This window comes from Mastigoproctus giganteus, chromosome 3 (genome assembly GCF_048544385.1).
Source record: "Mastigoproctus giganteus isolate SK-2022 chromosome 3, ASM4854438v1, whole genome shotgun sequence".
Classification (NCBI taxonomy): Eukaryota; Metazoa; Arthropoda; class Arachnida; order Uropygi; family Thelyphonidae; genus Mastigoproctus; species Mastigoproctus giganteus.
In genome coordinates this window covers 35,317,311-35,387,635 of record NC_143577.1, presented here as the reverse complement: position 1 = coordinate 35,387,635, position 70,325 = coordinate 35,317,311, and the positions used below count along the sequence as shown (strand labels likewise).

Below are 70,325 nucleotides of genomic sequence, written 5' to 3'. Positions count from 1 at the left end.
GCGAGTGGATGGGTGAAATGAGAAGGTTTTTTTGGCTGATGCTATATAAGCTTGCTTTCTTGCATCATATGCCTTTACTAATGCTAATGCTAATCCCGCAGATTCTTAATCGCCGTCTTCTCTTGTTCAATGAGGTCAGTCAATCTCCTTCTTTCTCGGCTATGGTGAGTTTTTCGATGGCCGACTTCGGGTAGCTTTGGCGACCCTTGGTCATCATTATCCTAGACGATCTCATAATCTCCTACAGTTCTGTGTTCATCCAATCTATAATCCAGAAGGAATACGTTACTGTTGAGACTGCGTAGGTGTTCATGGCTCTGTTCATGTTTCCACCATTCAGTTTTGACTTTAGAAGGCGTCTCCGTCTCTAACGGCATTTCTCAGTCAGGCGGGCAGTGATTTTCTTGTATTCTAGCTATTGTGCCATCGTCCCCAGATATTTGTAAGTCTCTCCCTCTATCATGGCTTCACTCTTTTCACCGAAATTTAGCTGGGAGTTTCGGCCGACTGGACTTCCCTGATGCAGTCCACGGGTCTTGCATTTGTCTAGGAAAAACTGCATCCTGATGTCAGTGTTGAACTCTTCGGCGATCCAGAGTACCTGTTGGATTTTATTCTCGGTTGCCGTCAGGTGAGAGAGGGTGTATAGGTTCTTCGTTCCTTCTTTTAGGGTATATTCGTACTTGCTGTTTTTAGGCATGGTGGACAGTGGGTTGAGTGCCAGACAGAACCAGAGTGCGCTCAGTGTATCTTCCTGGAAGATACCTCCTATGATGGCGATCGGTCTGGTTGTGTGATGTTCTCGACCTAGATGATGGTCTTCCATTTTGCCATGGTTGCTTCTAGGAAGTGTGTCAGTGTGTGGTTGACTTTTTTGTTGATCTTTAGTGTCTCTATCAGCCAACTATGGAGAGCACGGAGCCTAAGGCCTTGCGATAGTCGATGTACGCCGTGTACTAGTTGCGTTGCTTCTTGTAGGCTTGTTTCATAACTGCAGAGTCAATGGTAAATTGCTCCTTGCATCATTTGCTCATCTGCTGATCGGCCATGATGTTCTGACTCTCCATGTGGTCCGATAATTTTCTTGGTTATACAGCTGGTTGGTATCTTACACATTCCGTCTGCACTTGGCTGAGTTTGTGGTGTCATTGTCCTTAGCCTTTCGATAAGTGATTCGTTGAGAGATTCTGGGACTGTGTCAGGATGTTTTATCATCTGGGTAAACTGCTCTGCTTTGTGCCTGTGTGTGCAACTGAACTTCTTGTAGCAAATAGTTGGGGATGTTATCTATCCTTGGGGCCTTCTTTTCCTCTTTTTCGATTTTCTGTAAAAGGCTCTCTGCTTTTCATGAAATATCCTGCTGTTTATTTTCCTCTGGGCACTCTCCCTGTAACGGCGAATTCTCCTGCTTGTTTTCAGGAGTTTCTTCTTGAGGGTATCAAGGTATTCTTCAATCCTCCATTTATTGGTCTCGTTTTTGCTGCTGCGGATATTGTCTACTGTGTGTAGCACAGGAGTATCATCACCGTCCTCCTCACACTGGGTGGAAAAGGGATTCGGATCCCGTCGATGACGAGAGGAACTTTAATGGGCTTTTTTCACTCCGTGGCTGAGTTAGTCGGTCTCAGGCATAGATAGCAAGGTTTTTTTCCCCAGAAACTGTATTTTTTTCTTCCAGAAAAACAGGAAAATCGACCAGAGAACACACTTTTATCTCTTCTATCTTCTGCTGTAGCCTTCTTTCCCAGGCTGGTGGTTCCTTATTTTTGCGTTTTGTCCGTCGTTTTCTCTTCCGTTTATCCTGGTGGCTGTACACCAGCACAATAATTGGTTGTGCGGATGGTGTCTAGTGTTACTACATTGTTGTTGAGGTAATCTGGTATTAATATCCGATTGAGGTGATCTACGACTTGCCACAGGATTCTTTTGGGCCTCTGATTCGGTATTGTGTGGGTCTTTGTGAGACTAAGACTAAATTTTAGTTTTGTAGGATATAGTAGTAGTAGTAGTGGCATGTGATGCAAGAAAGCAAGCTTATGCAGCATCAGCCAAAAAAAAAAAAAAAAAAAAAATCACACCATTCCCTCCAAATGTCTGTCCTCCTTAAATTTAAATAGGTTATTTAAATAGGTTAAATAGATAGGTTAAAAAAATTTAAGTTCCTCCTTAAATTTATTTAACCTATCAACTTCCACAAATACAGATGGAAGTTTGTTCCAGCAATTAACCACCCGCTGGCTAAAGGCAAATTTCCACACATCTAAACTACATCTGTCTTTTCTTAATTTGAATTTATGCCCCCTTAGGTTCGTAATCTGAACAAGTGGAAGGATACCATCAGAATTCAGAGTGCTCAATCCATTCAAGGCCTTATATACCTCAATCAGATCACCGCACAGGTGCTCTGATTGAGGTATATAAGCCCTCAATCAGATCACCGCACTAGTCTCCAGCCACTGCAATTTGCAGAACTTAAGCCTCTCTTGGTAAGAGGATCCCTTCATTCCCCTCACCAATCTTGTTGCCCTTCTCTGTACACGCTCAAGTAAATCTACATCCTTCCTAAAATGAGGCCTCCAGACCTGTACGCAGTACTCAAGCCGTGGCCTGACCATTGCCTTATACAGAGGGATAATCACCTCCTTTTCCCTGCTAGCAAAATTCCTATATATCATTGACAAAACCCCATGACCTGTCCTGGCAGCCTGTCTGCATTGCTCAGAAAACTTCATATCTGACTGCACAATTACTTCCAGGTCTTATTCATTTTCTACCACCTTAAGTGTAGTACCACACAGTTGGTACGTTTCTCTGGGGTTACTTCTACCCATATGCAGTACTTTGCATTTGTCAAGGTTAAACTTCAGTTGCCACTTCTTAGCCCATCTGACCAAATTATCTAGATCCTGTTGCAGTAGCAGACTGCCATTACTGTCATTAACAACCCTGCCAACCTTTGTATCATCTGCAAACTTCGACACTAAGCCTGATATACCTTCATCAATATCATTGATAAATATACAAAACAACAGTGGACCCAACACCGAACCCTGTGGGACTCCACTAATAACATTAGTCCACGAAGAGCAGCACCCATTGATTAACTCCCTCTGTCTTCTCCCACTTAACCATCCTTTTATCCATTGTAGCAACTTACCCTTAATACCATTCTGCTCCAATTTGTACAATAGTCTTCCATGCGCAACAGTGTCAAAAGCTTTCCTGAAATCCAAATATCAAAATTATTTTTTGCATCCAGTTCCTTTGTAACCACATCATAATATCCTATCAAATTTGTCAAACAAGACTTTCCCTTAACAAACCCATGCTGTGTCTGAATTATTGCTGAAGCCTTGTTTAGATGATCCTGCAATGCATCTTTAACCAGTGACTCCATTCTTTTACCAGGAACAGAAGTTAAACTAACTGGTCTGTAATTACTCGTGTCACCCTTCGATCCCCCTTTGTGAATTGGGGATACATTTGCACATCTCCAGTCCGTGGGAACCTCCCCTGAGTCCAATGATGCTCTCATAATTATGGCTAACGGTTTGCTTAGTTGCTTTTCCGCCTCCTTTAATATAACTGGATAGATCCCATCCACCCCAGGTGCTTTTCTTATGTTTAACTTCAACAATTTCTCCTCCACTTTGCTTTCAGTTATTACAAATTCATTAAGTATCCTGCTACAATTTGATAACTTTCTGCCATTTTCAAACCTTAATAACTCCTCATGTGTGAATGTAGATGCAAAATACTCATTCAGTTTGTTTGCTATCTGAGCAAGATCATCAACAGTCGAACCATCGATATCAAGTGGACCAATCAGATTCATCCCCTTCCTTTTAGAGTTTATATAAGTAAAGAAATCCTTGCTGTTTTTCTTGCATCTTTTGCCAAGGATTTCTCGTAATCTGCCTTCGCCTGCCGAACCTCCTTTGTGACCTGATTACAGACTAGCTTATATCTGCCATAGGCTTCTGAGTCGCTTGATAATTTATATGCATCCCATGCATTTTTCTTCTCTGTTACGAGTCTCATTAGTTCATTTGACAACCATTTAGGCCTAAACCTTGAACAATATTTCTTAATAGGTATGAAACTTTTAGTAGCTTCCACGATTAATTCCTTGAATGCTTCCCACTTAGAATTTACTGTTGGTGACATCATCAGTTGATCCCACTGTACAGAATTTAAAAACTGTCGGAGACCACTGTACTCGCCTTTACGGAAGCAAAGACCCTTTCCGTTACCCCTGATGGTAATTAAATCTTTAAGTAAATCCCACATCAGTACACTTTGGTCACTGCCACCTAGTGGTTCCTTTATCTGCAAATTCCTAATACATGAATGATCACTGCTGATAACCAGATCAAGAGTATTACTTTCTCCGGTTGCCTCTCGAACATGCTGCTGCAGAAAACAATCATCCAATAAATCCACAAAAGTCTGACTAGTGTGTGAGTGCCCAACCCACAAGTTCCAGTCAATATCTGGGAAGTTGAAATCGCCCATTATAAGACATTCCGATTTACTAGCCCACTCTATTTCTCTGTGCAATTGTTCATTGTACTCATTCGAGTCATTTGGCCTATAACACACTCCTACTCTTATTTTTGCTTTCCAAAACTGACTGAACAGTGCACTGTTCATCTATATCAACTTATATGTTTTGTAACCGTGTAACCTACCTTTTAGAGTTTTCATTTGTTCGCAACTTTCAGATTCATCTACCTCAAATCAGTGCCCGGAAACCGGCATATGCCCACCCGATGGGGACTTCAGCCACGGCGGAGGAGGCACAGAGGGATAGATTTTGGTCTAAACAGGTGTCCACACAGACCCCTCACAGGATGAGAGTTCCAAAACAGACATGGTTTAGAGAAAACGGAATGATTCCAAATTATACAGGCTTTATTCCAGGTAAGAAAGAAACATAAATTCCCCATTTCTTCTTAAGAACTCAGTTAAGAAGTAGAATTTATTTATTTCGTGTTAATAAATTGCACAATATATTTATTCACCCACCCAAGTCTATACATGGTCACCGAGAGTTTAATTCTTTTTGGTAATCCTTAATCCTAAACTAATAAGAACATAACAGGAATTATTATAAATTACTTTAATTTAGCTAACACCAATGTCATCTATGATGTAATCCAATGAACTTATCAAATTCAACATTAGTGAAATTGTCTGAATGACACTTGTCCATTATCAAATAACGCACTTTAGGGATTAAAAACTTTTGTATTTCACTGAAGAAATTTTTACAAAAACTTCACTACTAGTGGAGAACCTTGAGGTGGGATTTGTGCGGCAATATAACTGTTCCCTTCCCAGAGTGGAGCAGTATAGCAAGTAGGATCTTTAGAAATCAGAATTGGGTAACTTCTCTTTCTAATCTTCCTTACTGACATTGATGAAAGAGTTTAAGGGAATTCGTCCAATGTTTGTTGATGATTTAAAGGTAGGAAGGATGGTTAATAGTCTGAACAACGCCATTCTGCTTCAAAACGAGTGGTTGTACAAATGATCTGATAAATGGAGACTGAGTTTTAATGTTTCTAAACTTCTAAATAACTCCTGGATTTCTGTTCCTATGGAACAGAAATCCAGGAGTTATAAAATATGATTTTGAGCAAAAAAAGAGTTAGGAGTTACGATTCAGTCGACATGAGATAATTCAGGTCATGCTTGGAGAAATGTGACGTTAAATAGAAAGATTTTTCATTCGCCAGCATCATTTGCTAGTCATAACTAGGCTTCTTGGCTCTAATCATTCGCTGGAGGACCCATGAAAGAAATATCTAACCGCTGCTGAATTCCGTGGGAACTGTGGCAGGAACGTAACTGATAGGTAAACTATCTTTTGCTATGTCAATAACATCTGCATTCCTTATGTGTGTGTGCGTGGTCATCAAAAATTAAAACAGCTCATTCTTATTTGGCGGTTTAACACTTTAAGGAAGTGCTCAAACCACTTAGTAAAAGTCCAGCTGAATCCACCCATCCGGATGGCATTACGCAAATTGTCCTTGCGGGACACCATGTTGTAAATGGACTAGGCGCATCCCTTCATGACTGCAGTGTATCCATCTGCAATTGGGTTCTTCCAAAAGGATGACGTGCCATGACACAAGGTCAGAATTATATAAAAATAGTTCCAGGAATATGAGGGCGAATTCAGCATTCTTTGGTGGCCTCCCCAGTCATCGAATCTCAATTGAAGAACTGTGGGATGTGGTAAAAGGAGCTCGTCCGGAATAGAGATCCACAACCATTCGTTTTGCAACAACTGTGTGAAGCAATTGAATCCACGTGGCTTAATACCCTTTATGAGTCCATGCTATGAAAAATCCAGGATGTTCTGAGAGCAAAAGGAGGACCGGAGACCTATTGGCTGTTAGATAGGTGTGCCTAATAAAGTGGCCACTCAGCATATATACACGTATAGGGTATTTATAAACAATAATATAATATATATATAAGAAAATAATTTTATTTTATTTCCTTTAATTTTGCTTGTATTCTTGATAATTTTTGATTTTGCAATTTCTTCCGAATTCGATTCTAAAGAAAAAAATTGTTATCGCTATGAAAAGGAATAAGAATATATTCATTAAGAAAGAATTCTCTCAAAATGTATCTATTCCCAAGTCTTATAAAATTTTCGGATTCATAAGACAATTGGTCAAAAATGGACCTTGTCATTTTTCCCACACCAAATTAATAAGACACTGATTACTTAACTGGAATGATGGGGTAATTGTATTATTAAATTCTTTGTAGGTTATCGATGGTCCATCGGAGAAACGTATGGGAATGCCACAAGAAGACTTCTTGCCAAACATCAGGCTATAATGAGGGCAAGATGGCGTCGTTAGAGTGACCACTGTTTTTCTTTCTTAATCTTTTTTTCTTCCATGTCTTTAGTTCGTTAGTGGAACCCATCTTCAGTTGCAGATAAAGAAACTGTAGGCTCAAAAATACCAATAAAGGAAATTGTTCAAGATGCGTTGAGTTCTAGAATCGCATTCGGAACATCTAGCTTTTTGAATTCAATTTAAATGTAGCTGTTAAGTAAATTGGAACGATCTCAGTTTTACTGAGATCTTCCCCAGATTTTTGAAGAAGACGAACCAGCCTTAGATCACACAGTTTACAGATAGGATGCTCTAATACCTCACTTCAACAACAACACACACAAAAGAGTGATAGACCTATATACAAAATGGCTATAATTAAACTTTCAAAAGTCATCATCAGAGCAGTACATGGAGCTAATCCGGAATCTAGAATGATAACCCAACATATTGAAAGTAACGGATAAAACAAATATAAAACAAACTAAATTTTCAATAACGTTTGATTAGAAAATGCCAAGCGAACCAGTGGCAAAACTGTGCTGGACTGCAGTTCTCCATCCTCCATATATTTTGCATCTCGCTCTTTCAAACCTTTATCTTTTGGTCCACCGAAGTTTTTGCTAGAGTAAAGCAATGTTATGAGACGATAAAGGGATCATCTTATAACAAAGAAACTACCCCTTCTGCCTAGGCAGTATAAAAATTTGGAGATTATGCAGAAAAATAGTGTGCAAACCATAATATGTAAAAACAAAGAAACCTTCATTGCTGAGAAAAATTGTAGGGGGAAACTTTGAGCGATCCTTTGTATTTTGTAAACCCAACACTCTTTCTGTTCGACAATAAATGAAAGTTTAACTTTTCTTCCAGGTTTCCAATGGTCTATTGGAGAAACCTATGGAAGAGCAACTCGAAGACTTTTAAATCAACATCGTGCTCTACAGAAGGCTAGATGGAGATAACTTTATTAATTATATAATTAGATGACTTACAATTACTCACTTGGAAAATCTGAAGACTATTCTCTTATTGGCGTACACATCAAAGACTCTTCATGGCTTTTTCATTTTGCCAGCTAATAGATTATTGATAAAAATCAATTGTGAGAAACACAAGGCCTGAAGAATTCTTTCTCTGTAATTAAAGATTCATGGGCATGTTTTTACAGTGAAAAAAATTCGTGTGGATACTTTGGATAATAAAAATTACTTTTTGATAATATACGATGCATTATACGAACCAAACAAAAATTTGTTTATACACGATTCTATATTTAGAACTCGGAAGCTATTTTAAGACAGAAACATGGAAACTGTGTGCACGCGCTGTCAGAAGAATCTATTTTTGTACATAAAATTAAAAAAATAAATAAAAGTAATACAGATGTGATTGCAGCTACCCAATTTATGCAGATAATCATTGCAGTGAAGCTATATTTACAGGGATTATTTCTCCACTGATGATGCTCATATGGAAATATGTTCTCCAGCACATCTTGTGTGTACAGGGTGTACAGTTAAAAGGCGCTAAGGCCTATCCCATTTATTTTTACGTTTAATGCTTTGTCACCAAGACCTTTTTGTCATATTTTGGCTGAAAGTGAATTTTTTGAATTTCATAAATATCCTGTATACGAATACGAACTACAACTTCTATATTGACATTAAAAATTAACACCCAAGAGCATTTTTTATATACAAGAAGAAGATTTTAATGTTGTCTAATAGATGGCAGCACTATCCATGGCGAAGGCCCTTTTTTTTAACCTATTAAATCCTTCGGAACAAGAAATCCAATTTGGAAAGATTGCGATTGACTGTTATATTAAAATCAGATTTAAAAAATATATATATGAGTAGAGTACAGTAAAGACATGTTAGACATACTCATTGGACGCATTCTTAAAGACACCACAAGACATCTGCAAATACTTAATATAATTAGTCCTTCATGATCTGAAGAATTTTTGTGATTCAACAGAAAGAATCACACTATATACATGACAGAAAGGATCATAGAAGGATATTTTTGGCTGTAGTGAATACAATTAGAAATAATTATATATTTGTTGTTGTAACTGCAAAAGAAATTACAAAAAGAATTAAGGATTTTATGCCTAGTAAAATTGTTATTTTTAATAGTGCAGTTTGTTATACTTTAGCTGGAAATATTTAATAGCTAGTTTTAACTTTATTGTATATCTAGAACTTAAAAGAGTTAAGCCATCTTAAGACTTAAGATAGAAACATAAAAACTGTGTGCAATGCGCTGTCGGAAGAATCTATTTTTGTAGCGCAAAATTAAAAAAACAACAACAAACGATTGGATGTGATGCAGAGATCACTTCAAGGCTTCCCTGTTTATGCACATCGTTTGCCTTGCAGAGAAGCTACATTTACAGGGGCTTCATTCTCCACTGATGATGCTCATATGGAAATATAGTGGCGAAGAAAAAAACTGCATCACTTGGGAATTTTGCAAAGAATGTGTTTTGCACTGCATTGTGAGTTTCAGAAATGTTCGATATACATTCGTTAGATGGGATATATATCTCTGTGAATGAGATCCAATAAAAAGACTCCACCTGATATACCTAACTGCCAAAAATATCTTCCCAAAGGGTAAAATGCGTAATTAATGGAAATATGAGAAATCATGCAAATAGCAATCATGACAACCAAACATACATTTTGGACAATTCTGCTCTTCCTACGTTATGGCACCAGTATGGGAAGGCCCTTTTTGTGTCACCATGACAATGCACCGTGTCATACTGCACAGCATGTAGTGACTTGGTTTGAAGATATGGGCGTGCAAAATCTTCGTTGAACTCTCCAGAGTAAATTGATTCGAAGTCTACAATTTAGAAGGCAGTTTGTAATTAAGGACAAAGGTAGATGTGTGGATGCAAGGGGCATGAAATGCATAAGTTATCTTTGCTTGTTAAATGACGCAGAAAATCGTAGGGCGTTCATGCGCTATATAACTAATTAAAAATGACTGTTTTGTTGTAGTCAGAGACAAACAAATAGTTCAATTTTTCAATTTTAATATACACTCAGTGATCATCGAATTGTGACCACCCCATCTCTAATGGACTATGCCGCATATCTCACAATATAAAAAGCTTCGTAATTTGCATCTTGACTTGTAAGTCAACGTGATAAAGTAGCAGTTATGGAAAGTAATAAAGATATCACGGAGTTTAAAAAAGGCATGATTGTAGGATCTCGCACGTCGGGTGCGTCCATATCGGAAACTGCACGTCTTGTCTGTTCCTCGCGGCTTGGTTCACGGGTACAAAGAATAGCGTCAAACAACCTCCCACCGACAGAACTGTTGTAGTGTTTCGGAGCATCATCAGCTAAGGTCCCAAAAATCTTCGTTGAACTCTCCAGAGTAAATCGATTCGAAGTCTACAATTTAGAAGGCAGTTTGTAATTAAGGACAAAGGTAGATGTGTGCTATGTATATGCTGTTTGTAACTTGCGTATGTTCTGTGGTCGATTTTCTTTCTTTCGTGGACGAAAAACCCGAGTTTCCCGGAGAAAACACCATGCCCCCTTCTCTTGAGACTGAATAGTCAGCCACGTAATCCATGAGACTTGAACTCGGCTTTTTTTTCCATCCAGTGTGGGGAGGACGGCGATTATACCAACTGTGCTACCCACGAGGGCCCGACAGAACTTTAAAGAATTACGCAAGGTGAATGTTCATGGTGAGCGAAAGGCACAACGCGAGATACGACCTGAACAGCAGGTCACTGTGAGACAGTTGACATTGCAATATAATATGGGTAATGCAAGTGCAATATCCCAAATGACGATGCACTGCACACTCAGACGTATGGGGTTCCACAGCAGACGACTCAAGGAGACACCCTCTCCTCATCGCTGATCATCGTAAGACTGACACTGAAGAAACGAGTCCATGGATCCATCGTGCATGGGGCCCACTGTCCAGGCAGGTAGCAGTGGTTGCTTAATATGTAACACGTTTTGCTGGCTGGCAAGAACTAGGACCCTTCATGCTTATGGGCCAGCATTTTACTGTTGTTGTCTCCCGGAAGCTCTTAGGAGAGACTACCATGCGCACTCTGTCATCATCTGGCTCGCAGTGTGTACGAGTGGTTCGAAGAACACAGTGAAGGTATCAGCCATCTTAATTGGCCTCCAAATTTGCCTGACCTCAGTCCATTTGAACACTTGTGGGATGTTTTGGAATGGAAAGTGAGGTGTAAGCACACGCAACCGTTATCTATTCAGATACTGTGGAAAGCCTTGCAGGCAAATGGCTGCAGATCCCCACGGACGTGTTCAGACATCTAGTGGAGTCAATGCCTAGGAGAATAGCAGCTGCTATCCGTGCGAGCGGTGGACCAACACGGTATTAAGTAGGTGGTCATAACTCACCCATGGACTCGAACCACATTCCACTTACACGGGTGCGCTATTGATTTAAGACAAGCTGACGCAACCGCGCTGACCACGCACTTATATCAGGTCTAAATGTTAATATACTGAAATTGAGTGGAGAATCACAGTAAGAGGTTTTTCCACAATATTTTTGTTCTCTATATGATGGATTCGATGATAAAGCAATCAAAAGAATTCTGTAAAAAGAAAAAAAAATATATTAACCTTCTGAAATGCATTCATCTCAATCGGTCTTCCATGTCTGGAAATCAATTTGTGGAACTCCTTTCAGTGATGCTTTCCAATTGTTCTGATTGTCTTCGTATGATTGAAAACACGTTCCTTTCAAGAAGATTTTTTGGTTTAGCGAACGTGAAAAAATCGTATGGGGAAACGACTTGTCGATTCGGCGTTTCTTTCCTCATGCAATGTTTTTATCTTTTAAGAATCCAAAAGCTTTGGTCTTTTTTGCCAATGCAATTGCCAGGAATGTTCGAAAAGTGTAAAAAAATGTTTATGACTAATATATGTATTGAGTAAAGGACATTACACAGAATATTAATAGCTTATATATAAAAATGGAGGAAAATATGTTAGTACTACACTCACTAGTAAAAAAAATAGAACCTCTTTGCAATTGGCGTCAACAGATAATTAAACGTATGCAAATGTAAATTATCACAAGTTCCTTGGTATCAGAATAAAGACTGTACGCTTTTCTGGGGCATCTTACCTTGATCTTTCCGATCTTCAGAAAGGTGTTGTTGGAGCATGTTTAGCAAGAGCCAACAGAACTGTGAGGCAGGAGTTGAAGAAGCTAGGATTCGGTAGTCGTGTTCCCATATGAAAGCCCCTTCTTTTGGTAAAAAAAATCGAAATTGCGCTGGACTGCAGTGGTGCTGCCAACGGGAAGATTGAACCGTGGAACATAGTTGCATAATGTTAAGGGCCACTACGTTCAAGTGGAGAAAGATTGTGTAGTCTGACGAGTCTCGATTTAATCTTTTTTTGCACCAATGATAGTATGAAAGTTTTGAAACTGTTGACGCCATCTATGACTTTCTTGTGTCCATCACTCAAGCGGCTGGATGTGGTATGGGGTATATTTTGTTGAATCATACCATTAGAAGATCCTAATCGCCCCCCATGAAATTTTAAAATTGCAATCATCATCAAAATAACGAACGTATGCCATTAGAAGGGCGTTATGGTCAGTATCTGTGGGTTTACCAATCTGAATAGAAAATTTTCTCGTTTTTAGTTTGTCAACTAGCTGCTCTTCGATGTTAACTGACATCTCATCGATTCGTCTTCGAATTTATGAGATGTCTCTAATGCAGGTCATATAAATCTCAGAAACTGTATGAGCACTACCAGTTTCTGCAATGATTTCTGCAATTTTATAAGACGCAATCATTTATTTGTGGGTTATTCTTAAATAAGAATGTAACAATGTTACGTTGCTCAAAATTTTGTTTTAATTTTTTAAAATATTCGATATGTTTACCAATTTTATCAGGATGTTTCCTTTTTAAGTGATCTAAAAGTCCATGGTTTCATAGCCTCATTTGAAAAAGAACTATTACACACAAGACACATGGGCTATCTTGAGTCGAATGGGCTTTCAATAAAACCATAAGCTAGATATCCATCCACTCCCACAAAGAAAAAATAAATCAATACTAATTGTCGCTTAGAAAGTAAAAACAATAGACTGAAACACATTTCCTCATCCCATCCTCATATATTCACCAATGAAACAAAAGAATAAATAAATAAACCATGCCCACCACGCCGCCGCCGCCAAGGTCGCAGCTGTCGGAAAGGCACAAACGCCAAGGATTGCAGAGATTCAGAGAGGCATTACCTCTGAAAGCACTTAGGCATTTAATGCCTAAGTGCTTTCTCCTGGACTAGACCCATCAACAATGTTTCGTTTTTAACCCGGATTGTGATGGATTCTTTCAAGACGACAGCGTAACTGTCCAACTTGAAAAAATGGTATTTAATTGGTTCGAGAAACATTCTCAAGATTTCCAACATCCTGGCCACCTAATTGTTGTTGTCATTGTAGTAGGGTTTTAAGAACATCATGTGACTAAGACCCTTTTACTCCTTGTATACTGTTTGTATATTACGTGTTCTGAGGTCGATTTTCTGTTTGCTGGACGAAAAACTCGAGTTTCCGGGAGAAAAAGACCATGCTACCTTCACCTGAGACTGACTAACTCAGACACGTTGTAAAAGGCTCATAAAAATTCCTCCCATCATCGACGGGAGTCAAACTCAGGTCTTTTCCACCCGGTGTGGGGAGTACAGGATCCTACCAACTGTGCTATCCACGAGGGGCAAATTCATTCTTTAAATATGCATCCACTTGAGAATGTCTGGAATATGTTGGACAGGGCAGTTTGAGTCGCAATACAGCAGCTGACTAATATCCCGAAGGCATTAAAATTGTCTCTCTTGCAATCCAGAATGTATCTAAGTAATTCTAGATTGCACAATACTAGATTGCACTAGGGCAAAATCATGTTGAACCCAAGAATTAATACACCAAGGACTCTCGAAGCCTTATTAATTCTATTTATATTCTAAGAACTCCAAGACTGACGTCGGATAATTCGACGAATGTAATAAGTTTATAATTAAAGATAATTATTGCAGTCAGCGTGGAATTTTCAACGAAAGACACCCACATCAAAATATTCTAATTATACAGAACGAAACACGATGGCTGTAGTAATATGAGCTGCTCTTCTCTTGCTCTTTCTGCTTATACATCGGAGAAGATAATTATTTACGATTTAATGAATGTCGCTTCTAATGAGCAACTGATTTATCGCGGCAGTGAACAAATCACTGGTGGTAAGATTCATTATGAAATGTATATTAGGAAATTCTGTTTTTGACTAATACTAAAAATACGACTATGTTTACTGGATGTTAAAGGATAAACCCTGTAATGTACTTCTCTTTGTAGATGGGTCTTTCTCGAAATAGTTCAATACTCGTCGATAATCGAAAGTTTCCCTTTAAGTCAAAACTAGGTCGAGGACTATCATCTTCTTCAGATGCATATAATAATAAAAATAAATGGAACAGTTTCACTGTTTTACTTAAATTTATCAACTATATTGTCAAAATTAATCGGATGCCTGCATAATTCAAAGGATGAGCCAAAACTAATGATTGATAATAGAAACAAGGCAATTCGATCCATTCCTCCTTCAACACAGCGGTCAATTCAGCTGCTGATTGAGGGTGTGTTGTCCTGGTTCCAAAGGTGCTCAATGGGGTTAAGGTCCGACCTGTGGTGAATGTCATGATGAAGCACAAAAGGGCCCTTCTATGTCAACCCAAACAGACCATCAGATTGTAAAACTCTGAACCGTGATTCATTTCTCCATAACAGAACTTTTCAACGCAAATGTGAAGCAGTGCAACTCCCAGGGTATTTTCCATATGCTAATATCAGTTCCGATCATAGCAAATCATTTGATTATCACGATTATACTTATATCAGTCGAATTATTAATGCTATTGTGGAAAATCATTAGATTATTTCGATATATTCATGTCATTCGATTGTGGAAAATCATATAATCGATTATTCATTCGAATATGGCTAAACGAATTATCGATTACCGAAATATAATTCGATATAGTGGCTCAAAAGCTTGTCTCCGGGAACTGCCTCGCCCAGGCACCACCACCACCCGGCTAGACGGTGTGGCATTAATCACCACATTAGCCATCAATCATCCCATTATAAGAGTGATTAATGGCTTCTGGACGATTGCACGACCGTGGTTATCCATATTATGAACCATATCCTGCGCACTGATGCTGACGGACGTCTCAATCTTCTCACTGAGACGTGTGCTGCGACAATGTCGACCTGCGTTCCGAACGGATAATTCTTTTCAGGTCTCTCCTGTTGCGTTCCGTCAGTTTAAGAGGTTTTTGGGTCATTTCATTATGTGGTTCAATGATAAAGTTTTTTAAATATATTTTTCTTTAAAAATATTTATTTTTATAATAAACTTTCCTAAATATAAATTTGTTACTTATGCGCGGTGCAGTATCAATTTGTTTCGGAATGATTGTCTTACTCTGGAATGTTGATACAAAGAAATAAACTAACACCATAATTTTAAAGCACAAGAGGCAGTGCTCTTTATTGGTGCAAAAAGACAGATGCACAAGAATTCCTAAGTGTACAAAATACTGCTCACAACACTGGAAACCCAGTGCATTATATCTAACTATAAACACACACCCACACATAATTTCATGGACATTTCCATCAAATTCATGTCATCATTAAGATAAATAACACATTCTGTATAAGTGAGTTCTCTTGCATTCGACTTTTTTCCCTATTAAAACTCCAGTTTGGAATTTTGATAGAGAGAAAAAAAAAAAAAAAATCTGATGGCAAACTTCATGATTGAGTTTTACCATGAAAGGTATATTACTCTAACGGACCTGCCATGATCAATAAACATCACCTGATCATCACTTTGCTAATCATGATTAGTATGTGAACACTGCATCTAACTCTCCTAAGCTTAGAAAACGAAAAAGGAGTCAAAATCAATTTTATATTTTAGTAACATTAATACTCCATGTTTTTACTCCATAATACTCCATTGTTTAGTACTCCATTGAGCCTGCCATGATCAATAAACAACTCGTGATCAGATCACTTTTCTTATCACGATAAGTATGTGATCCTCCTATGCTTAGATAACCAAAAAAAAGGTGTGAAAATTAATTTTATATTTAGTAAGAGTAAATATTCCAATCCCTCTATATATTTAAATAAAATAAATTCAAATTTAATTTTCAAAAATGTTAATAATTTTTTTTGTTTAATACTCCATGTTTGTACTCATAATCCTCCATTGTTTAGTACTCCAATGCGCCTGCCATGATCAATAAACAACACGTGATTAGATCACTTTGTTAATCACGATCCTCCTTATGCTTAGAAAATCAAAAAAGGTGTGAAAATTAACTTTATATTTAGTAAGAGTAAATATTCTAATTTTGCTATATATTTAAATAAAATTAATTAAGATTTAACTTTTCAAAAAAAATTAATAATATTTTTTAAACATTTTAAACAGAATATAGCACAAACATCTAATACTAATCTCTTTCTGATCTAGGCATCGTGTGCAAAACTTTGACATTTTTAAATTATAAATATTTAAATTATTTTATTAGATTATTATTTATAAATAATTTTAAATATTATAAAAATATATAAAAAAATGAAATTATAAAAATAAAAAAATAAAATAAATAAAAATTATAGAATTTATAAAAATAGTATTTATCCTTACACATACTTTTTATATTGTGGAAAGGAAAATAATTTTATTATTTTCCCTTCACTTTTTATTTAAAATACGAGACACTAATAGCAGTGTCTCGTATTTTAAATAAATATTTTAAAATTCTAAAAAGTTTATATTTAAGTAACTGAAGTTTAATATTTCTATTTTTTAAAGAACTTTTGATGGTTTTGAATCTATGCCATGACGCATCCATGCTAGTCTTAGGGTTCGTTATTGAGTGGTTTTACCTAATAAAGTGGCCACTCAGTGTACATAACGTAAAAACAAATTCTAGATGCAACTTTAACGAAAATTAGGGGTAAGAGAAAGTTTCGAAAACAGAATGTTCATACCTAATCCGATAGATGGCAGCACTATTCACAACATATACCGTTTACGATAAATAGCGAAAAATGATTATTTACTTTGTATTAGGGACAGACACACTTGCCAAAAACTATGCCATAGAAGTCAGTATATACTTAATGCATATCACAAAATGATTATTGTATTTATAACACTATTCTCATATAAAATGAAGGCGTTTGTTGAACACTTTGAATCCAGGACTCGTATTAGCTTTTTAATTTAAAAACTGTTCTAGCAGAAGTGGAGAGATAAAAATCACTATCAAACGTCTTCCATCCCCTTCAGAGACAGAACATTATCCACTGAAACTGTGCTAAACTCAGTATTCCAGATATGTGGTAGGCGTCTTTCAAATGGCCTAGTCATCGACCGAGCTTCTTGGTTATTGGTTCATGGGTCCTTCAAGATAAGGCATTATAGTGGAATGCCCATGATGATCAGGCCCTTCACGATGGCTTTTCTACCAGGAAATGAAAAATGATAAACGTATCGTAGCTTATATGAAATTGTGACTATAAAAAGCCTAAGTTGTCTTTTTTTTTAAGTGTCGGTTCAACTCTGTTCTAACTCCAAGACACAGTCCTGTGATGGTAAGGCGTTCCAGCGTGAATTTCGTTCTGTGTTGTTTGTAGGAGTTCGTATTAAAGGCGAACAAGGCATCAAAAAGTTGAATTTTTATCCTTTCCGCATGGGATGGCATGTCGGCACTGTGCTGGACCATCGTCCACCATCTAAACACTGTAGGACTTTTCTTCCTTGCAGTTTAAACCCCTCCTTACAACGAAATTCGATGGTCTCACGGATGTTGTAGTAGAATTTTACAAGGGACATCGTAGAACTCCTTGTGGATCCTGGATATGGGCAAGTAGGAACCGCTGGAAGAAAATAACGAATTAGTAAATATATATTAGATGGAAAGAAAGAGTTTTCAGATGAATTCTTTTATAATTGTTTTCATTTAAACACTTTCTAAGGAACTAATAACATTAAAGAATTTTTTTATCATTTAGAACAGAGATAAGTAGATAAAAACAGATCTAATCGACATACAATATCCTGCCAAAATATTCGAAAAATACCTTATTCGTCGAAAACAGTTTAATTATAATTTTGATTGCAAAAATTTTAAGTCTTTAAAATACACTTTTTGGTTTTTATTATAAAAATCGTACATAAAGGATCAAAGAAATTGTAATTGGATTACCGCATATCTTGTTACCATCAATTGAATTTGGTATTCTACTGATGGTGTAGCTCTTCCGTATCTAGTGAACAGTAGCTTACTTTATGAATGTAAGACAATGTCTCGTTCTCCTGGATGAAAAACACAAGTTTCTGGGGGGAAAAATGCATGCTACCTTCGCCTGAGACCGGCTAACGCAACCAAGTTGTGAAAAAGATCCATAACAATTCCTGGCATCATTGATGGGATTCGAACTCAGGTCTTTTCCACTCGGTGGGTTAGAGGATGATGATTATACCAAACTGTGCTACATACGATGGATATTTTTCTGGGATTCAAAAGAGTGTTTGTTACAGAAGATGAACTTTGCCCATTTCTGAAGATTAAAGGTTGGAATTGAAGTATCATACTTGGAATTTGGGGACAACAGAGCATGCAGGGTTTGGAATTATTGTCATGCCTCCTATTCTCAAAAAAAATTAAATTTTCAGACAGGAAAGGCATGGCTGAACGATCAGAATAGAATTATTGTTTGTTAATAACTTATTGTTGTCTGGAATTATTGCGAATTAATGACTGGAAATGGGATGCTTGATCAGACGAATCTTGTTTCCAACTGCCATCCGGACGAACAGGACTATACAGACTGTCGAGTGAACAAGGTAATGGTCATGTTTGATTAGAATGCGGTTTACCTTCTGGTAGTCTGCGCAGGTAGAAAACCCAGAAGGGTTTTCTGATAGTCAGGTGAGTTGTCTGCCCTCCTGTGGTTTTTAAATTCGACCGATTTCACTCAACTGAAAATGTATGCGACGTTGCTGAATATGATGTTCGGTCCTTGAACCCATTACCAATACCCGAAACTGTGGGATGCAGTGTGGTCTGCATGGGTTACCATATCCATGACCACCATCCAGCAACTTGTGCGCCTGTTAAAGGCCTGTTAATGTATACGTGGTGCTTTCATAATCCTGATAGACATGTGACCACCCGGGTTAATACATCCATAGGTACGCCAGTTGATAGAGCTCTCTTCAGAGCATCTCAAACATTAACCTCGCTGCATGTTGCTGGTCACACGCTTGTACGGTTAAACTAAATCCATATACATATGTGGGTAAAGGATTTGAAGATTCAAGACCCTCAGCCACATATTATGACAGAGATCACACAGATCAAGAATCTGCTCGGCTTATTAAATCTATTTATATGTAAGGTCTATGTAATGCACAAGAAAGTCGGCAGTTGTTATAGCTTTAGTCTATGAGTTTCCCTTGTCCTCAGTTGCCTGGGACAGCATTTCATCCATTTTAGTAAGTGAATTATTTACATTAACTCACCAGGACACTGTACCTTCAGTTAATCTCTTAATCAATAGACTTTGAGGCTAAACCAGGCTGATTGTCAATGGACACTCGTCCGAATTTAGTTTTTACATAACAGCTAAACGTCATCAGTAACCCGTGTTGTTACTTTATCATCAGGAACTTCGTTTTGTTTGAGTGCAGCTCTTCTCTACTTTTACAGTGAAGCCTTGAGCATGGGCAGCAAGATTTTAGTGGCCTGTTGGAACTTTAACGTTTTCTGCTCCATTAATCAGTTTTATTGGCTTTTTAGTGAACATGCATCGTGACTCTATAAGATGTTCAATGTTTACCATCAGAAATCGACCAGGAAATGTGTTTAATACTGGCCACAAACATCATGGTTACCTTTCTGCAGTTACCTTGTGTGCGAGCTATAATTAGGACCAAAGATAGCCTTACTAGATATTGAATAAAGGTTTCTAATCCTTTGCCCAGTGAGTATATTAAGGGAAGTGCAACACAATGAATAATGTCTTAAGGGTCAGTTTCAGTTGGTTGAATGATTTAATTGGTTTCGATGATTGGCTGAATTATTTTCTAAACAATTAGACTATGACATACCTTGGCAAGTTGGTGTGGGTGAGGACCAGCCACCAGAAGGCAAACAGGATGCTTGTTCGCTACCAACAAGTCTTCGATTGTGCTCGCAAGAAAACACAACTTTCATTTTCATCTTTGTATTTGTCGTGCTTACATTAAGGCCTGGAAGTTTTGGAATTGGTGGACAGTGAACAGCTATTAAAGACAAGGATAAATATTTATTTCTTGATGACACAGCACATAGCAAAATATAGAGATAAGGATAATGAAGAAAGGCACAATAGATACTTCCTCAATCAGTACTAGAATCGATGAATAAGTTTATTTCACTGTAGAATTATATTAAGCTTACTTTGCACATAAATTGTTAGGACATGAATCCACCAAAAAAGCAATAACAGAAGAATGTGGTTACCTGCTACAACTATATCCACCGAATGCTTGTGATTCATTGGGGTCACGCAAGTGTATCTTCCAGAATCCTCAGCACGTGCGTGATAGATAGACAGCCTGTATTCCAACTGAGAATCTCGACCTGGTTCGTTCGTCCAACCTAGATCAACAGAAACAGCTTCAATTATCTGTCCGTATAAAAGGATATTTTCAATCTGCATAACTAGAAACAGACGAAAGAAGTAGTTTAAAATTGTTAAGAAAAAATGGACTGCAAGCAACATTTTCATCTAATATTTTGAGTATATTACAATAAACACCATATTTCTGTGTTGTTCAACCTTTTTGACTACGAGGACTCATGTCTAGATGGCCAAGGTAGATAGATGGACTGGTAGATGGCAAGCTAGATAGTCAATCATACTAATGGTCAATGTATATTGAGATAAATAAACTCGTAATTCATGTCATGATGCTATTTGAGGCTCGTTCCAAATACCTCTTCACGTCAAGGATAGTAAGAGAGCATCGACTACACCTTCTTCATCCAAATAAATCCAGATATCAGAGATATTAGAGGTTGGGGAAGACTGGGCATGACTTCAAATTCAGAAACAGATAGCAGTTGTACAAAAAGGCATTTTAAACTATTATGCTCTAAATTTAAAGACTTGAGCCATCATATCGGGGATGGTAATGAGTCCATAGTTTCAATGATTATCTACACACTGTATTTCGTTGGCAGGCTCCAAACAAATTTTTGATAAGAAGAAGACTATTTAGCATTAGCAAGGCAGAATGATGTAAGGAAGCAAACGTTTTCTGTATATTCATGCAATTTCTATTCTCATAAGATGATCATCGAGTTCTACATTAAAATTAGTCAGATTCACTGTCACCACCACACTGGAAGGCAACTCATTCCAATGTTCAACAACCCGCTACCCATAGGTGAACTTCATGAAATCCAAACTTCTGTTATTCCCTAAGATTTTATATTTGAGGGTGAACAGACATTCTTCATTCATTTTACTCAACCCTTTCGGGGCTATACACATCACACTGAGATCTTCCCTTAGATATGTAGTCCTCAAACTTCCCACACCCACACCTTCTAGGCCATTTTTCATATATGTTTTCTCATCAACAATCTATTCGCCCTTTTCTGAACCCTCCCCAGAAATTCTATATCTTTCTTTTAAGTGCGGTCACCACACTAGAATCAAATATCCCAAATGCGATGTAACCATCCCCTTATAATGAGGGATAATGAAGGCCTTCTCCTTAACAAAGGTCCTGTAAATCATAGATCATGTGCCTTCACAGCTGCCTGCTTATAATGCTTGGAAATTTGCAAATCAGGTTGAACCATAACACATGTATTTTTCACCTTGAACCACTTTTCTCTTCTCTATATATAGAACTTTACATATAGAAGCAGTAAATTTTAGTTGTCATTTTTCGGACCACATGGGATGATCTGCGAGATTTCTTTTCTTGTCTTCCTTGGTGGGATTACTGTTTCAAATCTTCTGATGTTAACGTTTGCTCAGATCGTGTCAATGAAATTATTCTTGGAGGAATGGAATCCTTTATTCCACACTCCACCTTAGAAGCTCGTCCTTTTTCTAAACCTTGGTTTTCCAATAAACGTTCTAAGGCTATTCAAGAGAAGAATATTGCATATCTTAACCGGCTTGTTTCCAAATCTCCACGTTCATTTTATGCCTACACCAAAGATCTCAGCAATTGTAAAGTAGTAATTAATCAGTCCAAACTAGATTTCGAACAGGCTAAGAGTAGAAAACTTGCTTCTTGTACAAATGGTAGCCGAGAATTCTAGTCCCTTGCCAAAACTATTGGCTGCAAATTTTGCCCATCTCTGCTTCCACCTCTATCCAAACCAGATGATTCTATTGCCACAACAAAAGCTAAAGCTGACCTGGTAGAATCCTACTTTTCTTCCAACTCGTGTATTGATGATCTTGGTAAACTAAGTCTCGCCATCCCCATTACGTCTCCTTCAATGCCTCTTGGGGGTCCTCTGTCACAAGAATATCAGAAGGAGACATGTCAGAAGGATGACGAATCTTGATGCTAAGAAAGCTCCAGGTCTTGATGGTATTTTTCCACTTGTTCTCAAAACATGTGTACCTGAACTTACTCCTGTTCTGTGTCGCCTTTTTTCACTTTTTTATTTCAAAAGGTGTTTTTCCTTTGCATTGGAATAGAACCTAAAAAGGGTGATAAATCCCTCCCATCCAATTATTGTTCCATTCTTTCATTTTCTCAACCTTCAACCCATGCACAATACTAAGTACTATAGGTCTAATACCTCTTCTGTTTGGGGTTTTCATAAAACAAAAAAAGACAGCTCTTCGGTGGACCTAATATAACAGTCTTTTCAAACTGTTTGACAAGAAATTGTTTAGAAGCACGTGAACTGTGACTTGGTAGCGATAAAGAACATTGTATACAGAACAGCAAAGAATGCCTTTTCAAGTTGTAGATGACTTCACTGCACTCACTGGCCAAAAATGAAGAAACCATTATGGATTCCACTATGTGTCTGACGGAGTCTAGCTCCAGATTTGACCGTTCTTCCATCAGGATATTTATCCTGATGGAAGAATGGTCAAATATATTCTTCAACGTATTCTTCCATCAGGATAAATATCCTAACGGAAGAATGGTACACGCCACATTTTCACCTACCATCGGTAGAAAAATGTGTAAATCCAGACTAGTCAGACCACATGATCTTTTTCTACCGTTTCAGTTCAGTCTTAGCTTTATGGCAACACTCCAGGCGAATCTTTCAATTTTTTTTATAGGAAAGAAGTGGCTTTAATATATGCACACGCTACCAAATCCCAGATCCTCCAACTCCCACAGCATAGATCAATAGTAAAGGGGTCTTTTTTGCCATAATTTAATTATCTGTTGATGCCAATTGCAAAATGTTAATAAAACAAGAAATGGTAAGAAGAGTGGTCTATTATGGCTTTACCTTCTGTATATTTTCCGTTATCGTGGCTCACTTCCCAATGAGGTGTTCCATATTTCCTTATCCACAAACATTCCAGATGGAGGACGGTTCCTGGATACACAATAAGTTTTCCTTCATTGCTCTGGGCAATTTCTCCGATCTGATGGCGAAATAGGATAGTTGGTGCCTTTTCCACTGAAACAGAAATGAGATCGATATGATTTGTGCCAAATGATTGAAAATAGGTATTCAACGTTCCCATGAATAAACACCAATTATTATCAGAATTCTCTCTTTCTCTGCTAACAGTTTAAATTAAATTTAATCTGGTTTCAACATGCAGGCAGTTAGGAGATGTGCATTGGAATAGAATCTAATAGTTTACTAAATATATAAATCACGAATTATTACTATTTTATTATTATATTAATCGCGGAAGAAACGTGAAATAGGTGTTATCTTTCAAATTTATTAAAATCCAGGAGTAAATAAGTAAAATGCATTACAAAAATGTTGATCGTATACTACAAGGTGCGGCTAAAAAACGAAAAATATTTTTAAAATCATTTATTATTTTAAATAAAATAATTTCAATGTTCATCCCCTTCAAAGTACTCTCCAGCCGCGTATGCAGCGCTCCATTCGCGATTTCCAGGATCTAAAATAGCAGCGGAAGTCCTCGGAAGATACCGCCTTTAGTTGCTACATTGGTTTCTTCTGAATGTCTGCTAAGTTCTGAAATCGTTTTCCTTTGCAGTAATTTTTCTGTTCTCGAAAATTAAAATTTTCGGGAACAGAAAAAAGTCGCACCGCGCTAGATCTGAAGAATAAGGCTGGTGCTCCAATTGTGATCTTGTTTTTCGTTAAAAACTCTCCCACTGCGACAGAGGAATTACACGGCGCATTGTCACGACGAAAAACCACTTGTCAGAATTGTCCTTACTGTTTCTTTGTCAATTATTGTACTATGCGTTCCCGGCAACTCCACAACCTACTTACAATGCTGTACCACTGAACAATGTTGATGTATAATTATCTCAGATTCTCTCGTAGAGAGCCAATTCGTTCTCAATGTAATGTCCATATCACAATGCAATACCATGAAGGTATCTTACACTATAAAGTCCTAACATGACGTTGTGATAATCTCCAAGGTTCCAACTGACACTTGTAGGCCCACCATGAAACTTCAAAATGAGTAGAAGTTCAATCCAGGAAGTATATGTCTAAAACAGGAATTGTGGTCACAACGAAGAAGTCAACTTTTCCTCAATCCTGAAGAGTCCCAACAGAACAGCAGTTAACATTAAAGGAGAATACCTCAATAAATTTCCACGTACAGTCCCTGGAACCGCAATAACACCAGAACATCATAGACCATCCATCGAGGAAGCAACCACAATGCAATCCAATAAGCACATCGCGGTGGTCTAACCCTCCATTGGAGCCCCAATTTCTCCGATACAAGCCTGCCCTAAAAGCGTCAGAGGTCTCCTCAACAACTGCTCTGAATCACCTGTTGGTGGAAGATGCATCTGGAGATTGTATCTTTTCAAGCCCTTTTTAGCTATTATTCAGTATCTGGTTCATGTTCCCCCAATTGCAGCGATATTCTCTTTTTTTCTGAATAGTTGGACAGCAAAATTTCGAAGTGCATAAAAAGCTTCTTTTCTGGATGTCAACAGTTGTTGACATCCAGGAATAAGGGAGTGGATCCAGGAATAAGGGATTAGGGGCTTCTTCAATTAATTCTTCCCTCAAGTAATTTTTATGGGTCTTTTTCACAAAGTGGCTGAGTTAGGCGGTCTCAGGTGGAGGTAGCATATTTTTCCTCCAGGAAATTCTGGTTTTTCGTCCAGAAAAGAAAAAATCAACCTCAGAACACACGCAATTTACAAACAATATACAAGGAGCAATATGTCCTTAGTCGCTGATGCCCTATTACAACAGCAACAGCACCGTATTTAGTTTTCAGTCGGGTTTCCTGCTCGTGTATGTTTTTTGTTTCTTAATCCACTCTCCACTACATATATAAATGAGAAAATATACAAACTTACAGGCGTAATCGTTTTCTTGAGATAGTCCAAAGCAAGATGGCCTGGTGCCTTCCCATTGTCCGTACACACATCTCATTTTGTTACTGCCAATGAACTCATACTTTCCAATATCACGACATCGGAACACGAGTTCGGTACCAGGTGGGAATTCCGTATTATCTCGAGCAATCTTGCGATCGCCACGAAAGGCTACAACGTTAGGATGAGGTTGAGTGAAAGTGCAAGATTTGTTCTTTGTCTGGTCGTTTGGTGCAGACTGGTTGTTCGTATCTGAAAGGAAATGGTTGGAAAGGACATTGAGAATTTCTAGCACTCTTTATTGCGTTAAAGTTTTCTAAATTCAAATTAAATAGGAAATAATATCTTAAATTGTAGTAAAACAATTTTCCTTCTATTAATTCCAGTCCAAACATCGCTCCCAATAACTAGTTTTAGTATTAATTTTATAATTTTGTTCATTATCAGTAATTCAGAAGTACAGGCCCTTGCTCAATCTACAAGAAATACAATGCCAAAGATTCTGGAGTGATAGATTGTTGTTGTTGTTGTTGTAGGATTATCATTTACCCATGACAACCATGCTACCTTCCGCTGAGACCGATTAACTCAGCCACGCTGGGAAAAAGGCCCATAAAAATTCCTCACGTCATCGAGGGCACTCGAACTCAGGTCTTTTCCCCCTGGTGTGGGGAGGTCGGCAATCCTACCATCTGTGCTACCAACCAGGGATTGGAGCGACAGATGACAACCTTCATCTGTGATGATGGCATGTAGACGATGCCATCATGCCCCGGAAACAATCCACCATAGGTGTCGTCCACACACCTGGTGGAAAAGACTTGAGTTCGAGTCCCGTTGGTAACGTGAGGAATTTTTACGGGGCCTTTTTCACAATGTGGCTCAGTTAGTCGGTCTCAGGCGAGGGTGTCATGATTTTTTCTCCCGGACACTCGGGTTTTTCATCCAGCAAACAGAAAATCGGCCTCAAAACACACGAAATTTACAGACAGAATACAAGGAGCAATATGGTCTTAGTTGCTGATGCGTCTAAAGCCCACTACAACAAGAAAAGGAAGAATAAGAAAAAATAAATAAATAAAAATCGAATGAATGACCATTAACATAAAGATTGAATATAAAACGAAAATTCTTAGTAATCGATTTTCCAAAGAAATACTCAAAGTTGGAATGAATAAATAAGGTAACCTTTGAGAAATAAGGTGCAATACTTCTATCTAAAAAGCTTTCAAATCATGTGTGTGAGGAAAATACATGTTACTCTGCGCCAGATCAATGTGTTGAATGCATCAATAAGAACACGTGCAAATTACTTTGATCAAATATTTGGATTCTCGGACAAGCAAGTATAAACAGGATGCGAACATTTGGTGACTGCAGTTCGAGAAGCAATTCAGTGGAAGCTGATATCTCTGTAGAGGCTTATCATAAAGGAGCTTATTTCGTTTCTTTATGATGAGGCGCATTCGATTACACTTCTGTAAACAAAACTGCAAGAAAGAGCAGATAGAAAAGAGTGAAGACTGTTTTCTATTCAAGAAAAGTTCGCATCTTAAACACAAAGAATAGCAAAAACTGGCTGCGAATACCAAAAGGTGGAAAAACGAAAAAAAAGATCAATATCACTGAGATGCTAGAAAGGAAACAGCGAAGGAGACTTTAGATATATGGTTTGGACTAAGTTTCACCCTAATTATTTACATTCCAGCCTTATGGAACCCAATATTTGCTTGTGCTCAGTATTATTAAATTATTAAAGATTAACATCTCAAACTTTTATCATTGAAATCTTACCACAAAAATGAGGTCGTCCAACCCAAACACCATCTTGGCAAACAATTTTCCAGGTGGTTTTCTTACCAGTAAAAGCTGCTAGACAACGAAAGAGAACTTCAGTGGCATGTGGAAAGTATCGATTCTCTTGACCAGTTGGTAGTTTCTCCCTTCTGGTGTAGTCAACCACCTCTTCTGCTTGTATAGGACTTGGTGGTACAATTCTACTACCACGATATAGCAGCGTATTGTGAAGTCTTTCTGGTAAACTACAAGGCCTTTGAATACCACTCATTACCATTTCCGTGACAGAAATCTTAGGTTCTGAGGTCTCTTTCTTCTTAGAGATACGGACGGAAGCGCCACCTACAGGATAATGCATGATATAACCTTTTGAAAATCTATCGGGAATTTTAAAATTTATTAAGTTAAAAGTAAAATTATGAAATCAAATTATTAAGCCAATTAAAAGAAAGATCAACACAAGTACAGACTTGTCAAAGATGCAAACGTAATATATAATCAAAAATCAAAATGAATTTAAAAATAGCTTATTAATGGAAAATTTAAAAACTAAAGTTTTCGTAATTTGTTTAAAAACATTTATATATATAAAAAAAATTACTATGTAAAATTTTATAAAAGAGACTACATAAGATATTTGTATCTACATTCAAAAAACACTAAAACTAGCTGAGATTAAAGATTTAAATATAGAAATGCTTAAAAAAGTTTTAAATACATTTTTATAGTTTTTAAATTTATTTCTTTTAATTAAAGATTTGCCTACACTTTGATTTTCTCTGAGCGAGAGATTTAGGCTTGTGATCGTCTTGGGAATTATCATTTATGTAACATTTAACATCTGTTTGACACTTAAATTTTTAAGTCTTTAGAGTCATAAAGGAAGAAGTAAATAAATGGGCAAAAATTTATTGCCTATAATCTACCACAATGGTATGGAAGCGCCAGTTCTTTCTCATTAAATGCCAATTTTATACGCGTATCCTAGCAACAATTTCATAATTATGATAGCTGCATCTAACATCCTCCTGGAAAAGATGTATGAGTGGTATAACAGCAAATGACTTTGTCAGCTTATTGGATTTAATCTTACGTTGTGTGCTCTGTCTCTATTGCTCCTAAAACAAAAGGAAAAAAATGATGATCCCACGTATAAGATAAAAAAAAAAAAAGAATGTTTCAAGAAGAAATATTCCTAAGATCTTTTAGGCGTTCTCGGTAAGTCTTTGATTGTAAAATACTCCATAAAATTTATTTTGTGATAGAGGCAACTTTATGAACAAAAAGAGACTGGCAATAAAAATTTATCACAAAATTGAAGAAAGATAATGCCCTAATAATAATTTTATAACATTATAACGCTGAAAAATTGTATTTTATCGTAATTTATAATGAAATTTAATGGAAAACAAAAAAATAATAAAGAAAACGACAAAAAAGTTTTAAAAATTTCCATGAAAATTTTAAGTTTATTAAAATTCAAATAACACCCTTTTTGACAATAGTATACAGCGCGCATGCGCTGTATACTCTTCTAAAACTCTTAAGATGGCTTTTATTTATTGATTTATCGTATAATTTTGATATCATTTATATTTATCATTTATTAATTGTTTCGTTTCTTGTATACTGCAGATCGGACTCGTCTCTTAAGCCAATTATTCTTAAACATTTTATTTGTAATAACCGATTAATATTTAAATAAAATAATTCTAAAATGTTAAAACATTTAACATTAACTACAACCTAATTAATTATACAAGTATGCTGTAAATAGAAAAAGGGAATTTGCCTGATGGCTGGGATGATGAAAGAGTTCTCACACAACTTGGAGACTCTGGCAAGAATTTTCCTCGGACACATAAGACAGGTTCCACAATGGCTTTTGAAAAATTTGGAGTACAGTCATAACCAATTCTGGACCCATGAGAGACTGTTAATCCAGATCGGTATCCTTCTGTGTAGAAGCCATTTGATATCTCAGGTAAACGACAAGGTCCTGATGAAAGAAAATCAAACAAATAATTATCCATCCTTCAAGAGAATATTGAACCACCTATTAACACGTTGTCAGTCATATAAATAATCTTGTAAGATAATGCAATTGAACAAATATTAATAAAATGAAGTATTAATTATTATATATTTATTTAATTAATGAATAATTAGCTAATTGACTATAATCATTAATACGATATATTAGTTACTAATAAAATTAATGCATTGAGTTCCTCAATCCATTTTAAATTCAGTCTATCATTATTTATTTAATTCAATATCGAACAGAATATATAACTTCAGATTTATCTACCTGGTACACACTCTGGCATTTTGTTTACTGCCCACTCGCCATACCAACATCTTAGAGATTCTGGTCCCATTAATTGAAATCCACGTTGGCAACTTAAAGTTACTACTTCTCCATGAAGGATGGCGCTACGGTCGTTGACAGTCTCGTGAAAATAGTAATAAATGCCATTGGAGGTTACGGGTACCTGACAGGGAGCTATGGAAAATTAGAACAGACTCGAATAATGACAGAAAACTCAACACCTATTCATTCAAAATATTCAAATTATTCAAAATATTTTTGTATAGTTTATGATAAACAGTCCAAGAAGCGCTTAAGTTTTAAAGTCGTTTATCTAATTGCATAAATACACCAAAATTTTAAATAAATATTAGAATGTGAAAAAAATAAAAAAATGGTAAAAATTTACAGTTCAAAGCATTTTTATTTTAAAGTCCTCTGACAGATTTTTCAATTAAATGGTGACAAATGTAGCATCACAGGCCAAGGGTGTATAGATTTTTTAAGGAGCCCTGCATTAATACACCTACCATAGAGCTTCATTTATGGAGAAAACACTGAGGTTTATGTAAATTGAAAATGCAAATACTCCACCTGCAATCAATAAGATGTTTATCATTCATTAAAACTACCTTTTCACATGCCATGCCACAGATTATCTGCTGAGGGTTCTGGATCTGGAGGGGTCTTGTCGGGGAAAAATTAAACTGGTTTTCCCACTCAACATTTCGCCAAGTGGCGTAAAAAAAGAGTTCCGCGGACCAACAGGACCGAGGCGGTCCTTAGGGGGATACGATGAGTTTCTTGCCTCCGACTGAAAAGGGTTCTGAATTCCAAGTGAGCGAGGCTTAGTCCCTCAAAGGAGAATGGAATGGACCAAACTTTAATTCTTGCATGGTGTCCCTGAAGTCTAGGATCGGCCTTGAACAAGATAGTCATGGTGGAAAAAACGGACAGCAGGGCAATGTGGTACAATCCAGAGCACTTTGTAGCAGGTCTATTCGACAAACTCTCCACCGGATGGGATACCCCATTCTATAGCAGCCCGACTCAATATTGGGTAGGTGGTTCCATTTAAATGTCCTTTCAACGTACAGTAATTATCTACGCTATGGTCGAAGACAATTTATCATGGTCAATTTTCATTACATAGATTGTTATTCTACACCATCAAAGAGGAATTGAAAATTAGGCTAGCTGTCAAAATTATTACTTAAAATCTGCTTGTAAATTGGTGATTCAGTTTATCTTCAACAATTTCTAGTAGTGTACTGACTCACCAAAGAACATTTTTATGCAGAGTAGGTTTTATTTCCCTTCTTGTTTATGGATAATTGTAATTCCTTTGTTTTCAAATATTTTATTCTTTAAAGTACACCTTATTTGTGCCTAAGTTATTTATAAACAAAAGATAAATGTATTTAGTTTATTAATTTTTCTTTCGAAGATTCTAAAATAAAGTTTGTCTTTCTTGATTTAAAATTGCTGCTACTTTTCCAAAAGAAACTTGTACATAATTGGTGCAACGTTATCACACGAAATAATATTCATCATTAAAAAATACCACAATAAGATATGCATGATTTTTTGAGGTGACAAATTAAATTGGAATTTTCTTTTCCAGAAACCAATAATAGGATATGCAAAACAGGCGAGCTGTTCCATTACATCCAAAGATCTTTTAAATTGGTCACACACCGAAATTGCTTGTAATGCAAATTAGAGGCACTGTTTGATACATAACGAAACTTGGCACGGTTCTCTGGACTACTATAAATCCATTAATATTACGAAAACAAAGCCAACAGAGGATAGAAATGGGATTCCATGTCTTAAATTACTGCAGAAATTCTGTGGTTACTTGGCATTTAGTTCTTTCTTCACATACCGCTTTGGAAGTATTCCTTTAACACTTATGAATATTTTATACAGCATCCATGAACGTAAATAAATAATTTGGTCAGTTATAAGATGGTTGATATGTTATTCTTTTTCTTTGCTTGTTGATATGTTGTTTGAATTTCCCCTCTCCTCTAGACTACTAAGAAAAATTAAAACAATTAAATCGGAAATTCCAAGCACTATCTACCAATTCAAACAGAACCTTTGAATACGCTCACCTGTATTCAAATTATGGATAAAGGTGCACGCAAGAGTGGAAGACGAAGACTCAATAACCAAAAAATTAGAAACCTTTTGCAATTGGCGCTAACAGATAATTAAACATACGGTGTGTAAATGTGGGTTGTCACATGGTTGATCATGAGTTCCCTCGTATAAGATAAATGCTGTACACTTTCCTGGGGCTTCTTATTCAATCCGATCATGGGAAAGACAGGTGATCTTTCTGAGCACGTTGCAACACGTTTAGCAAAAAAAAAAGAAGTAAATCAGCGGCGTGTAGAAAGCAACCATCTCATAACTGCACAGTGAGTGGAAGACGAAAGTATAATGCAGCTCTAAAAGCAAGAAAGTGGCAGATAGTCGATACTTCAAGCACGAGACCTCAATAATTTAAAGCGAATTGCGCTTCAGAATAGAAAGTCCAGTGTGCAGCATGTGACTGAAAAATTCAATTTAGGAGAGAAAGCCATTTAAAACAGAACTAGGCGAAAGCAGTTAAAAAACCTATACCAAAGCTGCTTCTTTCTCTTAAAAAATCGAACGATTCGACTGGAGTGGAGCGTCAAGACTGGTCTGTGAACATTAGCAAAAAGATCGTGTGATCTTACGAGTCTCGATTTACACTTTTGTGTACCATTTGGTAGGGCGAAAGCACGGCACTCATGAAGTCGTGCATCCAGACTGTCTGGTGTCCACCACTCCAACGGTTGAAGGTGGTATCACGGTATCGGGTATATTCTGTTGGTAAGAACGTGGGTTCGCTCATGCCCTTAGAAGGTCGTGTTACCTCCAATGGATTCTTTCAAGACGACAACAACTATCCGTGAGAAAATCTCATCTGAATGGCTCGAAGAACACTCCCAAGATCTCCAACATCTACTCTGGCCACCTAATTCTCCAGATTTGAATGTTTGGTATATGTTGGAAAGAGCAGTTCGGCTTCACGGTTCTATACCGACCACAATACAGCAGCTGACTAAATCCTGATAGAAGAACAGTCAAATTTGGAGCTAGATTCCTTCAGACACCTAGTGGAATCCACGCCACGACATATACGGCCTGTAATTCGGGTAAAAGGTGATCCTACTAGATAGTTAATAAACGTTTCTAATTTTATGGCCAGTGAGTATAGTTTTCATATTTCAGAAATGACATGAACCCAGAAATACACACACGTAACTAATCACAACACCACATATTTCTGTACCAAATTTCATTGACTGTTATTAATTTCTGCGTAAACATTCATTATCCTGAAAAAGTATTCATTGGACACAATATTAGGAAACATACTTGTTCTTCTTTTGCAATTGTCGATTCTTGGCGATGTTCGGTGCCTCTCCATTGCCGACATAAAGTGATCCTCACGAAGAGCATTAAAATACAGCAAAACAAACACAGTTTGAAAAGGGATGTGGACTACGTGAAATTACTCCCAGAAGAGGGCATCATTTACTATGTTTTGACCAAGGAGACAATGATTTTAGCACATTTCATAATTATTACCATTAATCAATTAAACCCAATAATTCTAGCTAAATCACAAGTGTATTATTTGCTACATTCAATTATTTATCTTTACAACGTACCAATATAATACCATTTTTTTTCCTAATAAAAAATTTATCGTTTGTTCTTGGTTAGAAAAAAACGTATCTTTTTTAGTATCCAGCTAATGTTGTTAACAGGGAGCTCACGACCATAAAAGCTTATCAGAGAGTACTTGAAATAGCGAGAAAATCAATAGAAGCCATTCTAGTGTTAGTCTAGTGTATTGGTATAATGGACTGCCTAGAGACTCATGGGTTTTCCAGCTGAAATAAACAAATAATTATCCTCATTTATTCTAAATTACCCAGAGTATACACTGTACATCGAAAACAACCCTTATTCGGACACGTTTACTACAATAAGAAAAGTTTATTTAATATAATAAACACAATAATCCCCTCTGCTACCATAAACATCCTTTTCACATTAGAGAAGCCATGTAAGGCTTCTCTAATGTGATCAAAGCATAACAAATATTTGCCCAAATTTTTAATTTTATTTTATTTCTTATAAATGTTTTTCTGATGAAAGTTTATATAATTTTCTCCAGAAAAGATATTTTTTCTTATGGTATTCTTAGAAAAAATTCGGTTGGAATAAAATCTGTGCTTGCAGGGCCCTCTGATCGAAGCTGAAAGCAAACAAGTTTTATAATCATCACGGTTGATAACACAGACATACGTACGTAATCAACGTACACGTGACACACTCTGGTTCCCGGGGTTTCCATCTTCCACGCATGCACCGGGCAGTCCGGTTGCCAATGTTCAGCGTGTAGCCTCGACCGCAGATCACTTTCATTACGCTGCCATGTGGAACTCTGCCTTTGCCTTTGCCCATTTTGATTACATCTACGTCCATCCAGGGTACTTGGACGAGGGGTTTGCACGATTCTGAAACGAGAATTTAAATCATCTAATTTCAAAAATTAAATATGGAATATTTATTTAATTTTATATAAAATATTGCTATACGTTTTAATTAAACATTTATTATATATTAAATATTTACTTCATTTTCTGGTTTGAACATTTTATTCAATATTTATTTTTGCGACTTATAATTTTAATTAGGGTATAAATTTGAATAATATAATTGGATATCGGGGTGTCCGCATTTTTTGGTAAGGTAGTGTGCATATTGTGACTGGCTACGGAACGAGCTTTTTTCATAAATAAAAAGGGATGCAAGCAGAGGGGGTTGTTGTTGAAGAATGCCTGAACATAACTCCCAAAGTTGAATATCTGAATATTTGTTTAATTTAAAAAGAGAGAGGTTGAAACATATACACTCATGAGCCAAAATATTAGGACCATCAACCTAATAGAGTGTTGGGCAGCTTTTCGCCGTGAAGACTGCTTGAACCTGGCGACTCCATTAGACCGCACACGGTGTTCTCAGATATCCTGGACTAGTTGGACAGTTATCCCGGAGTTCGGCAGTGGAGCGAGCAACTGGCATCGACTGGAGAACACTGCGTTCCATAGCATCCCACAAATGTTTGATTCGATTGATGTGGGGGGAATTTGGCAGCCAGGGATGCGTACGAAATGCCTGGATATGATCCTTGAATTATTCCTGCGCAATGTGGGCCTTGTGACACGGAGATTTATCTTGTTGAAAGAGTCCAATGCCATTTGGATACACCATCACCATGCAGGGAGACACTTTGTCCGAAACAATGCCGAGTTAGGATCTGGCAGTGAGGGTGTGTTCAATGGGGATGAGGGCACCCAGTGATGTCCATGAAAACATTTCCAAACTTTGATGCCATCGCTGCTGGACTGTTTTTGTCCAGCTGTGCAGTCTGGTTGCAGCTGTTCTCCTGCTTGCAGTGGAATATGCACCCGTCCATCAGTATGATGGAGATGAAACACAGGGAAACTCTTTTCCAGTTGTGCAATGTCCAGGAATGGTGGTCCCATGTCCACTGTAAACGGAGGCATCAATGACGATCAGTCAACATGGGCACATAAACAGGTTACCTACTCCACAAGAGCATCCACTGGATGGTGGGCTCAGGAACGTTTCTCTGTGCGTCCCCTGTTGTATTCTGCCGTTACTTGAGCAATCTGAACTGTTTGGCGTCCCGGATAGCACATGCCAACCTCTGTTCACCTTGACTGTTAGCCAGTGGTGGTCTCCCCGTCCCAGCACATTGGGTGGTTTTACATCCCCCTTCAGACCATTTCTGCCACACCTTTATGACGGCTGCCCTCGAACAACCAACAGATGGCCTTGCTTTCCTAGTGCCGTAAATCATTCCTGGTTCAAACTCCGTCAGATTCTTCCCTTTCCTCATAGTATGGGCTTTGTACTGATGAACTGACAGTTCTTTATCTCCCCCCCTTCTGCCTCTACTGGAGGATGCTTCTTTCTTTCTCCCACTCTGCTCCTCTCTCCTCCACTCATATTTTTTTTATTTATTTTTGTATTATTATTAATATGTATATTTTTTGACTTGCCTCTGTCAGGAAGCTCAGGTGACCCTGGCAGAGACCAGCCAAAATATAATAGGCAGCCTGGCTTATCTTCCAGTGGTGGCGGTTGACAATGTAGGGGCCCTGCAGCCAAGCAGCCAGAAACATAACAAAAGAACAAAACACAGTACTACATATACCAGACATGACACTTTTTTCTGGCTTTTTCAGTTGTTCTGCATTCCATCCCAGAGTACATACAGCGCAGACGGGAAACTACCGGTGGTGTCTAACCCTAAATACCATGTTACGAACTTAAAGCACTACCCTTACCGTCATTATACATACTGCGCCATTCGATGACGTTGCCCCTAGGTGTTGTGGGATGATTCCACTCGTGTAGACAGAGGCGGTCATAATGTTTTGGCTCATGAGTGTATATGCAGGCCAGAAGCAAAACAAATACAAAATGAGAACGGCCAAAGAAAGTAAAATAAATGGCAAAAAGATAAATACAACAAAACAGTTAAAGAGAAGCAAATAAAAACATAAAAATAATAGCAATAAGAAATGCAGAGCCAGCAAAGTAAAATGAGAACCGGAAGAAATGAAAATAAAACGGAAATTGATTCATTTTCCCATGTGCCAAAATTTTTTCATTTGAGTTGCAGTATCTGGAGGTTGCACGTGACCGTATTTGGCGATGAGAACATTAATATTTATAATGGCAGTACATGGGAGTTGATTAAAATGTACGTTTACACAGGGTCGCTTACAAATAAATTATGATTGTCAGCCATGGAGGATAGTTAGGAGAGCCATTAATCATAATTACATTTCTCTCTTCAAGCTACACTGGTCTTGCGGCGGATTGTGTATTTACGGCCCGTATAAGCGAATTTGTCTTACCATTTCCGTTAGTCAGCACCGTCGCACTCAATATGCAGCGGGTGACCTGGAGATTACAAGCGCATCATCTTGTAGCAAATAAGATAAGTACGAATAAATGGTGGCATTGTCTCTTTTGATGGCACTCATATTAAAGGATGGGATCGCGAGCTTATGCAATTAATGTTAGTAGTATGTGAGTTGGATAAAAACAGCTTCCATAGTACTGCCATCTGTCGGTCGATTTTGTAACCATTTCAATATTACGTCACAGTTATTTTTTTAGTACGTCGTACTGCCATCTTTCGGTCGATTTTGTAACCATTTAACTATTACGTCATAGTTATTTGTTTATCTGATGACAAAATGAGGAAGATGAAATAAAATTTATTCTTTATAATAATTAATCTTAAAGCGATATTTTGCAACTTATTTATTATTATTTTTGTTTATCGGATAATGAGGTTGAATCCGGTAAATAGAATCTGAATTTATTTTTATTAAATTAAAACTGTAGAGGGAGCCATTAATGAATGTAGGATGGATGTGCCGATATATAAATAAACAGGATGAACAGTAGGAACAGCTGCTAAGAATGAATCTCAATAATCTTAAATGAACAGATGAAATTCTGTAAATGTACCTTGAGTTCTGCGATGTTGCTTCTTTCCTGACCTTCCCCATCGTTGACGGCTGCTTTCGAGACGCCGCTGGCGCCGAACAGCTGCCTCTCGTCTTTCTCGAATTGAGCGATTCCATCGGACCTGTGGGTGAGACCCACGAATACACGTAGGAAGTTCCTGAGGGCTCCACCGTCCGTCGACGCACGTAGCACCTGGTGGTCCATCGGCTAGGGTATAGTGGCGGTCGCACTCGTACATGATTTGACGGTTATTGGTGACCTTCCGTACATACGGGCGATAGTCGTACATCCCCATGTTACCGACTAGGAGAACACGTCCGTTCTCAACATAGCCAGGAAAGGGACAATAGACTAGGATATATACAGAGAGAGAGAGAAGGAAAGAAGAAAAAAAAAGTCAGTAGTGGTGTGGGGACAGATAATTTAGTGGGAAAGAAAGTAATGTCGTTTTTTTTTTTTTTTTTATTTGAAACTTTTATTCTGTTAAAAATTGAAATTAGTTTGTTCGCACGGTTTTTCATGTTTCTCATTTTGCAAAATAGAAGAGTGAAAGATAAATTAGCCCTCCTTTGATATAAATAATGCATGTTGGTGAAAAACAAACACATCGTTGGTTCTAATAAAATGCAGTATAAAAACGACATTATTTTCTTAACTTGATATGCGAGGTCTGACAATAGAGTAACTTGACAAACTATTAAAATGTAAAGCATCACTACACTTTAATGAGTGTGGACATCTTCAAAGGTAAACTCGCATCCAAACGGTGGGTGTTTTAAAATTTCGAAATATAAAAAAAGAACAGGAAAGACAACGTGAGCATGGTGGAGGTTTTAACACTTTTTTTTTTTTTGATCGAAACTTTATTTTCTGAAATAGCTGTTGGAAGGTGCACTGTCATAATTGTCCAAAAACTCTAAAGTAGAGTATTTCGTTTACAGTTGACAGGGGAAATTCAAAAGATCAGTATAGTTTTCATCTTAGATTTTGATATGTGTACTTTTTATAACACTGGTCGGCATCAATTTCCTCCCTGAAATAATTTCGACAGATTCTAGGAAATATGTTCAAAAACTCAGATATGCGCTCAAAAACTTCTCATCACCCTCAGTTTTCAAAGTATCATAGGTTAATGATCGAAAACCAAGACCTGTCGTTAAAGCTTCATTTCCTACATTCTCATTTAGACTTTTTTCCTGAAAACTTGGGAATGGCCTCAGATGAATTCGGTGAAATGTTTCACCAAGATATTTCTCAAATGGACAAAAAGATACCAGGAAAAATTGAGCCCAAGTACGTTGGCTGACTACCGTTGGAATCTCGAAGGGAGACACCAATGGACGATTATAAAAGGCAAAAAACGACAAAATATGAAATAAAATTTCATATTTTGAAATTGGAAATTTGAATATTTGAATATTTTGAAATTTCATATTTTGAAATTTCATATCTTAAAATTGGTGGGTGTTAGAGCAATATGGTTGCCATATTTGAATCCAGCAACGTCAAATCTACAAGAATCATCCCGAATTTTAACAGGGAGAAAAAAAAGTCCCGATAATATTCCGCTAGTGATTCTTTCTGGATGATATTGCTACCAATATTTCTCAACTGTTATATTTTTCTGTCTCAGAAATTAGTATTTTTCCACAAATTTTTCTGAAAGGCATGGACAGTTTATTTTTTCCTCAGTTTTCCTCAACGCTAAGGTATTTTAGCATCATTTGCACAGCCCTTCTTCATGTATAGACCTTGAATCAAAATATCTTCCCAACATTCTTAAAATCTTTTAACCTATACAAGAACTCGCGCTTTATATTTTGTTCCATCTCCATAAATTAATCTACCATTTCATAAATTATTCAGGTTACTATATTGCAAGACTTCGTAGCAAACACAACAAAAAGGAAACTATCAGCCAACATAAATTTCAGTAATCATAAATCGATTTTTCCATCCCTTAGGCTTAAAATTCGCCCATTTACAATTACTTCGGCTAAGCCTAAATTATTTAGCAATTCTAACGATCTATAGCAGTGATTAGATGTCGCAAATGCCAAGCAATACACATAATTTCCTTTCCTTAATTATCCGTCATCCTTATCTTCTAATGTGTCCAATTTTATGCAGAAATAACCCGTTTTCAAGACGTCTCTAAATTACATTATAAAGGCTAAAAGCGAAAGAAATAATTTCATTTGTTGTAATTAAAATAGAACGTTGGAGAAACACAATATGTCTGAATATTAAACGAGTTTAATCAATCGAAAAGAATAATGACGAAAGATATAGTGATATTAAATTACAAACGCATATTTTTTACGTAAAATACTGGTAGTAAATATCTTTTATGTTTTAGACGCTTAACAAGAAAAATTAATTGAGTTCAAGAAGAGAAAGTTGAAACCTTCCTAATGCCAAGAAATAATTAATTTGGGAACATATTTGATTAGCGCACACATGTTGTGGTCATATGATATGGAAATAAATAGAATGCTAAGTTAAACCTTGCCAGATTCAGCAAGAAACCGCATATAAAAATGGAACAAATTTTCTACTTTAAAAAAATCCCACGAATAAACTAGTCTTTGAAATTACATTTACCCTATTTTTTTCCATATTTTTCTATGATAAAAACTGGTAAAGCTTCACAAATTAATTACGTGTTTAACAGAATCAAAAAAAAAAAAATAAAATAAAATTTCTGAGAGATTATAAAATATTATATGCATAAATATATATAGACACTCAGTGAATTGTCACCACCCCGTCCATAAGGGACTGTGCTGCACAGTTCGCATCATAAAAAGCTGAACAACTCCGTATGTCATAATTCAGTGATTACTGAGTACATACAGTCGAAGCTCTATATAACGACCCCCCAGGAATGAGAAAACGGTCGTTATATAGGAAGGGCGTTATAACGATTGCTTACAAAGTAGCATTAGGTTAATGAGAAATTGGCCGATACCAACCACATAGGACGTTAAAAAGAGGGTCGCTATAAAGAGTTTCGACAGTATATATACATTTTGTTATACTCTGGCCATTTGCTAGTCCACTTCTTTATGGTTATATCAATTTCAGGGAATACGTTTCATATACTCAGTGCCCTACCAAAAGTTTTCGGACACCCCGATTTTAAAGTATTTCTTAAGGAACCCATTAAATGGGCGAATGCATTAAAACATTAAATTAAAGCAGCAGATTACTGTCTTTATCGTGTATAAATGAAAGCCCTTTCGCCAAATTAAACAAAATCATGGTGTTCGAATACTTTTGGCAAGGCTTAATACTATCTCCTGTGCAAAAGTGCCTATCAAGACTTCAAATACAACGACTTCCATTAAAACATTCTTACAAGGCGTTAAAATATTTTTGTAGGAAAATATTTATCAATTTATTAAATAAAAATATATGATACATCATTGCTGCTTGTCAGTGGTTTATGAACTCGTGATACTTAAATGGAATACTTACTTTCATCGCATACAGGAACATCCCCCGACCATGTTCCAAAATTGCATTCAGTGACATTCGGGCCCTCTAGTCTAAAACCATCTTTACATCGAAACAACGCTTTCATGCCATGGTCTGTTTTAGGGGCAATGACCATCCCATGTCTGGGTCTTGTGGGCAACTGTTTACATCGATCTGAAAAGGAAAATACATTTAAGGAACCACAAGTGAAGTTAATTACATTAACTTTAATAATAATCAGAAGATATCGTAATAAATTGACTCTTTTAGAAAGATTTGTTCAGACATCCCAAATTTAATTAAACTTGGACGAATATAAATCCGACCATAATTATTTTTTATTTTATTTATTTATTTTTTCATGCATATCACATAAACTATACATTGTATATGTTGCCTTGCGCTGATTGGAGGAGTGAATGAGTAAAATGGCGAATGCGCAGAAACGAAATTTTCTTCTCGGTTTGCGCATCAAAGTCTATGCTTCTTGGTCTATTTTTAATATACTCGTAAATCATATATTATTACTATTTGCCAACATGTAATGTAACGCGCTGTGTACTTTAAACTATTTTTTATTCATTTCGCTCAAAAAATTCTCCTTGAAAAGAAGTCAAGAAATGTGGAAACCATTTCAAATGACAGTGTGTTTCGAGATGTCAACGCAGCTTTCGATTCGATGATGGCAATCGAAATTTGCGTTGACATCTCGGGGAAATACATTGAAGCAAAAACCGCAATTTTTTTTTAGAAAATAAAACTGACATGTTGGCATTTTCGGTTAAAAGGAACGTCAAAACCTTCACCAAGAAACCACAAATGCGTTTTAATTGCCGTGTTCTTGCAAGCGTACACGAATATTTTATTCTTTCAGAAAACTGGTTGCAGAAAACAATTTTAATAAAAACTTGACAAGAACGTCTTAACAGTTGAACTTAGTTTACCGTCTCAATGATTCGTAACTCGTCTTGGTCAAAATTAATCGCAAAATCTTTGTACTACAACAAGTTCATTTTATTTAATATAATTCAGTTTACGTTTCATCATTAAAAGATTCTTTCGAACTTGATTCAGGCAGCGGTTGTCATGGTGATTAGTATCTTTTCATACCGCTAGGATCGTTACTAGCTCGGATAATGACACAATCTATTCCTACGGGTTTAAAAGGAAATTACTCAGTGGATACGTTTCCTTCTTTACGCTAAGAAGCATAGAGAAAACTCCAGTTTCCTTTGAATTGTGTCAACGGATAGCTTGGAATTTACTGTCTAGTGATCATTAAGCGTGAAACAGATAAACAATACCTTTGTCTAATCCCAGTTTACCGATATATGGAGTTGTCTGTTTGAAATGTGCTGGCATCAAAGGACAGGAGGACTTCAGAGGTGGTTACCACCATTTTGAGGACGTTTGGGATTTTAGTGTTGTCCCTGTTCGTTGAAGCGATCTGTCTTTAACAGATTACCAACGTTAGCGAGAAACTTCAGAAATGTGTAGTGTGGTCATGTGACTTATCTAAATATTTACCCAGTTGGTTACACACAGTTAATATGACATGTTCGACAGTTGCTGAACCACTAAGAGCGAAACTGAAACCGCTTTCAAATAGATTAGTAAAATGGCTTATGGAAGCGGAAGAAGAAATTACAAAAGAAAACGTTAATGGGTAGAATGATTCAGGGGATCATTACTGAAATGCAATTATCCACTTTTATCGTTCAAGTTTGAACTTAACTATTTAAACTATTTTGAGTTATTTCCACGTCTACTGGTGGCTTTGCCAAGCGTTCCATTCTAGGTCACTGCACTGTGGGAACCAGAACGATAAGAAAAATTCAGTTCGGCTTCAAGATTAAAAAAAAAAAAAAAACATTAAAAGATGAAAGATGCTATTGTTCAAAATTAATACTCTGCAGTCTTCGCTGGTGGATTAATAATAAAATATTGCTTCCCCAACCATCCTCTAACTTGTGAAATAAATAAATAATATATACAGTATCCTATCAAAAGTATTTGGATACCCTTCTCAGAATAGTGGACGATGAGAACGATATATATGTAAAGTAAAAACAAATTTAAAAGTATTCGGGCAATAATACAGTTGTCATAAACAAGGAAATGAGTTGTTGCAAGGTGTTTCGAAGAATTGCTTTGAAATTTGAGGCCATATCAGTATCGAGATTCAAATTTGTGGGACAGCCACACATTTGAACCTCGCAAAGTCAGTTGTGGTCGAATCAGTGGAAACAAGAAAGCATTAAAGCAATGTAGGTGTGCACAGTCAGTTAGGTTCCTCCCTCCAAAAAAAATAATAACTCTTACGGATAGGGTTCGATGAACCCTCAAGGAAGCGATGAAGCGAACTTCGAAAAGCCCTTGAAAAATGTTACGTTACAACAACATCTTTCCAACGCAACGCTCCTGTGTCCGCAAGAAGCCTCACGGCAGAACTGCTCCTCACAAGCCCCACATCGCGCCAAGGAATACTAGATGTCGCCTAGAGTGGTGTGTTCAACTCCATCATCTTAGCAAAAAGCAGACATTGTAAAGGATACTCATCGTAATCTTATCTGGAGAAGTTTAAAATGACGCTGAAAGATGCTAGTTTAGAAGTTAGCATAAAACAACTGACAAAAAAGTACACAACTACCATTTAACGGCAGAAACCTAGTTATCATGACATGAGATATCCTGAAACTTCTGAGTGGCCCCTAGTATCAAAAAATGAAGAATTAAAGGAAAACAGCCTATAAAATTTTTAGGCGTTAAAAATAGTTTCTAATACTACCTTTACATTCATATTCCATTCAGTGAAGCACTAAAACCAAATAAAAGACCCGCTCCAAATGTAGTCAAATTCTGAAATTTCGTTGTTGGTTTCACGGATGTGAACGTGATTATACATAGGTTGAGGAGTCAACGGAATTCTCACAGGAAGAATAAGGTATGCAATATAGATATTCACTAAAATATTTAAAATACATAGGCATTCATACTGATTAGACTCTAGTGATTAGATATCATTACTGTACCATTCATCACCGCATCATCAAGCACTTTGCGATTGACCTCTGAAAGAATTTGTCAGGATAGAAAGTACAGAATGCAAAGCCTAGAAAATACCTATACAATAATAATTCAATGGACCAGAAGTACGATCAAACACGCGTATCTGAATACCACCAGTGCCATTTGGTGACCATAAATTGAATACACATCATTCGTGCCTGAGATTGTTTCACCTCCCCCCTCCTCACACACTCTGTGTACCTTGCACCTGCATCTGTGGAATGTGAGCAGTAGAAACTGTGTTTTTTGCTTCATTTCTCCTATTGGGAAAAAGTAACGCAACGACCGCTGACAGGCGCGCATTTATGTGGTTCTGTTCACCGTTTTCCAAACAAATGTACTTTAAAGAGTTCAGATTCTTGCCTTAGAACGCCTATCAATTAAGAGAACAGTAAGAGCTAAATGCGCAATATGAAATGTGCAGTAATATTTTTATATTGAAATCCTTTATTAGTTTGAAGAGTATGATGATTTATTTCAGAATTAAAGTCTGTAAAACAGTGAGTACAGATTTGGTATAAGTCCACATAAATTTTCTAATGGCAGGATCTACAGACGACATATATTGTGCACACTAAAACTTTGAATATTGACAAACCAGCCTATAGGATCTGATCGGTTTTTCTCTTCACTCTAGTGCTCCCTTAATTTATGATATAAACTTTAAGCGATAAATTTCTAAAAGGTATTGCAAGTGTGTATCTACCAATCTCTCTAAATAGATAGGGATAGACGCACTATGGGTATTAAATGTACATAAAAACTGTATATAAATGAAAACCGTATATAAGTACAGAAATAACATCTGGCGCTACGCCTCTATATGTTTAATTTACGAATTAAATCAAAAACGAGCAAACTACTGTACAACGAGTTGCCTGGATATTGCACAACTTCGAATAAATGACATCACAAAAAGCCTAATGTGCGATTTATTTGTCTCACATTTCAGTTATATATTATCACCATATATTTGTCTAATAATTATGTCTTATAATCATTAAGTCTTATAAATAAATGAAAGATAAGCCAGGCAAAGTTTTTAAAGTAGTGCAATACCTAGGCAACTCGTGGTACAGTGACTTGCAATATTCACTGTAGTTAAAAAAATAAAAAAAAAAAATGGAAGGAGAAGGAATGGTAAAAATATATATATAAAGAGAGAAATAAAATGAAAGAGAAAGGCCATAATGTAAAATGATGCTAAAGTATTTAAAGGAATTCCATTACTGAGTTTCCAAGAAACGGAAATCAGAAAATAGTCAACCCATCCAGCAGAAAGCGAGCAAGCTCGAAGTTGTTCCACTCCAAAGTGCTACTTGTGAATTCTTTGCGAAATGATAGCGACGTTGTGTTCATTTGGACAATTAATGTTCGCTCCTGCGGTGCTATTCACGTCATGGACGTTCGATGCTGTTGAAACATTCGGGAAAAAGATGACGCCAGTGCGTGCCTGCAAGTCAGTGGACTCGAAACGTAACACGCACAGAAGGCGAATATAATTGGATGCTTCCTGGAGTCACTTCGCTACCGCTAATAGAAAACGTTGCGGAAATGGCACCCAGAAAAACATTATCGTAGTGTTTACCTTGCAACATTTTATGTAATAGGTGATAAATCTTCCTTCCTCTTCATTCAAGAAGCTATCTCCGAAAGGAGATTGCCACAAGGAATAACTGCGTCTATTAGAAACGTCTGAGCAGTTCGTGTCGACTTGAATATTCACATATTCTTGGCAAACTAACTTCTTGCAAGTGTATATATACACTTTGTGGGATAAGACACATCAGAAGACGAAGGAGAATCGAAAGAAAAATATGAACAAAATCTTATATTCGGGAAAAGAGTTTATTATATTAACCAGGATTAAATAAATAAATTTTAATTTTAATTTAATTGCGAAATAATGTAATTGAATTGAATGTTATTAAATTGAATTAAACAATTTAATTTAGTTACAAAATAATGTACAGTAATTGACAGCTATTTAGGATAGTTTCATAATTTAGCCACTTTGCTGTTGTGGCGTGGCAGTAGTAGATACAAACGAAAATCACATTATAGATTTATATTACAAAGTATTAAATTTCATATAGATTTATATTACAAATTATTGTAATATAAATTATTGTAAGTCATACTATAGATTTATATTACAAATTGAGAAATTATGTAATTGAATTGAATGTAATTAAATTAAATAATTGAATTTAGTTACAAAATAACGTACAGTAATTGACAGCTATTAGAATAGCTTCATAATTTGGCCACTTCTCTGTTGTGGCGTGGCAGTAGTAGATAAATACGAAAATCACATTATAGATTTATATTACAAATGTAAAACGTAATTTCATATTAAATTGCGAATAATTAATTCAAAACTGCTAGCTCGAATAATGTTTCTATTCGAAATACTGATTTCAATCTGAAAAGCAACCTCCCCGGCAGAATCCTGGATTCTCTGCTAATTGTAAGTCATTATTTAAGAAATATATATATAATTTTTTTTTACTATTAATAACAAAATACACAACAGGTAACTATTAACAGTGTATCTGAGATCAGAACAATAAACATAATAACAATAATATGAAATCCAACAGGAAGATAAACATTAATATAGATTCAAACATTAAAAACATATGTACAAAAGAGGATTGCATTAAGTTAAGTTACCGGTAAAACAAGTAATAATTAATCAGTTAGAGAATATAAATATAATAAAACACATAATACTAATAAACTACAATAATTAGATCAGAGCTAGTCACTTTGCAGTTTAAGAGAAGAAGCAAACTTGTGGATGGAGTTCATCAGTGATTGGAAGTTGTCAAAGAAGTCAATGAGAGAGTCATTTGCTGATTTGCTGATTCTGTTCAGTGGACTGAACTTTATAAAGTCCGTGTTGGCAGAGTCAAGGCGAAACGGTGTAAGGTTCCTGACTTGTCTACAGGGAGCATCGAAGTTTATTTTACTCAGGATATCAGATGCTTCATAAATTCCAGTGATTACTTTGGCTAGAAGGGCGATGTCAGCAGTAACTCTTCTAGTGCACAGAGGCCTCAGATGAAAGTAATCACACAGCGATTCATAATACACTGAGTGATAGAATAGAGGATTGCGGTACGTAAGGTAACGGACAAAAATTTTTTTTTTTTTTTTTTTTTTGGACTGCTTCAATTTTGTTAGTTAAAGTCTTTGTGTGAGGATTCCAGATGGGTGAACTGAATTCAAGGATTGGCAGAATAATAGTTTTATAAAGGATAACCTCATATGGCAGCTTCATCTCTTGGGACATTGAATTTATTCCTTCATATCATGTTTTGGTATTATCAGTGATTATAATCTTATCGATATATTCGATAATATCGATATATTAATCGTGAATATCGATATATTAATCGTGAATACCAGTAGCAGCGATATGGTGTATACACTGAAAGGAGAGCATTCTAGTATACCTGGTACATGGGCAAGGCAACGCGGTCAGCCCTCTCGCTAGTGGATGAACCCGCCGCTTGGCAGGTATATAGGTACACTGTATCACTGCATTCGCGTAGGCGGTAATTCGATGTCAGTATGGCTAAACGTCGTGAGCTAACCGACTTTGAAAGAGGGATGATAGTGGGTGCCCGACGCATGGGTCACTCTATCGCGGAGATGGCACATAAATTGCGCTGTCCGCTTTCGACAGTATCAAGAGTGTATCGGGAATACGCCATTTCCAGAATAACATCTCATCGTGGACAACGTTGTATGCGAAGAAAGGTGGTGGAAGAACGTGGCCGTCGAAACATTGTTTCAGCCAACCAGAGAGCGACAGTGCCACAAATCACCGCCGATTTCAACGAGGGAGGCGCCAGAAAATCTCCACCAAGACCATCAGGCGATCATTAGCCACAGAGTCATTGCACAGAGTCAATGGCTAATGCCACAGAGGCATTAGCCATTGCTAACACCACGACACAGGACGCTACGCCCTAACTGGGAGAAAGAACATCGGCACTGGACCTGGGATGATTGAATGCGGGTCTCCCGATCCGATTAGTCCCGTTTCCAGTTATTTCGAGCTAACGGGAGGGTGCGTATCTGGCGGAAATCGCACGAAGCTATGCACCCGTCATGTTAACAAGGAAATGTCCAGGCAGGTGGGCGGTCGAAAATAGTCGGGGGCGTGTTCAACTGGCACAAGTTGGGACCTCTTGTGCGTTTAGACGCATTTCTGAACAGTCCAGGTTACGTGTCCATCCTTGCAGTATACTGCATCCCTTCATGGTCATCGTGTACCCATAGAGCAATGGACTCTTCCAGCAGAACAATGCGCTTCCCCACAGAGCCGTGGTGACTAGAATATGATTCGAAGAGCATTCCGCAGATTTTACCACCATGGAATAGCCTCCTCATTCAACGAACATGAATCCAGTGGAGCATCTTTGGGATGCTGTGGAAAGTTGTCCGTTCAAGCTGCTGTGGATCATCCACCCAGGAATGAGACGGAATTATGGACATCGGTGCAGCAAGCATGGATGGAAATACTTGTGGAACGCTTTCGTGAAGTAGTGGACTCAATGTCTCCCTCGCCGTGTGACTGCCCCTTATCCAGGCGAAATGTGGGCCTGTCCATTACTAGGTAGATATCCCATGATTTCTGTCTACTTAGTGTATAGTGCAGAGAATCCAACATCAAACAAAAGGAATTATACAATATGTTTGAATTAATGAAGAATATTTATAATTAAAACTTTATTTGTGTTAATTAGAAATAATAAAAATTAATTGTCTCTTCTTAAAGTTTTAGAAATGAAATGCAAATATACTAAAACAACTGATTCTATAATCAAAACTCATAGTAGTTAGTAATAAAACAATCATTGGTGATCTAATTATCAGAACTGATTATTGCCCACTACATTTTTAGTGGTCCGCTGAGCACTTTCTCTTTTTGAATAATCTTAGCACAAACTATTAAAGATAAGCAGAGCTTTATTTATTATTTGTGACAAAAGAATTAATTATTGAATGGGCAAATAATTTCAGTCTGAAAATTAGCTTTAGTTTATTAAATTCTAATTGTAATCAATTACTTGGTATGCAGGTAGGGATATGAGTCCAAGATGCGTTGTTACAAGAAGCCAGGGTACTATTATATCGTAATTCATACTGGGGAGTGCAGTCGACAAAAATTTGTTTTCCATGGGGGACTTTGGTTCCAGGACCATATTCGTTGACTCTTCCATGTTTGACCTCAGGGACTTCGCACGGAGCTATAAATTAATAACGATAATAATTTTAATATTTCATTTATTAATAATCAAATGTCCAAACCAAAACTCCGCAATTCATTTGACAGAGATCAAAACTTTTGTAAAAAAAAACGTTCTCTCACCAAGACATTTGGGAAGAGGGTGAGACCAAGTTCCATCTTGCTGACAGGTGGCATAAATTGATGGTCCTTCAAAGATCATCTCTTGCTTACATCGAAACTCAACTACGGATCCAAATCTCGTACTGGTGCTCTTAATGTGACCATTATATAGGATTCCTGGAGATCCGCAATCTATTTCTAAACGTATAAATTGCAATGAATATCTTTAAAAATAGACACATTTAATTGTAGGTAATCTACGAATGATAACATTAAGTCGTTCAATCTCAACTAAGAAAATTACCTTCACACGATGGCTGGTCACCTTCCCATTGTTTATTAGCAGCGCACGTTCTTGTACTTGGTCCAGCCAGTCGGTAACCATGGAGACACTCATACTGTACAACGGAGTTAAATGTCACTACAGTATAGACGGCCCTTCCATTTTGGAGATCGCCTGGACTGGGACATTGTACAGCTAATAGGAGAGAAAGACATCGATATTAATCATGTCTTTATGTTATCGTGGTTGTATCTTTTGTTAACTTATTATAATTTAATATCAAATTTAGGTATAAGCTGTTCAGAAAACACATTACTTAAGAGAACCCCCTCTTCAGTAAGAGCTGATTAATTGCCCTACTGTTGAGGATCCTGTCAGTGAAAAGTTCTGATAAAGAAGAAGTCATCAATCAAATACAAGTACTTCGAAATTTACACAGAAAATTTCTAGTTTATAAAGACTATCGTAATAACCTTTTCTAGAATCTCCTACGCAGAGACGTAGGTCTAAAGATCATAAAAACGCGATCATATCGAGGAAAGCAAGAAATGCAATTAAGCTTAATGACAGATTTCCGGTGTCCATTATTTACTCTTACCATCCTCAATGAATCCTTTGTAAGAGTGAGCTACTTAAAGTCAGTTAGTTTGTTTCCAAATTAGAACCTTTTCAGACTGCTACTACACTGGTATATAGTTCAAACTAATCATATGTTCACTAGACAAAATATTAGAAACCTTTGTTCCAATATCCAGTAGGGCCAGCTTTTGCCAGAATTACAGCCCGCGCCCGTAGTTGTATGAATTCTATTAGTGTCTAAGGGAGCCTGACTCCAGATTTGACCCTTCTTCTATCAGGGTATTTGTTAATTGGTGTATTATGGTCCATAGATAACCGCGAAGCTGAAGTGTGTTCTTATCTGGTTAATTGGGGGGTTGGGGTAGATGTTCGAAATCTTGGAAATATTCCTCGAACTATTCAGATACCATTTTTGTATGGTGGATGGTTGTGTTATCGTCTTGGAAGAATCCATTCCAATCAGGCTAAAAATGAAGCACTGCGCTGTCAAGTTGGCCTGATACGAAAGAATGATGTTCATTTGAGGTAACATAAGCTTCAAAAGATATGCTGGGACACAATGCGTACCAACATGCTCTATGCCACAATACCACCTCCAATCGCTTGAGTGGTAGACACGAGACAATCTGGATGCATGAAGCCATGCATCCAGATAGTGTGCGTGCTTCATACTTGTTAATTAGTGTTTCACGTTAGAGGGCGCTATAGCTATGGGATATTCTACAAGTAACACATCACTCTCCTGGGCTGACACCATGGGAAGAACCCCACCTAAAGCTACCCCCCCCTCCATCAGCACCTCACCAAGGGACAACTAGCCAGAAACCCACAACTATCTAGACAATTCAACAGGAATGAAGGGCGAAGGAATTATGTCTGGGACAGCTTCTCAGTCTAGATTACAGGCGGTGAGTAGACTAGACTTGTATGGTCTAAAACGCAGGCGTAAGAGTTTATTTGTATCACAGCTCGCACTTAGCAGAATATCTGAACAGATGGCAACTATAATTGAGGAGGACTTTAAACTAGTGGTCGCTGTACATCAGCTTTCATCAAGGAGGCAGGCGTACGCCTCATTCAAGGTATCTTAGTAACCTCTGTATTCAACAGCACCCGCACCGATGTTGCAGTCATTTATATTCCACCAGGACCAGATGCCGAAACCAACTGGCTTATCCAAGGCTTCCACCCATCAGCCACCTGATTTGTGGAAACTTTAATAACCGCACCCCCTTAGCAATTCAATCTCCATGCGAGAATGCTAAGCAGTTTCGCCGCTATCGGCATACACCAAATCATTGATTTCCCCACGAGAGGGGAGAACTTGTTGGATCTTGTGTTTGCCTCAATTCCATGTACCATTGACGACACACCAGAAACAGCGTTCGACTCCGATCACGTACCCATAGTGATCCTTCTTCACTGCCAGCACAAGACTTCCATGTTGACTGGAAAGTGCACACCAAGTGCATTATGAGACCAAAGGAGCTGGACGTAGACAAATGCCTCGCTGCCGCGACTGCCATCCCTTGGACAGTATTGGAGACTTGCAATGCTGAATTTGGCTTTGAACTCCTGACAGGCTGGATTGCATCAATCTATAATTATGCAGCAGCCTCTAGGAAAGTTACAACCTGAGAACGGCCTAGAGGTTGGTGGGCACTCGCACTTAACGAGAGCTTTAAACTGAAACAATTGCTCCAAAAGAGGTGGAAAAATACGGACCTAGTGACAGATTGGGTAAAATACTCTAGAGCTAGAGCACACTTCAATCGCCTTAAATCAAGAGCAATTGAACAGCATATGGACGCTACACTTTCAAAAGAAATTCTGCCCCTTTCTCGGCACAATGAGTTTCCATACCAGATTGATCCTGAGGTATGGATGAACTTTATCACGAGATTTGACGGAAATGGCCTAGATCTTGATGCAGCGCTTCGTGTCCCAGATGATGGAGTACAAATGGACATACGCTTTAAGATTGCAATCACAAAGCATCAACTTACTACTGTAATCAACAACATGCTGGCGACGAACGCTATGGGGGCGGACAAAATCCCCCAGTTCATGATTAAGTGTTTGATACCCGTTTATTATCAATCCACTACTCAATCCAATATTTAATGTCATCCTGCGGGGAGAATTCTTCCCATCTGTGTGGAACGTCTACACTATAAGGCAGCTGACAAATATCAATACCCTCACCACAATCAAACACTTAAGACCAATCGCTCAGTCTTCATGCCTCCTCAAACTGCTAGAGAAGACAATGCACACAACACTGACTAGTCACATCCTACCTCAGAAATCTTCTCAGATGTATTATGCACTGCCTGACAGATGAATGATCAGTAACCTCCAAATGACAATCAACCATATCATTGCATTCGAAGAAAGATCTGAAGTAGTGATAACCTACCTGGATTTGGAAGTGGCGTTTGACAGTGTCAGCATTTCGCCACTCATAAAACATCTTCAATCTTTCTATAATATTGGACGCGAACTGCTCAAGTTCCTGACGTCGCTACTAACCAACAGGACAATTACGCTAACTGTGAGTGGTCGGACTGTCACAGAAACATCAATACAAGGGGCGTTTTATCAGGCCTCATGTTTACTGCCATCATTGCCCCTGTAGTAAACAATAGGACCGACATGATATCGTATGCGGACGATTTGGAGATGTTAACCACAATAAAGTCTTCAGATAACGTGCAAGATATAGAATATCCAATTAACAGCATCCTTACACAATTAGGAAACTACCTTAAATTCTTTGGTCTGAAAATCAATCCAGACAAGTCCGCTTGCATAGTCTTATCATTGAACCCGATCCGACAGTCAATCAACTTACGCGTGACGGAAAAACCATCAAAAGTGTAGTGACCTCGGGTTGATCTTCGACCCAAAGTTACGCTTCAACTACCATCTTGAATATCTGAGCCTTCAAATGAGCCGAAATCACTGGATGGCGAAACGATACCTTCTCTACGTCATGAACCCAGGCACTACCAAGAGGTACATCCAGATTGTCATCTTCCAACGGATCCTCTACGGAGCAGAAATTTGGGGTTCTGCGACCAAAACTACGCTAAAGCCACTATATGCAGCCGAGTTTTGGTAATTCAAATGGGCCTCATTGTAGTCTCAGTTACATCTACAGCAGCGAACTACAGCGATGGCCTAGACCCTCGGTCTGGAACGATTGCCAGTGAAGATGGAACAGAGACTCCTAACCTTCATTGTGAAAATGCTCACGGGAAAGATCTCCGCCTCCAACATCTGAGACGTGATCTGCTGGAGAGTTCCTCCTCCTGCGTTGAGAACAAAGCCACAGTTGCGCTCCACCCATGTGAGACTGCACATAAGTGAAAGATTTCTTCCCCCGCAAATGTTGTCCATTATACAATCGCTGGACGTTGATCTGTACCAGTTTGCCTGCGACAAGCAGTTCAGGAGAAGGATCTTAATAATGTTAAGATTTGTGCATGCGATCTTTGCCCTAACCAGCAGGGGGACGAATTTGAACTGTAAAATCTATCTCTTAACTGTGAAAACTCAATCTGTGTCACTCTATTCTCTGAACCACGAACTCCTGTAATCTAGATGTATGGAGAAATGGTTCACATGGTAGCTGTTCCTGGATTGGACTTTATTGACTCAATTTTGATGTTGTTATTATTAATAATTATCAGTGTTATTATTTTGTTATTATCTTCTTATTAAATTCATCAATGTGAAACCCCTAGCAGCATGCCGCAATGGATGCGCTGTATCGTACCTTTACGTAAAATAAAGATTTAATTAATTCATGAGGCTCACGTCACGCTCTCACCCTACCATTGGTACAAAAAAGTAGAAATCTCGACTCGTCAGAATACATAACCTTTTTCCACTGTTCCCCAGTTCGATGGTGGTGAGGTGACAAAACTCCTGTCGAATCTTTCAATTTTTTACAGAAAGGCACGCTTTCTTATCGAGTCCTCGTGGATAGAATCACCGTCCTCCCCACACCGGGTGGAAAAGACCTGAGTTCTAGACCTGTCGGTGAAGTGAGGAATTTTTATGGGACTTTTTCACAACGTGGCTGAGTTATAAATATAATCTTTATTGTGTACAAAAGGATGTATACAATGTACCCTTAACAGCAGGAATGCCAGGGGCTTCACACTGGCTGGTCGCCGTCGATTGCTTGGACTGTGATCAGCATCTGCTTGGGGAGAAAGCGGTCGCTAAGGGCTAGTCTATTATGTTTGGCTATAAGTGTTGGAGTGTTGGGCTGGTGCTTCAAAGAAAAGACAATTTGGGCTGATTTTGCAGGATTAGTAAGTAGTCCAAATTGATGGAGATAGGATCCTAAATCGTGTAGCTTAATATCTTCAGCATAACAGATTATGTCTTCTCTCTGTTGCACGAACGGAATAATGACTGCAGTAAATAATGCTTCGGAGGGGACTCCGCCTTGGAGAACTCCCGCAGTGATTTTTCTTGAGATTATGTATTGATCCGCTGTAAGAACAATGATTCTGTCAGATAGCAGGGTTGTGATAGACCACAACATGTCACCTTTTATATGGAAGTAATTTTCTAGGAGGTGAACGAGCGAGGGAATGCTGATTGAGTCGAAGGCAGCTTCCAGGTCGACGTACGTGACGGCAAGTTCTGCTTTAGCTTCTAGTGCTCTGAGAATGGTGCTGGTTATGGATGTTAAATTGGTGACTGTGGATCTTCCGGGAATGGCATAGTGAATTTGTGGGGGTTTGTGAGGCATGATTTGTTTGGTGATGGTTGAAAGTAATGCCTTCTCCATAAGTTTCAAGAGGCTGGAAGAGCGAGAGATTGGCCTGAACTGTTTAATGAGGGATGCAGATTGGCATTTAGGATATGGCCTCACAGCATATCTGTTCCAGAGAGGGGGAAAGTAGTGCTGCGTTAAGACACGGTTAAAAATTGAGAGTAGTGGATCGATGATAAACGTGCTGAGACACTTGATCATGAATTGTGGCACAAGGCCGGGACCTGCGGTTCCGGTGGGTGGCAATCCATTTATAGCAGTTATAAGCTGCTTCCTGGTGATGCAAACGGTGGCGAGCATATCCGTTGGGACGTTGTTGACAGGTAAGTTGCCTGGATATGTCGGGGCCACATTGTTCAAGAACCGTACAATGTGACCCATCCACAGTTCAAGGTCCAGTGTTTTAGGAATTCCTGCGTGCCGAGAGTCATAAAATGGTTTGCCTTTTTGTAGGGTTGCTTTTAGATGTTTTTGATTGCAATGATTTCTGGCGGTTGAACACTGCCCTTGCTCTGGAAAAGGCAATCGATCTTGTACAGCGCCTGACTCTTTCCATCTCTTATTCAGATTTTGTGTTTCTTGGTCGGTATCAGGAGAGGTTAGCATGGCTTTTTCTCCGGAAACTCGGATTTTTCGTCAAGCCGATATGCTCCTAAAAATCCAATAACAACAATAACCTCGTCAAAATAATTATGAAAATTTGAAACAGGAGGGCCGAACACCAATTGCTGAGAATCCCTACTTCTTACACTGGTACATCCTGAATATTGAACATTTATGACAACCCTCTGTCTCCTATCTCTTAGCCACCAGCGATCCAGCATAGGATACTACCAATTACTCCAACGCCTTCCAGTTTACATAAGCTGGGCTTGGGTTGAACACCTGATTTAAGGGGCAATCGGATCAATTTACATTGCCCCTTCAAAAGCACCACCCCAAAACACTCTTTTATCTAGAGATAGTTGTTAGGTGGATAATCTCGCAAGCGAATCTTCTTACCAAAAGGAGTCAGTCCCTATCCAAATATACTTCACGGATAACAAATTGAGGAGGTTTGAGATTGGGAAAGAATATCTGAATCTTCATATAATATCCCCATCTTTTGAACATCGTGGACGCCTACTAGGCGAGGTGTTATCAAACACTTGGAAGACAACGCCAGGCGTCGCTGTTACAAAAGCGACCCAACTTTATATTAAAATCCATGGCATTAGATACTTTTGACGGCGCAGTGTACTTACCCTTAGGTAGAGCTAGAATTCGTGTGCGTGTAAACAATGTTAGTTACACAAGTAACAATGGTTGTCGTGGAAACGGTGTCGATTTCGCAGAAGCAAAAACTGTTTTCACTCTGATCTCTCTTTCATTTTCTTAATGCACTCTTCAATATCTTAGCTAATTTAATCTTCATTTTCCATAAATGGTTGCTTTATTGGGTTCTTTGCCATTCATAGGACCCGTTTCGTTATTATTTTCCGTTTATGGTATTATCCGGCAAGTCAGAACGGTTAGAACGTGCCCACCTATAAAAGGAAATCGATACACAAAGTACACCGTAGCGCGTGTCCCAAGGGTGCACCGCTACAGTATTTAAACTTCCAGCAGCACACTTCAGCAGATGTAATTCACTTTTACAGTAAACTTCCCCAAGAAACTGACGCAAACGATGACACGTCAGCGAGTAGTCGTGTGCCAGATGAACGTGAGATCATTTCCTCGTGAACGCAGCAGACGAAAACATACAAAAGACATTCAATTCGTCTGCGTTCGTTACCTTAAAGGCGTAAATCTTCCACCTCAAGTTGTACGCAGTGAAGGGTAAGTTATCTGTTTGGAATTTAGCTCGTACAACAGCGATGGTGGACGCGAATGAATAAACTACGGAATTAAACTTCGTTAAGCGAACGCGATCACCTCTTTCCCCCCTCCCCCACCAATCGAACCAAACGTGCATAAATCCGTTGTTGTAAACGATTATGTTGACATTTTCCTAATATAAAAATATTTATCATTGTCAAGTTAAAGCGCCCCCTGTCGTAAGCATTTGGAGTGTGAAGTGAAAAGATTTCGCACATGCGGGCAGACGCACGCACATTTCGCTGATGTCGCAGATGAGTTCAATTTCACTGGAGGCTCGTGCTCCAGTGAGTTATGATGCAACGCCTCGTGCAACAAATGAAACGCACATTTCGCGAGACACAAAAGGAAAATTTCCACGTGACAAAGTTGATGCAAATTCACGCTCCTGGATTTACTTCTGCCGCCCCTATCCCACCCGAAATGCTGCGTTGAAGGTGGATGGAATCTTTGCACGAGTCTTATTTCGAAAGGCTCGGGGATTTAAAGAATTCTCTCGTGCGTGAAGGACAAATCCTGATCATTCTTTAGTCACGAAAATGATCTCAGTTAGTGTTTTATTTTATTTTATTCTATTTTTACACGAAAGGAAAACCAGTGGATGCGTGTATTGAAATTATGCGTTGTTTGCATTAATTTAATTTCGACCGATACAGAACACGACCCCGATTATCCGAATTCCGATTATCCGATCCTCAAGAATTGTTGATTTTTTTTATATTTTATTTTTACACGAGAGGAAAACTACATAAATGGATACATGCGTGTTAAAATAATCCATTGTTTGCATTAATATAGTTCCTACAAATGCATGATAACCTCGATTATCCGGACTCCTATTATCCGGTTTTCAAAAATATCCGATTGCTCTGCAATGTTTTTGAGCAGATTTTGGTTTCCAAACTACATAATATGGATACAGATTTCTATTGGGCAATGAGTATTGATCATACATTGAATATTTTGTTTCTAAAATTAGACATTAGTTAACGGAATATTTTTAAATTACTAATCTGATTAAATTCTTTTTACTATTTCTAACTAATTTTATCCACTAAAATTGCATTTATTGAATAATCAAAGAAAAATTAAATAATTAAAGACATTTTAAAAATTAATCTATGTAATTATATTTTTTAAAAATTTAAAAATATAAATTTTTAGTTTAATGTAAAATACGATGTGTTTTCTTACGCCTACAAGAAGGAAGAATCCCACTCCATTCTCCATTGGATTGGCAGTAACGGTTGGCCCGTCCTACCAACTCATACCCTTCGACGCAATGATAGGTGACACGACTGGTGAAGGTAAAGATATCGCCTTCACGGAGACCATGTTCGACTTCCCCCGGATGACCACAACTTCTAGCTGTACAGGAAAAAAATATATAAAAATAGTCCCAAATGCTTAAAAGCATAAGATTTAAAAGCGTTATCGTCTGAATTCAAATTTGGTCAAAAGTTAATTTCAGCTATTATAATTAACATTTTGGCTAAACTTCAGAACAAGGTGCGCACTACAGACATGGCGTTTAATATAGGGTTTTTAATAGAGTTTTATTTTGAACTGGTTAAAAAGGTTACATTAGTTTACGTCATCAATTAGGGACGGATTCATGCGTAAAACTGTTCAGTGACGGTGAATAACTGGCAATAGTCTGGAGTGTGCACCCTGTTCTGAATTTTACCAACTTTTTAAATACCTGTATATTTCATCTTCTGCGTTTTCTTTTCTTTTCTTTTTATCTAATCTGCTGGATGACTGCCTCTAAATTTACATTTTTATGATGGGCTGAGTGGAGTCATTCTTTTATCTGTTTGGCTATAATACAATTTTCTTAATAAGGCCATTTATTTTACAGTACAGCTTAATAGAGTTCTTCTGCTTTAAAAAAATGAATTTTTTTCTCCGACCCTTTTTTCCACTGTCCTAAATCTACCCTGATTTAAAACAAGAGTAAGTAATATATAAATATAGGTGGGTACAGCAAATGGACGTAAAAAAAGACATGCGCAACACTTCAAGTGGTGATGTATTGCCCTATTACAGGCAATTTCCTTTGCATTTTTATGTTTTTCGCGAGTATAACGATCACGCAATCTCCAAACAGCACGCGACCCACTTGATTAGGATATTTGGAACGCTGTAAAGGACCAATAGAGAACAGACCGTTTGGTTTATAACAATACTGACGCAGAATCCTCGTGCGCACGTTTGAGAAATGGACATGGTTTCCGCTATTGTTAGACACGAGCAGCGTCCCGCGTGCGCGTATAATTTTTGAAATCTATTAAATCTCTAAGGATTAATGGATATTCATAAAAAAAAGTAATGGAGTCGAAATTTTTGTAAAGATAAAAGTATTTTTCTCTGATTTTGTAGGTCCTTAACCGCGCGGTAAATTTTTTTCTAGTAACTCCTCGAACCTGCTCATTTTCTGATTCACGCCGGGGAGCTTTAAGGGCATTATATTACTTCCGCTGAATGCTATTAGGGATTTTATGAAAGAAAATAAAATCAGTTCGATAGCTCAAATATTAGCATAAAAAGAAAGTTTGTTTGCTTTATGCGATCGTAAATCTTGCTATTAAAGGAATAATTCAAAGCCCGTACTCGTGTTGTACTTAGCTACGGCCTGTCCCTAGAACCGCCCGTTGTGGAAATTTATACGAGTATTGGAATATTGGAGTACGATGAATAATTGTGACTTTGATGAGTGTCTTGTAAGATGTGTACAGGACGTGCAAGTGTGTCTCTCCGATCCTCAACCGCTTACTTTACAATAAGAGTTTTTCCTATTGATTTCAGTTTAATAGATTTGTATGAAGGTATATACATAAAGAAAAAGATAACAAGAGAGAGAGAGAAATAAAGTAAAAAAGAGTAAACGCGCGCAAAATAAAAAATATAAAGAGAAAAAAGTAATAGACAAAAGATAGAGAGAGACTGCAGGCGAAAAATAGTCAGAACGCCTATAGGGGAAAAAACTGGAGAGAAAGATAAAGCGAAGGAGAGATAGAGGAAAAAAAAGGCAAAAAGAGGAGAAAGAAAGAAAGGGAGAGAGAGAGATAGAGAGAAACAGTAAGAAATAGAGAGTGAAAGTCAGAAACAAAGAGAGAGAAAGTAGAAAAAGAAAGAGAAACAAAGCGAAAGAAAGAGAAACAAAGCGAAAGAAAAATAGAATACAAAAAAGAGCGTGACAGAAAGAGAGAAAGGGGGCGACAGAGTGAGAAAAAGAAATTAAAAAAAGAACAAGAAATGAGGCGCGCAAAAGGAAAAGAAAGCAAAAAAGCGTGAGAGAAAGAGAGAGAGAGACAGAAAGAGAAAAAAAGCAACAGAGAAGAGAGAGAGAGAGAGAGAGAGAGAGAGAGAGAGAGAGAGAGAGAGAGCTGCAAGAAAAATAAAGACAGAAGGCTATAAAGAGCAAAAACAAGAGAGAGAGAGAGAGAGAGAGAGAGAAGTAGAAGGTAAGAAAGTAACAAAGGAAAACAAATAGAGAGAGAGAAGGAGAGAATCGAAAAAGGGCAAGAAGCAAGAGAGAGAGAGAGAGAGAGAGAGAGAGAGAGAGAGAGAGAGAGAGAGAGAGAGAGAGAAAGCGAGAAAAAAGCAAAAAAGAGTAAACGCGAGCAAAATAAAAAGAGAGAAAAGAAATAGACAAAAACTAGAGAGAAAGATAAAGTGAAGGAGAGAGAGAAAAATAGAGAGAACGAGGAGAAAGAGAGAGAGAGAGAAAGTAGACCAAGAAAGAGAAACAAAGCAAAAAAAAATAGAATAAATAAAAAAAACGTGACAGAAAGAGACAGAGAGAGAGAGAGAGAGAGAAAGTAAAAAAAGAAAGAGAAATGAGGCGCACAAAAGAAAAAGAAAGCTAAAAAAAGCGAGAGAAAAAGAGAGAGGCAGAAGGAGAAAAAGGCAACAAAAAAAGAGACTGCAAGCGAAATAAAGACAGAACGCTGTAAAGAGCAAAAACAAAAAGAAAGATAAAGCGAGAGAGAGCGAGAGAGAGAGCCAGAAAAGAAAGGAACAGAGAAAGAGAGAGACAGAACGCTTTAAAGAGTAAAAATAGAGAAAGATAAGGCAACGTGTGAGAGGAAGAGAGGGAAAGAGTAAAACAGAAAGACATAAACAGAAAGGAAAGGAAAAAACGAAAGAGGGATCTAAAGAGAAAGAGATTTTGTTTTTTTACGATTACTTACGTATACACCTCAAATCAAGGCCGAACCACTGCGTAGTTCCATTATAGAAGAGGCACTTGGCTCTTGGGAAGCCGTGAGCATCGTACCCTGGGAAGCAGTTGTACTGCACCACCGTGTCCACATCGAACTCAGTCACTTCCCCCGTCGCATTGTGACGGGCGTGCGGCACTTGAGATGGCATCCCGCACATCGCTGCCGATTCAAAAACAAACTGTGATCAATACGGTTCTTTACAAAACACGCGTCACCAACAGATACAAGTTATTTAAGAAAATACAAATTATATGCAGATAAGAAAATCCAAATTATTAAATAGGTTTTATTAGACTCATGGAATACAAACTCAATTCCAACACTAAATTATTAGCAGGTGACGTTTCAGGATTCTTATTGAACCACATCATCAGACCATAAATGCTATCGGGGAAAAAAAAAGAACATTTAACAACTATGTTAAATTACAACTAAAAATCGTTGATTCTTAGATTATGTTATAAGACAATATGTGCTTTCATGAATTAATGAACTGAGAATGTATAAAAATAATCGTTTTCGCTTCACTGCACATACAGTACTTCAAAACGTAATATTCGCTGAATATTTGTTAATACTTTATTTATTTTCTCCTGAATTTTTAATAAAAAAATGAAATACAGTAATTATTTCACAGATCTGTGATTTAATAAAATAAACAAACAGCAACACGTGCCTCAGATAGTATGCGGCCAACATTTTTGTAATGTACTTTATTTATTTCCTCCTGAATTTTAAGATATAACACGATAAAATGACATAACAAGATAACACGTATTTCACGTTTATCCTGTGATTAATATAATAATAAAATAGCAATAATTCATCATTTATTATTTAGTAAACTGATAACAAAAAACGAGCTTATCAAAAAAACAACCATTCGTATAAAATAACCGAGAATGTTTCCTTTCTGAATCCGACACTTTGCGAAACTGGTGAGAAAGAAAGAAGAAAAATCTCCATTTCTGTGACATTTATTTATCCGAATCGATACTTATTGATATTTCTGTTTCCTTCACAATTTTCAAAGGACAAGATACGTGTTGAAAATGAGAATAGAAATGCAGATGAAACGTCTAGACACCCACATCACACGTAACATTCTAAATTACGCTGTAGGCAGGTAAATGAGGGGCGCTACTAACGTGGTTTCCGGTAACGTAGTTAGAGTGAGACGTAATTCTGTTTGGTACTGTCGATAGCGTGCTCCGGCATCCCTTAATCGTGTTTGTCTTGAAATATGATGTACAGATACCTCGCAAGGTGCACTCGATTCTTAAGGAAAAGCAAAAAAAAAAAAAAAAACAGACTTCCGAGAGCGTTGTTTACGCTAATAGAAAGAAGAAACGTTGCGTTATTTTAACCAAAAACTTCTTTCGTCTGTGTTTACTCTTCTAATGAGCGAAAATTCACTTTGAACGGAAGTCGATCATGTAGATAATTACACAAATAAAATATAATTGGTTTAAAGAACGGGTTTGTGATTCCAACATTAACCATTTTTGTTTTCCCCTTAAATGACAGCATTACAAAACCCCCATCCGCTTGTTTTATGCAGGATTCGCAAATAATACAAAGGTTTTGTTTCTTCAGTGAAAATACCATAGAGGAAACTGCACCATCTAGTGAATAAACATATTTATTCACTAGAAACAAATATTTCACTAAATAATTTTTTTTTTTATTTCCTTAGTCCTAGGCATATCCAGTGCACTCTTACATTAAGCTGTACAGATGAATTAATAATCGTACTTGTTATATCTGTGATTTGGAGTTAAGTTTATTTAATCAGAATAAAAAAAAACTCTAGCGTGTACGAGCAAATGTAGCATACAGAACAGAAATATTTTTTTATAAATACGTTACAATGGAATGTAACGAAAATGCGAGACGAAAAAAGAAATTGTTGACAAATATTTGTATTGTTGCAGTCATATGAGAAATACTTGTATGTTCCCTTGGATATAGTACCGGTCACAAAAAATGCGTCACGCACTCTAATTACACTACCAGTGAGTGCTCGGCACAGACTAGTGGTGGGAGCTTTGGTAGAAGCCGCGGATGACGTCACTTCCGCGACGCAGTTTTTCGTGACCGATCAGATTTACTCTGTTGATGCCTCCAAGGATGTCTCACATAAAAAAAAAAATATGTAGGCTCTGGGGAGTTCTTACGTAAATTTACGTTTTCCAAGGTCGTTTCATATATGATTCAAATAAAGTCAGTTAACGTTTTGAAATATAAAATTTTCGAGTTTTGGCAATAAGACTTCCGAGAGCGTTGTTTACGCTAATGAAAGGAAAGGAGAAATGGTGCGTTGTTTTAACCAAAAACTTCCTTCGCCTGTGTTTACTATTAGTGTTTACTATTTCCTCAGTTTTACACTGCTTCAAAAAAAAAAAAAAAAAGTGCAAAAAAACAAAACTAAAAGTTTTCCTGTTTAATGGGGATGAATACGATGCACCTTTACAACGAGTTGCTTCGGTATTGCACTACTTAAAAACATTTATTATTTTTTTACCACTCTTTCCATTAATTTTATGATGAATTATACACTACCGTACCAAAAGTTTGGGGGAAACCATAATGTTTGTAAAAGTACGAGTTTGAACGCAGTTATGGACAATTTATATGGATATTTTGACCCCAAATATAACGTTTTCAAAGGATATCGCCCCGTTCACGTGCACCACTTTCTTCAGGGATGGGTAGATCCCCTGTTGTGAGCGTTTTAGTCTTGCCTAACCTGCACTTCTACATCAGTACGGTTGACCTTGTGACATTTAAAAAGAGTGGCTGTCACACGCAATTAAATTTATTAATTAAGGCATCCGATGGTCAAATCTCTTTAAAAACGTACGCACCTTACCGCGACTCATTCTGCTTGTTTGTGATCAGTCTACTATTGCTCGCACTTTTACCGTTCATTTTACTATGAGGAGAATGACCACATACTTTTGATAGGGTAGTGTATGATGTAGCTTGAATTGTAGTAGTATTGAACGTTACTGGGGTCATATGATTTTGGGAGCGAGGTCAACTTCGCCCCCCTCCCCCCTTTTCAGCATCTTTCCTGTCATTTCACAGCAAATTTGTACAGTCCCGAAAAATTATCTTTTTTTTTTTTTTTTTTTTTTTTGTGAAAATGTGTCTTGACGATTTAAGTTGTACAAGCAGGGACGGCACATAAACAAAAGCACCGCATGAAACCGTTGAAACTCAAACTCCTCCTCTCAGTAGTTTTGCAAAGTGCACTTAAAGCAAACATACTACCGGAACATCTAATAATAGTTTGTATTGTGCAGACAATCTTTTCCCAACTTCCACCATTTAAGAGACTTTCCAGACTTTGATACGTGACCAAAAGAGTAAGGCACATCACTGGTAAGATGGTCTCCATTGTGGTAAGTACCTGTACCGATCTTCTTAAAATAGAACGCAGCTCTCTAAGCCCTGCCCTTACTGGGTACTTAAACAACTCACGTGAATGTCTAGAGATGGTGAAGTTGAAGAAAAATCATTCGAGAATTTCTAAGATAAAATGCAGAAGTGAAGGGTACGCGTAAATATATTCTCCGAAAGAATGAAGCTGAAATATCTTTGTTTTTTTCTTTTATTATACAAATCAATTAATAAAGGGAAGAAGGTGAGTTCTTCCACAATAACCCCACTTAGAGTAACAACTTTTTGAATTAGTTAAAAAGTATTTAAAAAATTACGAATATATCCTGAAAAAACATCGTACAAATTCGTAATGTTTAAAGTGCTAAGGCGTATCTATGTATGTATGTATGTTTATAATTGTCGTTGCTTAGCAATAGACAGCCTAAGTTTTTCGGATAACACAAAGCATACTGCGAGGCATGCCACTACCAAGTGTATCCTTAACCACCAGGAGGTGGGTCCCTATAAGATGGCAGGCAAAGTCAGACGTTGCAGGAGTTGAGTTGGTTCCTTGTTCTTCTTCAGATGTTGATAAACTCGAGAGGGGTTGCTTTTTTCGGTGAAAACAGCAGAGGAGAATTGTTTTAGCGACAAATTGCTAACAGCAGTTTGTAGTTTAGATCTGTCATCGTGGTATCGGCTGCAGCGATACAGAATGTGCGTCCAGATTTCTTCAGCACCCCACAAGCAGAGATTGGCGTCAGACGAGCCATACTGAAATAGTCTGGGGTTGATGGAGCCTTGCCAAGTTAGTATACATGAGTTGTTAGGCTGGGAGAAAACCATTTGCTAACGTTCTTGTTGAGAGGGAAGGTAACTACAAGTACAAAAGAGCGGGTGACTTGACCAGTAGCACTGGAATCCCATCGTGATTGCCATACATTGGTAAGTTCTCTGCCAAATTCTCTGTTTCTTGTTTTTCATGTCAGCAGTTAGGTTACACAAGATGCCTAGAATCTTTCCAGGAACTCTGTGCTTTAGATGATAACACAGTCCTTTGAAGATCACATGCAGGTCTAATGGTAAGACTTCAGTATGACCCTGCAGGTCCAGAGCATAACAAGCAACATAATCCGTTGAATGGAGATAAGCTTGGAACGAAGTTGAATATTACAGCTCTATGAAACCAGAGTCCAGAAGCATGGGTTCTTATTGGACGGAATACTGCTGTATAATATAGTAAGAGAGATTTCCTATTTAGTCCTCAATCCGATTTGGAAATGTGGATAGTTTCTGCAGTGAACTTCTTAATCTTCAATGGGAGGTAATTGACATGAGAGGAGAATAAAATAAAGAAATTTTCTGTTTATACTCTGGGACGACCAAACGGTCAGAGGAGTTCACAAGATAGACATAATACAAGAAACAGCACCGTATTTTGAAAATAGCTTCTGATAATTTGGAACAGTTGCTGAGAACACTTGGCTTTCGTAAGACAATTGAGAGCGCTCTCCAACCAGAGGAAATCGAAAGCTCCTACTTAGTCAATGAATATGGCCAGTTCGTATATAGCACTGGAAGCTGATATATTGTTAAATAAAGAGACCAAGGCGTCCTCATAGGTTTCCCTTCTTGAGCCAAATTGGCACGGAGACATTAAGTTCTGATCTTCAATTAAATCTGTTAGTCTTGGTGCTAAAAGTCTTTCAAATAGTTTGCCAAGGTTCGCCAAAAGAGAGATGAGTTTGTTTGGGATCAGATTTATTCTTGTCGGGCTTGTGAATAATTTTGATCAAAGCTACCTTCCACAGATTCTCCAAGGACGTTTGAAAAGTTATACGGTTGGTTGGGTAAGTTATGGAGATTTAGATTATAGGCGAACAAAAATTCCTCGAAGATCCTTCCTCTGTTGTACAAGACATTGCTGAACCATAAGAAAGATTCTGTGTTAGAGTCAGTTGTAATTATTAAATATGTGGGGTTTAAAGTAGCAAACACCTGTTCTAGATATCTTTGTGATAAATTAACATCTACTGATGGTGAACAATATAGTGGCAGTAAGTAGAATGAGAAAGTTGAGGTAGGGACTAAAATACAAGTAGAATTTTGATTACACAAGCCCGGAATAGAGTTGTGCAGACCAGAGATTATTTTTAGAAAATGTAACCGTCAAAATCCGAAAATAAAGCTATTTATTTATTCATTATTAATGGTCGTGTCGCCACTACTTTTTGAACAACCCTTCTATGAGGTAGAAAGATCCAAGAAGGATTTATTCTATGTTTTAGCGATTTGTCTGTGGCTTGCTGATGTCATATTGTAATAACATATCTGTATTCGCCGGTACTCCGTGTTATCTGATGTTGCCTCTTTAGAGAGGAGTCCATAAAGATTCCAGGCATGTACCAACATCCGCCATTTTAAATCAACAAAATCTCTTCATTGAAACAAAATATCAGTCGTTATTCATAATTATTTTGTAATAATTATGAATAACTAATAATTATGATTATACCATCCAGTTGGGAAATGATAGGATCACGTAGAAGCGATCCTTGAGGCAACTTTAAGCTAAAAGGTTTGTTTTGAGTAGGAAACCGGATAGCTAGCTATTTCACGCCCATCAATCAACCCAATGGTTAATTAGTTATCACAGAAACAGCCGTGCCTGGAGGTAACAAATCTGGTACGTGATGAATATCCTTGGAATTCTAATGCCTGCTAAAAGTTTCTGCAGGGATTTCACTTTAGGAGAGGACTCTGCTAATTAGAATCCATTTCCTCACAATACCGGACATTTGACATAGTTTCATACAATATGTATTATGTAAATAGAACTAGCTTTGCCTCTCTGCAGAATTCTAGATGGCGCAGACTTATAAACTGATTATATTCCAATCACTTGCTAGTTATTTTTATCAAATAATCACAAATGAAATAAATAAAAAAAACTTTAATCTAATAAAACAATTTACCTTTTCTTCTACACTCAGGGCCTTGTTCGCTCCAAGAACCATCTCCTTGACAAAGCCTTTCCTTTGGACCTGACATCCAAAATCCATCATTACAAGTGTACATCACTCGAGCACCAAAATGATCTCCGGTGACTTTATACTGGCCGTTGTCCACAGAAGTCAACTCATCACAGTGCAGATCTGAAAGAATATAGTAGATGGTGGTAGGTACACATTACAGCAATTCAGTTTAATTCAGAATATTTTATTTAATAAACACAAAGAACATAAAACTCAAGTATGTAATATTATTATTAGGCGCGATAGCATATATGCATAATGAGCATATTACCTTTACCTGGTCCTTCTCTGTCCGTCTGTGAGTCCGCATGTAACAGCTCGACTCTGGATGGATTTTTCATGAAATTTTATATTTGGCTCTTTTGGAACGATTTATTGAGACTTTCCAAATTTCATTGAAAGTGGGGTAATAGAAACCTGGCAACCAAGCCCAGAATTGCCCTATTTCAACTCGTATCATCAGCAGGGAAGTGAAAAAAATTGGGCATTTAGCATTCGCTTGCCTATTAGGATCAAACGACGATCTCTTGCCACAAATAAGGATAATTCTGTCCTCATTTCGAGAGGTTGACTTACACCCACCTCTTGGATCATCACACACATCCTGACATCCGTCTTTGAACCGCTTATACCATTCAAACATACTGGTACGACTTAAGTTGTACCAGTGTGTTTGAAAATAAACTCATCGAACATGACAGCAACAGCAACAGTCCTGGAAATTTATTGCCACACCTCGTATATTTATTGCCACACGTCTTTAATTTTTTGCTTAATTGCCATTAATAATTAATGGAAGTACTACGGTACCCATTTATCATACAAAACCTGAGCGTGCAACAGTATGTAAGAGATATTAACTCGGGATGAAGAAGATCAATTTTTTCCCATAATATTATTCCCCTAATTTCTTTGATACACACTATTTCATAATTATTTAGTGTTATTCATACACGAATAGTCCACAGTGGCAGGTACTTTTAGTGAGAGGCAATTTGCGAAATGGCAGTAGACTACATTCACTGCCATCTACAAGAAAATCATTTCCGTTCTGCACACGTTACGTACTGTAAAGCTTGCAGCTGTTGCTATGACAATCATGGCAATTCTTTTGAAATAGGCGAGCACGCGGTTTTCCAGCATGTAATAAGTTAACGCAAGAGGCGTACTGGGGAAGACGTTGGCAATAAGGCTTCTGTTATTGATCTAAGGTGCTTTTCTTTGAAGCCTTTTCCATTTTTTTCCCCCGCATTGTAGGTGTACAAAAAGTGTCCTCTATGGAGTTGTGACGATTTGTGAAAACAGCAATCCGCTTCACTATTATCAATTTTATGTTTGAACATAAAATTGATAAACTGTGGAACCTTAGGGATAAAAATGTTGGTTGGAGAAATGTAAGCTTTTTTTTAAAATAAGGATCATTCAATCTCGTATTTTTTTTAATATCTTTACTCTTTATAAAATACTTGCAGTTAAGATACCTAACTGCCCTCTTATGAATGGAATCTAGAAGCCTGAGAGAGGTTTTGGGTACACCTCCCCAGATGTGGGAATAACAGTCCATAGTAGGGTAGATTTGAAATTTATACAGTGCGAGTAGCTGTTTACAAGAAAAGTAACACCGAGAGCTAAAGAGAAAATCCAGTTTTTTAGATGCAGAGAAAACATTATTTGTGATGTGCTTATGATAAGAGAGATTAGGAGTCGGGTAATCCCTAACAACGATAGGTGATTGTACCTAAAAATCTGAGTATCCTCGAAGATTAGCATAGAAGCAGAAGAATCTTTTTGGGAGATATAAGACAGAACTGAGTTGTAGAAGGATTGAAATTAATTAAGCTACCGTTGCCCTATTGGAGAATTACCTGGAGATCAGCATTTAAGGAATTGGTAACGGGTTTTCGAGAAGTTGAAGCTGTTTGAGCAGGGCAAGGTTTCTCAAACTGGAAGGTGGAATGCAATGTGCTCTCATCAGCAAAACTATGGATACGATTTCTGGTTAATGGAAGAAGATCATTAATATACAACAGGAAAAGAGTGGGAGAAAGAACTGAACCTTGAGGAACACCATCATTAGGTGGAGAAGTTAGGAAACAGAGAACCGTCTACCATCATCCTCAGTGAGCGGTCAGAGAGAAAACTGCATACCCAATTACAAAAAAACAGTTGGGAAACCCTAAGATGGAAGCTTATTTAGAAGATCTTTATGCCAAACACGATCAAAAGCCTTTGAGATGTCAAGAGCAACTGCTTGAGTTTCACCAAACTTTTCCATTGAATTTGTCCATAGATGGATAACATAGGCCAGTATATCACCAGTGGATCGACACTGAGAAATCCACATTGATCAGATGGAAGGTTTCTAGATAGTTTAGGAGTTGGCGGTTAATGGATTTCTCCATTACTTTAGAAAGAGTAGAAGTAAATCAATGGGACGATAACTGGATGAGAGAGATTTGTCACCCATTTTAGGAACTGGCTGGATATGAGCAAAATTTCCAAACAGAGGAAAAAATACCAGCAATAAGAAAGTGTAAAAAGGTGGCACACAACAGGATTAAGCTCAGGTGCACAGGTTTTGAGAACAAGTGGAGAAACACCATCAGGAAATACCTCTCTAGAATCCGAAAGATTTTAAAATTCCACAGCTCTTAATCCTTAAGGGTGCCATATTTTAAAGAGTTTACTGTAATTATTTTCAGTTTTCGTTTATGAACATCGTAATAATATCTTACGATTTTCATAATCATCTTACAATGTTCATAAAGCGAACACAAAGACAACATTAGCTTCAAATTTGTGGGCTTACCAGTTTCCTCCTACGTTATTTAAAAGTTTCCTCTTGCAGATATTGTTCATATATCACCGAACAACAGCACTATTATCGTGCCTCATGTTTAGCCCTCTTAATACTTATTTTATTAAATCCCACTAATTAAAACACGGTACAAATCTCTAATT

At 37.5% G+C, this 70,325-nt stretch overlaps 1 protein-coding gene across 1 annotated transcript; it reads right to left on the bottom strand.

Annotated features, from left to right (window-relative positions):
- Nucleotides 1-17,179: 17,179 nt before the first annotated feature.
- Nucleotides 17,180-67,484, bottom strand: LOC150087861 (sushi, von Willebrand factor type A, EGF and pentraxin domain-containing protein 1-like). Its single transcript, XM_090370475.1, has 17 exons — nucleotides 67,305-67,484; nucleotides 60,910-61,101; nucleotides 57,908-58,081; nucleotides 49,501-49,674; nucleotides 49,218-49,394; nucleotides 48,916-49,095; nucleotides 40,763-40,936; nucleotides 37,283-37,633; nucleotides 34,030-34,224; nucleotides 29,657-29,851; nucleotides 29,138-29,344; nucleotides 27,343-27,687; nucleotides 25,531-25,800; nucleotides 23,495-23,668; nucleotides 20,507-20,644; nucleotides 20,113-20,286; nucleotides 17,180-17,876 (listed from the first exon to the last, which is right to left on the bottom strand). Exons 1-17 carry the CDS (start codon nucleotides 67,405-67,407, stop codon nucleotides 17,677-17,679), a joined length of 3,423 nt encoding a protein of 1,140 aa, XP_090226601.1. The 5' UTR covers nucleotides 67,408-67,484; the 3' UTR covers nucleotides 17,180-17,676.
- Nucleotides 67,485-70,325: the final 2,841 nt, after the last annotated feature.

Bases quoted from the DNA above. Each gene is read 5' to 3' on its own strand.
- LOC150087861 (XM_090370475.1), bottom strand. From the start codon at position 67,407: ATGTACACTTGTAATGATGGATTTTGGATGTCAGGTCCAAAGGAAAGG. The intron at 23,669-25,530 runs GTAAGTTTGTAT...TTTCTGTTTCAG, and splicing joins TCAAGAAAACGATTACGCCT to TGGAAAAGGCACCAACTATC. The intron at 17,877-20,112 runs GTATGTCATAGT...ATTTTCTTCCAG, and splicing joins ACCCACACCAACTTGCCAAG to CGGTTCCTACTTGCCCATAT.